This window comes from Ammospiza caudacuta, chromosome 5, assembly GCF_027887145.1.
Source record: "Ammospiza caudacuta isolate bAmmCau1 chromosome 5, bAmmCau1.pri, whole genome shotgun sequence".
Classification (NCBI taxonomy): domain Eukaryota; kingdom Metazoa; phylum Chordata; class Aves; order Passeriformes; family Passerellidae; genus Ammospiza; species Ammospiza caudacuta.
The window spans coordinates 59,693,025-59,753,972 of NC_080597.1; the positions used below are offsets into that span (position 1 = coordinate 59,693,025).

At 40.3% G+C, this 60,948-nt stretch overlaps 2 protein-coding genes across 3 annotated transcripts; one reads left to right on the top strand and one right to left on the bottom strand.

Moving 5' to 3' along the window:
• Positions 1-29,239: 29,239 nt before the first annotated feature.
• On the bottom strand, positions 29,240-42,358 carry CRELD2 (cysteine rich with EGF like domains 2). The gene is made up of 10 exons (XM_058805392.1): positions 42,113-42,358; positions 41,017-41,099; positions 39,771-39,881; positions 37,474-37,565; positions 36,263-36,439; positions 34,991-35,089; positions 33,314-33,391; positions 32,463-32,558; positions 31,484-31,624; positions 29,240-29,934 (listed from the first exon to the last, which is right to left on the bottom strand). The coding sequence occupies exons 1-10, from the start codon at positions 42,281-42,283 to the stop codon at positions 29,876-29,878; spliced, it is 1,107 nt and encodes a 368-aa protein (XP_058661375.1). The 5' UTR covers positions 42,284-42,358; the 3' UTR covers positions 29,240-29,875.
• Positions 42,359-42,774: 416 nt separating this feature from the next.
• ALG12 (ALG12 alpha-1,6-mannosyltransferase) lies at positions 42,775-57,780 on the top strand. 2 transcript variants are annotated; one of them, XM_058805447.1, is made up of 10 exons: positions 42,775-42,789; positions 46,533-46,722; positions 46,868-47,000; positions 47,522-47,695; positions 49,059-49,253; positions 50,577-50,680; positions 51,146-51,369; positions 52,090-52,259; positions 52,447-52,522; positions 56,495-57,780. In XM_058805447.1, the coding sequence occupies exons 2-10, from the start codon at positions 46,558-46,560 to the stop codon at positions 56,724-56,726; spliced, it is 1,473 nt and encodes a 490-aa protein (XP_058661430.1). In that variant the 5' UTR covers positions 42,775-42,789; positions 46,533-46,557; the 3' UTR covers positions 56,727-57,780. The 2 variants fall into 2 exon arrangements, with proteins under 2 accessions (XP_058661430.1, XP_058661428.1); XM_058805445.1 differs by lacking the exon at positions 42,775-42,789 and adding an exon at positions 43,668-43,843.
• Positions 57,781-60,948: the final 3,168 nt, after the last annotated feature.

Consider the following 60,948-nt stretch of genomic DNA (forward strand, 5'->3'; position numbering starts at 1 on the left):
TCAGAGCAGTGCTCACAGCAATACACTGCTGCTGTGGCCACATCAGCCTCTGCATCTAGTGCAGCTGTGGGCAAAGCCATCACTCAGAGCTGGATTGGGGCTCTCCTGACAGTCCACCAGTGCAAAATTTTGTCTTGCCTCAATAGTGGCAGGTTAAAGCTCAAGAGTCAGGAATTAAATGCTGACTTTGTTATGTCTGACTTACTGCTCACTGCTGAATCTACTGGAGTCTCCCTCACTGGAGATATTCAAGAACCATCTGGACACAATTCTGTGCCATGTGCTCTGGGATGACCCTGCTTGAGTGGGGAGGTTGGTTCAGATGACCCACTGTGGTCCTTTCCAACCTTATCCATACTATGATTCTGTATGATAACTTGATTTAGTTCCACAATATTTTTTACAAAAGCAATTTTTAAAGAGGGAGCATAAAGTAGATATTGAAATCAAATTTCCTAGTAAGTTCTGAAAACTGAGGTAACACTACTCAAATATAGCAAATGTAGTGCTTTTTTGTATAAAACTATTTGTAAATTGTGAAATGTAGCTATTTTTTATAATTGACTACTTAAGAAATGTAGTACAAAGAAACAATCATAGCTGGCCACCTGAGACAATAAATATCAATCAAGTTTATTCTATAACTCAGTGAGTCAAAATAGTTGGTCTGACATATTTTAACTGAGATATTGTAACTAATTTCAAGTGTGGTGGTAAGGAAAAACACTGCTTATGTAACTTTTCTAAACCAACTACTCTGTTTATTCTTTACATAAATTATATCTGAGGTCAAGTCCTAATGCTTCATTACATTTCAGCTTCACTTTTTTTTTAAATTTAGAATGGTTTTAATAACTGGCAGGATGACCCATTATCACGTTGCTCATTTACGCTTTGGTGGTCACTGAAAAGAAGGTTTTGGTGCCCATCAACCAGCAGAAAACTGGCTTAAATTTTGTTTAACCAATCACTGACAGTTTAGAGACAGGAGCTTCTAGTCATCATGCACATCTCTGCCCTTAATTCCTAGATTTAACAGGAATTGGTACCAATAATACATTGGTACTGTATCTCTCACCCAACTTAAATATCTTTCTAATGTCCTCTGAAAGTGTCTAGAATGCCAAGAAAAACTTGTCATGTTTCTATGATCATAGATAATAAATGACAGCTGACTGTAAGTCCAGATACTGTCAAAATCCTTTATTAAAATCTCCTAATTTAGCAAGCAGTATTATCCATATAAAGAGAAACAGCGGCATATTCTGCACTATTCCCTGAACTAAGGGAAGACCATTCATTTGTAATATTTGCCAGGATGGTTTTGGATTGGTTTTCTACCAGAGAAGGACACTAGCCATTTGATTCACTGACTGATTTCACTGACTCCAGTTTTTAATAGATCCCATGGAATACATGAGTAGCACCATGAGTATGGTTTGGCAGGGACATAATTAATGTTAAACATCACTTTTGATTGCTGAAACCTCTTGAGTCTTTCCAAGATGAGGTTCTGTTTTGAAGGACTTCTATCCATGCTGAAATGTGGACAGGCCCAAGGAAAACTCTCCTACCTGGAGATGAGAATTCCTTTCAGTTTCATGCAGCCCCATGGCATATCCAGCTCTACAGGCTGAAAACCCCGTGTGTAGAGCCCACCTGCCCCTGCTGCCTCCAGCACACAGTGACAAAGCTTCTTGCATTATTTCAGAGTGGCTGTGGGGTGCAGAGACAAACAGAAGCTGAGCAACAGCCTTGGAAGTGAGATCCTGAAGGCCAAGAAACTGCTGGAAGATCCAGAGCTGGGACAGCAGCATCACGGACAGATCCTTCCCTTTTTACATGACCCAACACAGAGGGGAGAGAGCAGAAGCACTACCATTATATGACCCAGCCTGAGATATGCAGCTCCCAAATAAAATGCTGTATGTATTAAAAAAGAAAGATAAAACAAAGATTAGTTGTCTCCTCAGACATCTGCAAGGTCAGTGTTGTCATTTCTGACCTAAAGAAACAGTTCCCACTGTGCTGTTCCTCATGTTGGCACAGGCCGTTCCCTCTGCAAACACCTGGGCTGACATAGCTCCATCTTTGCTTTGCCTCCACCAGCCAGAGTAGCTCCTTCTTCCAGCATTCTCAGCACCAGCCTACATGTGCTAACCCTCTGTTCTCACCCCATTCTTATGTCTGAACACTCTTATGTCTTCCCAGATTCTTCCCATCTGGGAAGGACCTATTAGCAGTAATTTAACACCAATCTCCAATCTCACCGATCTCTGGCTGAGAGAAACAATTTAGGAGCCATGGTGACTATTGATTAACATCACAGCTCTCTACACTTTGCCATGACTGCCTCATACAACATCAAACCCCTGCCAGGTGTGTTGAATTTACCTCATTATAGGTCACTGGATCAAGCACACAGACCAGTGTGGAAGCAGGAAGCAGGAACAAGGATTTCTTCTTGCTGAGAATGTACCTATAAATAGTAGTCTGTAGATTTAGACGCTTTTTTGCTTTCTGTTCTCTCATCAGTTTCACATTCTGCCTGTAGAATAAATGACCATCACCACAGTCTTGTCAGTAGGCTGTCAAGGAGTGCAATATCCTGGGAAGGACAATCTGAATCTCATCAGGGTGAGAGGAATATTAAACCAGATCTCCCCCTTTCTGATTAACACCTATAGTCTTGCAGTACTATCTGTTTTCCTTAGCTGTTATTTGGAAAATTCTGGGGTTTTTTTCTGTGCTGAACTCAATACTGTGTGATTGACAGCTGTAATTTGCTGCAAAATTTTCCTAGATTTAAGACAGGTGCCAGCAAGCTCCCACTAGGTATCACAACCATGCTCAAGGCACAAGCCACAGAGCCCTGACCACCCCTGCTAGTGCAGGAGGGGCGGCTGTGCAGAGCACAGCACTGTCACCTGGAGAGCCCAGGGACACTGAGCAGCCTGGCTGAGCTCTGCAGTCCCTGTGCTCTGTGTGGGCCGGCTGGCATTGCTCAGAATTAGCTGAGGCCGATGCCTGTGTGAGCAGGGCTGAGCAGGCACACACCAGTCTGGGGGGCTGCTGGTGGTGTCAGGAGGATGCAGCCCCTCCTGGATGCTTCCTCCCCCTGCAGCAGGGAGGGCAAAGGGGCACAGCTCACAGGGCTGAGCCTCAGCAGCCTGAGTGCTGGGACAAACCCAGAAACAAGCTCAGATGTTCAAGTGCAGTGCCATGGTCTCTATCCAGCAGTGCTTTGAATGTCGTTCTGGCTCTCTGTTCGCATTCTCTCCTTAGCAGGGATGGTATGAGAAAAAACACTGAATACTGTGAAGCTTGCAGACATTTGTATAATGGGGCTATGCAGCATCCTCAGATGCATTGTTAGAAATTATATAGCACACTGGTGATTTCTTAGAAAATATTAGGTTTTTATTATTTTGTCTACATAGGTACATAAGTATATAGGGGTTAACACCCCTGAATCTTGCAACAGGCTAAATCTTTCTTTTCTATTTTCTGTCCTAAGGTGAAACCTTTTTTAAAGACGCTTCAGTAAATTACTTCATCCATCCCAAAGTTCTGTCAAGGTAAAAATTACATTTTGTTTCTCTCTTTTACATAATTAGAAGAGTAGTTTTACCATGACAATAACTCAGGAACATTTAGAGAGGAAGAGACAGACTGCCACCTACTAAACACACCACGCAAAATAAAAATACATACCCTATACCTCATAGCTAGAAATATGGGGTTTTTTAGTTAAAGGTTTAACTCCATATAAGCAATAACATCAGTTACTATAGACTAAATGGCTTAAATTAAAATGGCAATATCAGACTATGAAGTGCTCTCAAATAAGGTAAAAACCAGTGTGAAATACTCTTTCATCTGTGTATATGGTTGAATGAACAAACAATGAGCTTTGTTAGAGTCTGGCTACACCAGGTGACTGGTCTGGGTGAGTGCTTTTGTGTACAAATGGGGTCCATCCTAAGAAACCATCTGCTTCACAAAAATCACCATTAGTTACCTGACAGCATCCTGATAAAACCCAAGAAAATAAAAGGATGAGGGGTAAAGGCATAAGACTCTTCTCATGTCAAAGGATTGGAGTTAGCAATGGTCAAATGATGAAGTAGAAGGGAAAGTGTCAAAATGGACACCATGAAGCCTATTTCATGTGTGGTTCCCCTCAACATCCAGAACAGACTTAATAGATGCACTGTGGCGTTCAATGGTGATATGGCGGTGAGAAGTTTATTAACAATGTTTATTAACAAATTAAATTTCTTAAACCATATTTAGCTCAAGCTAAATATAATCATCACAAAGCAGTGAGGTGACCCCCAGCAGCCATGTTCATGTGCACATTTGGGGAACAGAACACCTCGAGGTGCTCCTCTCCTTTGTACTTCTCGATGGAATCCAAGCCTATGTCTGTGTCTGAGACTTGTGCCTGGGCAGTTCTGTGCCATACTGAATTCTTACAGCACAGCAGATTTTACAGATTTAAAAATCTTTTAGGGGTAGTTGATCACCTGGCAGTACTATGAAAAAGGATATTATGAATGCCATAGTAACACAATGAGCAGTGCAGTAAAAACTAACTAAAAGCTCTTCTGCATCAAAGATTATCAAGATGTCACTATTCTGGAAGAAGCACTAAAGAGTTTGAGAGCTGGTTAAAAGACAGAAAGCAAAAAATAGTGCTTAAGTTTCAGTTATAGGATGGAGAAAATACTGGAGTATCCCCAGGTAGAGATGCTGGAACTAGTTTTATTTAATATCTTCATGAATGACCTGGAAAAGCAAGTAAGCAGTGAAACCCCCAATTATCCAGACCTTACTACTACATGTAGTAAAATGCCATACCAATGGAGAGGAGACACAGAAGGGTTTCCCTCACCTGAGCAAAAGTGTAAAGTTCCCCTTATAAGAAAAAATCCCGTTCAGAACCAACTGCATCCACACTAGTACTCTTTACTGACACAGCTGTGCAGGAGAGGACTTCTCATGTGGGCAAGGATTTATGCCTTCATTGGAGAGGCAATTATCCATGAGATTGTAGCAATAGATGTTCTTTTTTCCAGGGAAAAATCTCAGCTTTCATTTTGCTATCAATCACGAATTGCCATATTTCAGAAAGAAACTTCAGACTCAAAGCGATCCTGCAGGTCTTTCTTCCTTGCTGGATGAAATTGAACGAAAACAAGTTCCAGAGAGGACTCCAGTAACATCTCCAGCTTCCAGACTGGATTCAGTAACTGATGACATCTTATTAGGTATGTGAATACTGTGTTGTTCACATTCATCATTATAAATAAAGCAATATTTTTTACTTTCCAAATTTGAAGAGTTATGAGGCTCTTTTTTTCCTTAGCCATTCAAGGAAGCAAAAATCTAATCTAATACCTTCATATTTTCAAAGAATAATGAGATCAGTTGTCTTCCATCTTAGTTCAAGGCTACAAGTTACTCCTGCCCAAAGCCTTCATCACTACTAACCCAGTGTTATACTAGTAGCTATTAGTGCAGAGCTGAAGCTTTGAAGTCTGTTTTATTTGGAACCGATGTCACTGAATTTTCAGTAGTAGGATTTAGCTTTGGATTAAGACAATGAGGTCATGGTGTTGAAATTGTGCAAAGTATTCAAAGAATACTTGTAGGTTCTTGTGCTACTTTAGAGAACTTAGGTACTTCAAGCCATTTGGCAGTAGCACAGGGCTTGCATATGACACCGAATTTGCAAAATATTTGACGTTTCTTGGAACAGCAGGTGGTATGTCTCACAAGCATTTAAAATTACACAGGATCTACATTCAGATAACTGAATCCAGATGCATGTGAGTCTACTCTAGAATGAAATAAACTTGAATTTTGGCAGCTTAGATTTAAACAGCTAACTTTTTGAGCAACTGGCGTCAGATGAACTTTGTTTCTATCATATTTGTTCATGTAATGAATATAGGTTTCTTCCACATTTTCTTATCACCTCACACTCGTTACACTATGACTTTAGGTATCAGTGATCTCCTGTTCCCAAGCGGCCGGGCAGAGCATGAGATCACAGCCCTCAGATTCACAAGCATTAAACATACACACCCTGTATGTACCTCCAGCATGGACAGCAGTTGCATGACTGTGTCTGCCGATATCTTTAGTCAGATCAGCCACTGCACTGAAATAAATTCACAGCAATGTTATCTTGGCTCTGGGCTGGGCACATGCTTACCCCAGCTGCTGCCCCAGCCTCCTCCCACCCAGCAGCGGCTCCACGAGTGGGCACGATCAGGCTGGCTGGTGGCAGCTGGCATTGCACTCGCACAGCCGAAGGGAGCCTGCTGGTAGGGTTTAAAATACGTGTTCTACAGCATGCCAGTGCAAGGCAGGAGCCAGTTTTATGACATTTGGCTGGTATGAAATGTCTATCCTCGATGCTTTAGAGAACGAGAAAATAAACAGCGCCAAATATGCAAATTGAAATCATTCTATTCCATACACGCATTTTACTAGTGTGAGAGCGTGCCTGGCAGATATGTCCTCAGCTAACCCTATAGCTAGGTAATTTCTCACTCCCCAGGCCGGACCTTTGTGATTTTCAGTGAATTTCATGAAATTTGTGTTTTGCACTCTGCCTTGAAAATTTTTAAGTTGGGTGTTGCTTATGCATGCCTGCAACTCACTGCGAGCAATTTGGAGAAACGTGGTAAGCAAAAGAAGCCCTGTCTTTCCACAGTGGTATGACTTGGCTACAATATCACTTGTAAATTGACATTTATATTTAAATAATGAACTTTGTGTTGATCTTTCTTGAACTCTTGCACTATAAAATGTGTATGCAGGAGCACTTATGTGCAATGACTTTTTTATAGTTTTAAACTTTCAACCTGCTAAAAAACCTGCTGTAAACAAGTTCTTGGACTCCTGCATTTTTCAGTACTACATGATTTCTGCAACACTATTAAATGAAGTCTTTCGTACTTTTATCTGAACTAAAGGTAATATTTACTGGAGCATACCTCTGTGGAATTTTTCAGCAAAAACCTCTTTTGCAGAGACTCTGAAATCCACTTCACACAGAGATGCTTCAGCAGCTTGGTACTTCACTATCGGATGTAAGAGGGATGTTGTGTGACATCTGAGGTCATGAAGCAGCTTACAGGCAGCATTCAAAAGCTTGTATGAACAAATCCAAACTAACTGTATGAACACAAGCACCTTCCATTTACTTGTGAGGCCTGACTGTGAAAGAGTTCCTTGTATCTGTGTGTGTACGTCTGTGCAGATGCAATCACTGGCAACCGGCCCTTCATGGCGGACCAAATTCAAACAGCAAGTGAAAATGAGGTCATGAAAAACAACCTGCTCTGCAGTCACCTCAGTTCTTCCTTTTTTCAATGAAGGAGATCAATTATGCCAAACAAGCAAGAAACCAACCATGGCAATTATTCACAGTCCAACACAAATATGTAACCAAGCAGCAGAGAAATCACCCCAATAAAAAGGCACAAAGACAAATAAGTGAAAAAAGGGAAATGGTCCATGTTGTTTAGCATGGATATGAGTAGGATGGGGTAGGATGTGCATAGCACAGGCTATAAAGCACCTGCTCAAAGCCAGGGGTTGGAATTTCTACCATATCCTGGTTACTCAGAAGTTGTTTTGTAGTGTGGTTGGTGTAAGCTTAAAGCCACCATGACACCTGATGATGACTCTGAAGCACTGTCAGGAAAGAGAAATGACAATATCTGGGACTCCCTGGAAGTGGAAGAAGTAGCACATTTCCAGCTGTATTCAAGAGGCTGGGATGTGGCCTGCATGACTGTGAAGATTTCATTCCCCTTCTACCTGGGGTGATTCACCTCAATCCCCATCAGTGAGAGACAGGGTTTATTAGAGAGATGTGACAGCTTAAAAGAGTAAACCCACGTGGATGAAATCCACTGACTGTGGTCACCTGGAGTGACTTAAAATGTCAAGTCACCCTAGGTGACCACAGAAAGCCACAGAAGCCCTGTTTCTCACTGTGGCTGGACCACAGTGCTTGCTTCCTGCCTCCTGGAATTTCCTTATATAAATTGGAGCTCAGGGGATTCCCTCTCCCATTGCTTTTATAAGAGCTGATCCCAGGCTGTGCTCACTTTCCCCTTCCTGGACACACTGCTGCCTATTATGACACTGCGCTTTTGACCTGCAATCCCCTGCCTTTTTTTTTCTTTTCTTTTCTTAAGAAAAGGGATTTCCAGCTGATTTTCTTATATCATCTGGTTCCTCAGAAACTCCTAAATAATCTTGCAGATTTCTCCAGTACCTTTGTTTTTTTGAATATAACCCACAGATTAGAACTGCACAACCAGAGAGAGTGGGAGTCCCTGTTTGTTGGTCCCTTACCCCATCTGAGAGGCTCCCACCTGTCAGCCAGCTCCTGACTGGGAGCCTCCAGCCCAGAACCACTGTACACTCCGAGCTCCCATAGCTATGCCAGACCCTTTGAAAGCTTCACAGCCAGACACCTCACCCATCACAGAGGTCAATTCAGCCAGAGCTCAGATGAAGAAGCCTTCCAGTTGATTTATACAAACAAACAAATCTCCAGTATGATCTGAGGGCAGGGAGGGTGCTCTTGGAGCCTAGCCCTTGGCTTTGCTGCTCAGCTGAGATTTTGAGAGTGCTGAGGCAGTTAAATACTTTAAAGCCATCAGCATGATTCTCCATCTCACAAATGCTTGAAAAACATAAGACAAAGATTACAAGTTTTAAAGCAGGATGGAAGGTTTACTCAGATTAACTTAAATCAGTGAAACGTTCCTCAGTGACTCACTGGTTTGTAAGCTGGACTATTCCCAAAAGTTTTCAAGGCAGTTTTAGAGCTTTGGGGAGATATAGGGAACAATACACCAAAAAAAGTACAGTAAAGCAAGCTGTGAGGAATTAGGAAGGTGACAAGACTTTGGGCATTTTTGGACCATGTGCCAGGGACTTGGCACTATACTCAGCCATAATAAAATATCCCACAAAAAGGGGAAGATGGTAGCATTTACCCTGAAATAAATGGCAAAGGTATTGTTGTTTTTACTACTCTATCTCTGTGCTCAATGCCCTTCTCTTGGCCCCAAGGGAAGCAAAGGATTTCATCCACGCGGGTTTACTCTTCTAAGCTGTCACATCTCTCTAATAAACGTACAGGACATGGAAACAACAGTGGACACAAACCAGGTGTCCCAGCTCTATCCAGAATCCACTGGATTAAAGTAAAGCTTACTTTATCCGCTGTTTCTGAATAAATATCACAACTGCATGAGGGAATGCTATATCCCAAATATATCCAGATAATGAATACATATTTGAAGCTTTCTCCTTTCCATAAAAACCATTTAAAGAAGCATCATTGGATGGGCTCTTCATGAAGCTAATTGTGAGTATACTTGTCTTGGCATTATGGAAATGATGGGGATGTGCACGGGTTAAACTTTGCCTGACCAGATTTCATGCTCTCAGCAGGTTTCCCTGTGAACTCCACTGGAGCACTTGCAGGTCTCTGGAGCCAGGTGCCGAGGGGACAGGAGGGGACAGGAGGGGACAGGAGGGGTTTTGGGCCCCCCCTGCCCTCCAGCTGCGCAGGCAGGAGCTCCCACCGGGATCCCCGTCCGTGCCCTCCGCTCTCCAACTGGGGCAAAGGGAAAGCTCCAAGCACAACCTGCTCCTGCCTCTGCCGGCTTACCACGGACACAGGCCAGGCCTGGCAACGAAACATTAAACAAAGGCGTATTAGCAACAAAACTGCGCGCCCGTGAGCCCCTGAATGCCGCTGCTGGGCACGGAGCCGCGCTCCCCTCTAGCGGCTGCGCCGCTCCCTGGGCTCCTCCGAGCAGCGCAAAAACACCAAAAATCGGGTCCCACCCCGCAGGAGTGTGTGACACAGCTGTACGGACAGATACACCGCTCCCTGGGCACCTCAGCATCAGCTCAAAAACATCAAAAATCGGGTCCCACCCCGCAGGAGTGTGTGACACAGCTGTACGGACAGATACACCGCTCCCTGGGCACCTCAGCATCAGCTCAAAAACATCAAAAATCGGGTCCCACCCCGCAGGAGTGTGTGACACAGCTGTACGGACAGATACACCCATGTGTGTGCTGTGCAGAGAGAGGTAAAGACAGGCACACGCAAGAAATCTTCAGTCAGGAATGTAAATGGTTTTGGCCCGAAGGATCATTATTTTAGGATCCGTCACACACAGTGTTTAATACATTTATACACATGCATATACTTGCATCTACATACAGACTTCTCAGTGCTGTTCCATCTGTGTTGGTTTGTAAATCAGCACCCTACTAGATAGCTTTTCCTTTTTATTTAGGCACTTGCTGTTCACAGACAGACATGAGCCAGAAAGAGATCAGAACAGATAAACATTGCATTCCCAGACTTCTTTCACTTTGCAAAGGGAAGTCCAAAAGCTCCCCAATAACAGGATGTAGGTTTCTCTGATAGAAAGCACCCAGGGAAGTTCCCGAGCCTTTCAGTAAGCCCAGCAGTTTTCCAGCCAAAAGCTAAAAATGACCTGATGAGCAAGTGCCACCTTCAGTAAGGGAAATGGCAGCTGAGGTGCCTTGACATGGCCCACACAGCATATTTTAAGCATAGATTTGTGCATGATGTGAAAGCCATGCTTGATTTCTCCCACCCCCTGGATGCCACAGGTCCCAGATAGCAGATGCTGAGACATTCAAGAATGACATGTCATACCTTCCTGGCACTGCTCAGCAAGTGCTTTTCAGGTAAAAGCACATAAAGGAAATAACACATAAACACTGGCTTTTCCTCTAGTTGAAGAGAAGGAACAGAAAGAAATTTAACTGGGAAACTGAAGTAAAAAATTAGATTTGTGCCTGTGTAGAGACTTTGTGTTAAAATAAGCAATTTAGAAGGTGGACTGCACCCATCAATTAAAAATGTAGCGCTGCTTTCTGTTTGCTTACAACACAAACAGGTTTTGTGCCTTGCTGTCTTGGAAGACTGCTGCATTTCACATTATTTGTGAGTTACATACTTTTAATAGCAGCTAATGAGACATCTTGTGCAGAATCCTCTGTTCATAAACGTGATCCATTCCTTGCATGTGTAGTATTACATACCAAAAATAGCTCACAGCTCCTACCCATATTCTGAATATATCACACAATAGAAGCAGCACAGAAATAGAACTCGTGGGCAAAGGGAAAAGGATTCTTGTAATTCAGGCTCCTGTAAGTGCATTGGCATTGTCTTTCCTTACACGGTGTCATCCTATTTTTAGTAAGATTCATATCTTATTTAGTACTTGCAGTTTGAATGAGATGGAGACAGGTGAGAAAAATTGTTTTTCCAAAATGGCTGTAAGCTTCCAAAGGAAAAAAAATCTCTTGCAATTGAAATTAACCCTCACACTTTTACTAAGACTAATGTAGGGGCTTAATATAAAACCTAATCCCTTAAATTTATAGAAGAGAGCGAGAGATTTTCATGAGATTTCAAGAAACAGGACCAGTTCGTACTACAAAAAGTGGTGAGGATGCATGGTGAAGGTCAGGAGAGTAGTCATATGGTGAAGAATGTTTTTAGTGGTCACCACTTGTCACCCATTTTTGCTAGGGCTCCCAGTCCATCTGGGCTGGCCTCAGTCTTGTCTTTTCTACATCCCAGCCTCTGAAGTTTGTTCCTGATTTCTCCCTGGGCTGGTCCTGCTCTCCGTCCTAGAAGACTGGGCAGCAAGGGGTTAAGTTACCCCTGCCTTGGCATGTTGAGGAAGCCTGGCTCCACTCTCACCTCCCATCACTCCTCTCCACCACAGGTCTGGATCCCAGGAGTACAGATTTCTGATTTCTTCTCCAAACTCCTCAGCCAGTTCCAACACCCTGGCCGGGGGCACCTCAGTCCCTTCCCCTCGTGCCCCTGCCCAGCCCACGTCAGAGTTCCACCTGCTGCCTTGGTTCTGCTGTCCCTGCTCTCCCTCTGCCCAACCTTATCTTGCACTTTCTTGGTCTTTCACTTTCTTACTGTTTGTTTTCTTCCTTCAGAATTCATGAGACTCTCTACTATCCATTATTTTCTTTCTTACTTTACAGTCCCAGATTCCTTATGCAACAAATTCCAGGTAAAGCAGTAAATTAATCCAGCCATCATAGCAAACTTTATCCAAGTTTTTAAGTCCTGAGGAAAGCCAGGGGAGGAATGTCAAAGAAAAAGCTCCTAGAGATCCAGTGGAGACCTTGTTTAGCCTCTTTAATTTTATTAGGAGAGAGTTTTATATGTCTCAGGGGAGCCTGCCAAAGAACCCCTATGAAGAGGAATCACTTCTCTCTGCTGTCCTGGAGCAGAGTTGTGGAAGAATGAGTCATTTTGCAGATCAAAAGGTCTGGGAATTGTTCATGTTTACAAGAGACATGGATTCCAGATCTAAGCTGGAAACACACTGATTAGACAGGAGATCAAAGTAAGAACATCAAATACATCTGACCCAGATGTAACATGGCTACAAGGGCCTTTATGTTTTGTCATGTTATGCCAAGCCATATTTCCATTTAAAAACAAACAGTACCTTATCTGAGTAGAATGGGACATCACAGACAAATGCAAGTTTCACCATTTAGCTTAATATATGTAGTTTCATTTCTTTATCCAGGTGCTTGAATGCATAACATCTGTTGCTTTCATCCCTAATTCCCAAATGATCCACTGCCAAGCCACTAAGGATGGAAGTTTTACTGGTGCCATGTGCTCCTCGTTCAAGTATATGTCATTTCACTGTTGCTGCTGAACTGCTTTGTCCCCCCAGGGAAACTTGACCAGAACTGCACAGAGACACCAAACAAACACATCCTGCAAAGCTGTGCTGGCCACGCTCACTGTGCTCTCACCTGAGAGTTACAGGGGGATGAAGGGGAACCGTCCCTGGGGAATCAAATCACAAACTCATTCCACCACCCAGCACAACAGGCTCCAGTGCCACAGCTATGAAGCAAGAGGGATAGCTGTGGTTTAAAAGCAGATATGAAAAGCAGATTTTGTAACATTAATGCTTAGGTAGCTATGCATGCTTCAGAGTGACAACATGAATGTCAATCAAAAGGAAAGATCAAGAAATGCGAATGTGTAACATTTTTGATGATTTCTAGATTGCTAATCATAATTTTTGAATGATCAATTAGCAGCTACTGTACAGCAAACAATTACATACATAATGTAAGTAGCATAAAGTCTTCTCAGAGGTAATTTCTCCAGCATCTAAAGGCCTCATCCTATAAACTGATGCAACCTTGCTGCAGTTTTGCCAGCTAATGATCTGCCCAATTGCAATGAAAAGGGGTTTTATGTTTTTTTTTTACTTACTCCATTCCATTAAGGTAATTAAAATAACAAAGTATAATCAGTCTAAGTTATGAGGTCTCGATATTTGGAGACACAGTGGTTTCAAATATTTGGGCAAGAATCAGCTGCAGCTTTAGGAGATCCCTGTCAGAGACATCTAATACATGTAGGGCACAAACTGCAATGTGCAATATCTGAACCTGGCATTTATGAAAACTAGTGCTTGAATCATCCTGCTAAGGACAGCAGTAATAATGACAGCTACTATTAAATACCTGAAAATGTTCTTTATAGTGTTTTAAAGGACGTGAGGAGAATAAAGTTTCAAAGCACCTCAGTATCAGTCAGCAAGAGAGGAGAACACAGAGGATGAATGCATTATCTGCTGACCAGAGGCACTAATTACCCTGTCAGTACAGATGAGATCAACAAGCACTGGTGGGGCACTCACAAGGTAAAGCACCATTTAACAACAGTATAAAGTTTGTACCTAAGCAGGAGACCACAAGAAAGTAAAGTTCTTGTCATGGTCATTACCTCCTCAGCTGAAGTGAGAATGAAATTTATTTTGAACTCTTCAGTGATAACCCATGACCATTTTCATCATTCGACTCCAAGCCAAACACAACCTAATTAATATAAAGCCTGGAAGGAACCCTAAAACCTAACAAAATTCTACAGATAATCTGACTCCAGGTTGCAGTAGGTGAGGCTTATCATCTAACAGGCTGAAGTTTTACAAAAGATGATGAACACAAATGCTTGGATTCAAAGTGGAAAAGAGAGGGATATGCCATTTCCTGCTAAAAATGTTTTGTCTGACTCATTTGCTGAGAGTCATCTGCAGGACTTGCTGCACTCACCGCTCCGTGTTTCAAACAATGCAGATCTCCCTTTTCTTAGGGAGGAAGTGGAAACAGGTGGCTTCAGTTTCTTTTGTGGGTTACATTTGATGAATTGATGCATTCTGCAAAAATCTAAGTATTGTATGTGTGTTATAACATAAAATACAATGTATACTATACAATACATACATACATACAATACAACAATGATGTATTCTAAAAATATAAGCTTTTCTTTCTGTTCTTTTTTTTCAAATAAACACTCAGCAAGTGCTGGATGACAAGAACATGGTATTTTTCCAGTGTAGCTTAATTACTCTGAATGAGAGAACAAGGAATCTCCTTTTCCCCTGTAATTTCAGCAATTTCTCGTCTCACTGAGCAGACACACCTACCATGGCTTTGCCTCGTTGTAAATGCAGGAGAGGAGCATATCCTAAGAAGAAAGTAATTTCCTGCTCTGATTTGGTATAAGCAATGAGTCTCTAACACTTCACAGGCGGTTTTTATTGGTTAAACTATTCCTAAAGCTCCCCTGAAAGCAGCTTTGCAATACAGAGGTCTATTTCTGACTGAAAATGCCTGTGTGGGTAGGGGCCATTTATGGGGTTTGGCTGACTCATCCAGGGCCTTGTGAGGAAAAGTTCCACTTGCCATGAGTGAGGAGTGGGCAGACTTGGAGCATGTGGAGAACAGGGATGTGCTTCTCCCACCACCTTTACCCAGCCAGAGGTCAAAGTGGCTCCTACCAGAGTTTATAACAGCACACAGGTTACTTCCAACTCAGCAGGGCAGGACCTGCTAAGTAAGTAATGGTCATGTTTCTAATTAAGGAACAAACTTCTCCTGCTGCTATGCTGTATTAATCAAATTTTGGTGGTTTCTGTGCAAAGGGAATCACTGTCTGCCCTGATGGATAAGTCAACACCCGCTTGTCCTGACCTGAGTGCAACACAGACAGCAGAAGTACCTAGAGCTTCTGAACCCAAGGTTTTGGTTTTCAGTGAGGTCACAAACAGCCAGGAGAAGATTTCTCAGACCCAGCTGCTGTGCACAGATAAAGCTGGCTTGAGGTCCCCATGGGTCAATGCCAAACACAAGTGCTGATCCAGAGCCAACACATGTATACTGAGGAGTCCCTGGGCACCTCTTGACCCTTTCAAACAGCCCTGGCAGGGTGGCTGTGGGCTGTGGCAGTGGGCAGCTCATCACACAGTGTACCCAAGATGTTGTAAACTGGATAGGACAGCAACACTTCAATCCTTTTTGGAGAGACTTGATAGAGGAACAGGTAATTCCTAAATAGTCCTAAAAGCCATCACTCCTGGACACCACAGATTTTGTAGACACAAAGCTGAACAAAGAAAATTCATACTTTTTATTTAGAATACTTGGAAGATATTAAGCAGGTGTTATCAAAAATACCAAATAATTTAATTGCAACATATAGGTCTGATCCCAAAAGATACTCAAGGCGTTTATCATCTTGTCATAAACTATCCTATTGTAATTACATTTTTTGTTGGTTTTGGAGAAACTACTAATCTGGCCCAGAAAGCAGATTCTCAGAGACAATTATTACCATTGATAATTGAATAGAAAATTATTTCATTAATAATAATGGAAAATTATTAATACAGTTTACTGAATTGAGAGACATAACCAATATAACAATAGAATTTTATATTGAAGATATACTCCTTGCATGAGAAGCTTCACCCTGGAGAAATGGCATGTTATTTATTAATAACATAGCACAACACTAAAACTACTTTACAGCTGATGTGATTTGGGATTAATTATCATTGCTATGAACCATAAAACTTCCGCAAGCATAAATTTTTATCAATGTGATAAAATAGGTGTTATAAAATATGTCTGTCAGTTGCCTGAGGGACATTCAGTGTCAGAAAAACATTTTCCAATTAAAAAAGGACACATTTTTCTGATTTTTTTCCTTGGTGAAACTGCAATGCAGATCTGCCTTGAAAAATGTGTGCTGATCCAAGCCTCATTTGTATCCTCAGTCTGTGGTAACCTGCATTCAAAATGGTGCAGTACTTCAGAGCCAGCCTTGATTTCCATCATGGCATACCCATTTCAATAACATTTCTGCTAATTCAAGCCAAACTAAGCCTCCCTGCAGGACAAAAGACTATTAATTCCTACACCAGGAGGGACTGACTTTGTTTGCTGAGTGATATTGTTTTCTCAGCTTCACTGGGGATATAATAGTCTGACTTTGCATTAAGTCTCCTGACACATCCAGAACAAGAATAATCATCAAGGTAGCAGCATTTTCTTCACAAGGGGTACTAGCTTTTGTATTCAGAATTATTATCTGTGTTTTACTTGGGCAGCTGCTTCATAAATATTTCTACTTGCAATTTTACTCAGCAGACACCCAGGCTTTGGTAAAGGTATATAAACAGGTTGCCAGCCCCACTCAGTACTGCTTACCTCTTGAGGAGAAATCTGCAGTCACAATAAACAACTTGGGATATCTGTGTGGAGCACCTACTGTGGACTGGCACCGTACCAAGAGATTTTCAGCCACCCCAGCCCAGTGCAGTGCTCTGGAAGGAGCTTTCTGAGAGGCATTTGGCACCAGCAGGCCCAGGGATGCAGCTACCAGTGTAACCCAAATTACTGCTCCCCTCACACTCAGTCCTTATTTGTGAGAACTTCCCACGTGAGGGACTAGCTTATAAAGGTGTTTTGCTTTTTCTTACATGTGAGCAAGCAAACCCATCTGCTATTCAATTTATCCCTCTGTTTAGCCTGTACTCTTGTGTATCTTTGGAGCTGAGATTTCTCTTTGCAAGAGAGCCAGAATAAATAAAGTTTTATCTGTTATGCTATTGTCCAATTATCTAATTCAAGTATTCAGACAGAATGCATTTATCTTTCTTCTCTTTTGATCTTTTGTTCTTTTCTGAAAGCTCATTCTCTTCCATACAAGGAGTGGTATCCACCCAATGACTAGGGTATTCTCCTTGCAAGAGACCTCTTTAGAACTTTGGCAGAAAGGTTTCTATTTTCACCCATTCCTTTTCAGTGCTCTGTTGCACCCATTTCAGTGCTCTAAGGTCTCAGCCATGGTCCAGTTAAAAACCCTGGGTAAGGCTCCCACTGACTCACAGCAATGGCAACTCCTGACTTACAGAGATATCCCCAGTGACAGGGTTGGCTGACTAGTTCCATCCCTTCAGGGGTGTTGAATTGCTGTGGATCATCCCAGTTTTTACTGGCAAAAGGAAGCATCCCATCCCTCTCTTTAGACACCAACAGAAGTGAGGTAAAACAACACTAAGTGTAGGAATAAAGTAAGCAGCAAGCAAAGGCCTTTGGACTGCTGTGGTCTGAGGAAGGAGACTGGCAGCAGATAAAACCAAGAAGGGAGAGGAGAGAAATGCAGCAGGTGGCGAAGGGAGGGGCAGAGAAAGCCAAGGAGTTAGCCAGAAAAAAAGGATCCTCAGCATCAGTTAATCAGTATAACCTGCCATCTCCAAAATCTGTTCTGTGTTGGAAGGCATTCTTGAACTTCTCTCTGCCTGCATGCGCAACTTAAATAATTAGCTAAATGTTTGTCACTCGCTTTGAAACTGGAGAAGGCTATGTAATTTTGATAACTTAAGCTGTGTTTGCAGCTGGAGAAGAATAATATTTTCATTTGTCTGGTTTCATTGATTTCCACTACAATATCAATTCTGAAAATCAGTTCCTACTCTAAACACTAATCCCTGTCTCTAAGAGCTTTTAGGTGGGAAAATATGTTGTGACTCCTACTAGTACTAGAAACAAGTGTTCTAGAAAATTGTTCATGACTTGCCACCACGAGATACATCCTAGCTGTGGAAGAATGAGAAGTTAAAGAAGTTTTTTGAAGTTTAGCATTTCTTAACAGGTCCTCATAAGAAAAGTTGGCTCTGTGAAGAAGAAAGAATATTTTATCCTGCTGTTATTGCCATCCCCTAAAAAGTTTTGGTTTTTCTTAGAATTGGTACTTTTTAGGTAAAATAAAGAGAAAAACTTTTAAATTTCATTTGGAAAAAAAGAAGAGATTGAGACAATATGCATTCATCATGTTGCATTTTATAATTTTCTGTTAATCTATTCTGTTCTTGCTGTGGGTATACAGCAGCACTAATTCCCTGAATAAGAGTCTGTCTAAATTCCAGTTATGGTCATACAACCAAACCTCATATAATCAAAAACAACTTTTTCTCCCTGCCTGTTATTTTCCTTGACTTCTGGCCAAAATTGCAGCTGCCTGTCCTCACAAAGTTTACATTAATTTTGAGATTTGTTTGAACTGATGTGTGTTATGCTCCACATCCAAAGCCTGGAGTTGTTTCATCATTTTGGACACTTCACACTGGGTGTAGTGATACAAATTTCACAGAAGCACTGAAAGCACAAAAGCACTATGATTCCTGTGCTCACTAGAAATGTTTGGTTTGCACCAGATACCACTGAGTTCATCCAAAGCCCAGGCTGCCACAGGCCTGTCAGGTTCTCCAGAGCAAGTCAGATAACCTACCGATGCCTTGAATGACTATGGGTGGCGGCTTCACGCATTAAATTCCCTAACTAAGGTCAATGCTTTTAATTCCTGAGTCTGGCCATCAAATTCAATGAGAGGCACCAGAGACATTCCACCCTCTGCATGAAGAGATGTGCTCTCCTACCTCACACTGGGATAACAGTGCCCAGGCCAGTTCATTAAGTACAGGCCTGCACAGAGGATAAAGCTCAATGAAGAAAACGATTCAAAAATCGCACAAATAATTTACAGGAAGGCTACATCTAGAACTCAGGAATCTCATCTCTGTCTGCACTCCACCATGGATTTGTTTACAGATATGCTATCTGAACATCCTATGCTTTAAAAAAGGTACTTCAAAGATGGACCTGGAAAAACTCAGAGCAATCTTTGTTGAAATCTCGCAGAATGCAACAGACTGATGCCTTGGTGTGCTGCCATTACACACATTGGTCATCTGTCCTTGCTGACAGGTGTCAGTCCAGAAGCTCTGGAGACATGTTCCACATCTCTTCCTGGGGAAGAACTAAAGTAAAATGTCAGTGTGCTACTGGAGTGACTTTGGTGGCATGGGCCTGTTCATTCCATTTCACTGGTGCCACCTTTACCTTATATTCTGGGCTATCCTGGTTTTCAGAAGGTTCTGTATTTTGTTCTACATGTCATCACATCTATTTTTTCCTATAGCCCTATTCAGTTTTAAAAAAAAAGTATTGTTGAAGCTCACCTAGTTTGGATGCTTTGGCAAAAATCTTTTGCTTGCTCCTCATTCATAGAGAATAGCGGGATTAAAAGTGATATTAGCAGTGACAAAACTCACCAGTGAATGTCTCCCACAACTTCTTATTTTAACAAATTCCCATCTCTTCCTTCAACCTGCTACTAGGAATTGTAAGAGGATTAAGGCTTTCCTGTATTTCCTTAAATACAGTTGTCATGCTTATTTTGCAGAATTATGACTTTTCTCCTCCTTCTTTATACTTGTAAATACAAGGACTCAAGAAGTGTTGCCTGCCCATTGTTTTACTGGTAAACTCAGAAGCCCGTGATCCTGTGATAAAATCCCTGCCTATTCCAAAGAGCCGTGAAACCTTTTGTCCCAGCATGAGTATTTCCTGGAACCATTTTTAAGTTCAGAAATAAACAAATTTCCCATGAAAGTTTATTCAACTGCTATTCAAAGAACACTAACTCATATGGCTGCTTCTTTCCAGTACTATGCTTCTAACTCATATAAACACTGTGTTCTTACTTCATATTGAGGGAAGTCCAAATATTATTACAATACAGAATGCAAGCCAAAATGGAGCATGTACCTCCACTGGTGATGCTTTCCCTGGTAAATATCAGACTATTTTCAGAGTAATAGCAGATAACTCTTCAGAAGTACTACATATTCTTGTTTATAGAATTCTTTGAAAGCTGGCAGGTTTTTAAATTGCTGTTAACAGACACATAAGTTTACAGGATTTGAAACACATGCTCTGATATAGCTAAACTCAACAACCATGGATGTTTCCCGTGGAAGTGTGAGATGTAGAACAGGGGTCAGCATCTTTTCAAGTGCACTGTGCCAGACTAGTTTTTTTCTCCAACTAGAGGCTAAGTGCACTTGAAGAAGCTCAGTGGCAGCTAGAAAATACTGCATCTGAAGGGATGACCTCTCCCCCACTTCTGTCATTTTATGTTGTTGACCCTTGCCTTAGATGGAAACATTTCAGCCACATGCAGGCCTCTCTCTGCAGTGAACCCTCCAGGCTGATGCTGAACCCTCTCCTACTAAATTTAAACCCATCAGTTACAGACTGAGATTAATCATAACCTTAAAATGAAACAAGTAACAGAAAACTAACCTCACCTTTCTTCAGGTAACAAGCGTGGTAACTGCCTGGTCTAGACATACTCCAGCACCTAATTTCCTCTTTGTTAATCTCTTACTTTTTCCAACCACGAAATCATAAAAAATGAAATGAAAGGAGAAGTACACTAGACTGTGACCTTCACAAAACCATACTTTTTTTTTTGCTGACCCTGTACATTTTCACAAGGTTTTGGGAAGAAATAGGTAGAATTTAATTGACTGTAGTGTACGGTGAAGGGTCTTGTACAAAACACTCCTATACTGCCCCTAATGAGTCCCCAGCTTTCATCAACTCATCTGGCTCATGTGGTGCCAAGTTGCAGACTGATCAGAAAAGTGGTTCCATTAGTTTCAGTGCTCTGACAATCCTGGGAGTTCCAGATGAACCAGCAAGAATTCTGCAAAGGTCCCAGGTGTTTCTTGCCACCTCATTGCTGTGCCTTGTGATCTGCAGAAAACATACAGCTGTAGACAGCAGGAGTAACTTGTGATATAGCTGACTGGCAGAGGAGAAGACTGAAGAACAGTGAGGGAGCAACAGTTATGCTTTAATAATCTCTGTTTCTACACATGAGTAATGACATAAATATATTTGATTTTTAGAGAAAGATTATGAGCCTTTAAAAATATAAAAGTAATACTTATAAGTAAGGTTTTCATCACTCTGTCAAGTTAAATGTGCATTTGTGCCTTGTACCTTGACTATCATATCACACGAGAGATATGTAAGTTATATATATGAAAGACTATTTTTCTTCTTGACATATTATTTTTCAAAGAAAAGATAAAACTCTGTTCCTCTGTTGTTTTCTGAATAGACTAGAAATCCATGATCTAGTTTTGCAGTTTAACTTGTAGTAACATTGTGTACAAATCTGTAATCCACAAGCCTACAAACTAAGCTTGCTACATGATTCCAGTAAATTCATTCCATTAAAGGCAGCAGAACTATTGATTTGAATGAAAATGGAGCGTAAATATAAGAATTCATAGAAAAATGGGATCTAGCTGAGATGGAGGAATGGACTGACAGTGCCTTATGAAACTCAAAAAATGACAAGTCCAAATTGCTGCCCTTTGGAAGGAAGATCCTCTTGGAGTGACACCATCTGGGGACTGAAAGCTGGAGAGCAATTCTGTGTTCAAAAGCCGTGGGAGTCCAGTGGGCAGTGGGATGAATGTGAGCCAGCAGTGCCCTGGCAGCAGAGATGGCCAGCAGCCTTTTGGATGCATTAGAAGGAGCAGAGCTACTAGATCAAGGACTCACAGCAGTGCATGGCAAAAGGGCAAGAAACAGCAGGTGTAAGTTGGAACACAGCAGGTTCAACCTGGACACACAGATGAACATTTTGCTTGTGAGAGCAGCTGCCAAAAGAGGATGTGCAGTCTACATCCTTATGGGCTTTCAAAAGTGGGTGAGGCAACTACTCAGCTCTCGCAGCAACCCTGCCTCAGCACTTGTTTGGATGAGAAACAACCTGGAGTACCTTCAAGCCTGAATTTCCCCGTTTTTAAGATTGTATTATACTGACAAGATCTTGGTTTGCTGTGCTTTTGGAAAAGCAGCAGTGTAGGTTTATTCGGCAAAGTATGTGGCCTATTCAACACTTTTACTTAAGTACAACGAGGCCCATATAATTAAGGGCTCACAATTTCAGCCCCTCCCCTCAGTACAGTAACTCTGAGGCAGGAACCTCCTGAGGCATCCCATGTAACCTATTCTGGGAAGCTTAAGAGTACCCTCTGCTGGCTTGACACTGAAATTGTGAAAATCTGCAGCACAACATACTGAAACGGCATGGCAGAGAGAAACTCCTTTCTCTGAGCAGCACAGCTGTGCATCTCTGCATGGGACAAACAGCCGTGCTGTAGCATTTATCACCTACAAAGGGAATGCCTGAAGCAACACCACACCACAGGCCACAGAGCTCTTTCCCAAACAACTGGAATTCCAGAACTGTCCCATTAGAATGACTGTCTCGTCAAAGAGCCTGTAAAGTGCCATCTGTGTGAAAAGCTTTAGCCTAAACCAAAACTTATTCTAGGGACACTCTGTTTTGAACATGAACAGTGTGCTATTAATTGATAACAGAATTATGTCCTAAAAGACACAACAGCTTGTGTCTTAATGATTCATCTTTTCTCTCTTGCAAGCTCATGGGAAGAGTTTATCCAGTTTCTACAGGCCACACTGCAATAAAATTTCTTGTTGCAAAAGTTGACATCAGGCAGGAAGAATTTATTTTAATTGCTGCATATCTTATGATGCATAATGAAAAAAAATTTAAAAGCTATGAAGTACTTCAACTGGCAGTTGTTTATCTATGGAACACAGGTCTATATATACCTACCTATGAAAGTGTTTCTTTATGAACATAAGCATTTCAATGTAAGATGAGTAAATGAAAAACGGGAGTAGAGACAATTCTTTATTTCCTAACCTAAATACTAAGAGGCTGCTGCTTCAGTCAAGGCTCTCGGCCCCATTATTAAAGAGCTCCAAGAGATTGTAACTGAAGGTGGATACCTCACCATCCCTTTCTGGTGGTAGTTTCTGATCTTCTTTGCTTTAGTGCTTAAAAATGTGACACTGCTTATTCCAGAAACAAAACAAACAAAAAAACCTTGAAAACCTGCATGTTTCTTATGCTAAAGGTCAAAGATGAGTCTCAGTTCCCTGAACAGGTTCCTCTTCCACCTTTTGCAAAGGACTATCCTTTGTGTCTCTGCATTACCTCAAACAAATGAGGCATAATCACAGCTGCATGTGGAAGAGTTCTTCTTTACTGTGCTAGTAATTAAAAATAATTACTATCAAATGATAATATATTCTGATAGATAAAATAATGTGGAATGATAGAAAATACATTACCTCAGCAAATTTTTAATTAGATACTGCATTTCCAAATGGCATAGAGAGAATAATTCCACACTGGCGAGGGAAGAGCAAGATGACCCACAAGATCTTGCTTGTTAGAATACTGACTAATTGATTCACATATGCCTTTTTTGGGCAGCCATTTTTATATATGAAGAAAGAAACAAATAACAAAACAAAACAAAAACAACCCAAAGAACAAAAAACCAAACCAAACCAAACAAAACCAACCTCCCCTTCCCCAAATAAGTAGGACACTTTATTTCTTAGTTTTAAAGTATGTATTCCTTCTTCCTCCATATCATTAAAAAAACAAAAATAAATAATTTTTTTTTTAAACTAAGAAATACTAAAGAAAATCAATGTTTGTTTGGTTTCTATTTACAGAGAATTTCTTACAGGTATGCAGCATGGGAAAGAATAACAAGAACTGGACCAAATTCCTAGAAGCCACTGAAAAAATTAGTTTGAACCAGAAATGATTTTATTTAAGGAACTTTTTCTTTTTCCTCAAAAAGATAAATTTGTCTAGTGGAAGTATGATATCTATCAAAACTCCTCCAGAGATACAGAAGGATTTATGAAGTTAATATTTACCAAATACACACTCTACCAAAATCATACACTATGCAGACATCACAATTTGCAAAACAGGAAGCACCACCACCAAAGTATCCATAATTTTTCAATATGCTTAAAGACACTGACATAGCAGCCCCAATAAGTATTTGAAGATCAAACTGTTTTCTTTTTTTTTTTTTTTTCCTTTTGGTTTTTCTGTGCACTGTGAATACAGAACTCAGCAACAGAAACACATTTTTCTAGCTGCACAACTTTCCAGCTACTGCTCATGCAGTTTCTGCACTGGTGGATGCAATGCTAGATGTGAATCCTACACATCAAATGCTGTGATGCAAACTGGGGGACAAGATAGGGCATATCTCTAACATAAAAAAGATAACCCTTAGTCCCAAAGAGCCTACAGTGACCCCACTGACTGAGACTCAATAAGAAGGGCTGGGTTCAACAAAAAAGCACCACTAAGCAGAGAGACATTTTTACCTCAGCAGTAGATCAAGAAATGTAATCAAGTACTATTTTGCCTTCCAAGCAGTAGCAGGAGTGCTTTACCATAACCCTTGATATCAGAATGGTAGACATGGGCAGTTCAGGCATCAGTATGAGGAAAGCTAAGGCAGACAGCCCTAGACAGAAGAGTCCAAGGCAGTTGGCTGATTTTCAGTGATCACTTTCCCTAATCCTGATGTGTGGGAAATCAAGCAAAGGTGCAGAAGCTGACAAGAATGAACAATGAGCTCCTGACTAAAGCCATAAAAAGGAACACACAGGGTGGAAACAGTGGCAAGTGACCCAGAAGGAATCAAGAAAGTCAAAGTCTGCTTGGAGAAGAACCAGCAAGGAACTTGAAGAGTATTAAGGGCAGCTATAGGTATGCCTGCAGCAAATGAAACCATGAAATTAGACAAGGTGTGAAGCTGCTGAAAGGGATGAGAAAAATTCCATTTTGATGCATGGAAAGGGGAAAAGAAAAGCACAGGCAGTTGCTTTGAATAATCTCATTAGATTCCTTTCAGAGAAGATAAAATACAGTCTTAGGCAACAATCCATAGCAGTCTGGTAGACAGAGGGCAGGGAGGGGTATCAGGAGGTCAGCTAGGACCATTATGGACAACTGTCATCTATATTATTTCTACATATGATCCAAAACTTCTTGGATTTATTAAGGCTTTTTTGTTGTTGTTGCTGGGGGTTTTGTTGTTTATTTTTCTCTCAACACATTTTTTTCAGTTGGTCACTCGTTAAGGCAAATTTGAATTATTTGTGTGCCTAACTTTGTGCAGTATTAAGGATGGTCTGAAAGTAGCCTGAAGGGCAGGGTGTACCCTGATCATCAGCGAGAATTGTCTCCATATATCCACATAGTGCCATATACACCAAGAACTAGAAGTATGATTTGGTGATTTTCACATTCTTGGTGTTTTGGAAGTTGCAAATGTCATTGTTTGACTCTTCAACTGACAACTGCCTGACTGAGCAGTACCTCTCCCATACATGTTAGGATGATGTATGATCAGTTTTCATAATTCATAAAAGGTCCTGTGTTTATACAGTATATCCCATATATTTTACAGTCACCTGTGTCCTGGTCTTGTATATAACTTACAGACTTTGGCACCTTTCCTGAGAAAGATTATGATTTGAACCCTTTCAGGTGATAACTAACTTCTTGAGTTACCTAAGTCATCAAGGTGTTCTGCAAAAGAGAATTCATTTGCCCTATTTAGGAATGGATAGTATTACACTTTGAAGAGAACTCAGTGTCTATTACAGAATTCACATCAAAGAAAATATTCAGTATTATGTACCAATGTTCAGCTGAAAACATTTCAGCACATACCTTGACTTCCAAGTTTAGGCACTGCAGGATTGTTGTATACTTGAGACTGCTTTCCTGGTCTTATTTAGAGCCTTAATTGGAACATGAAGATCTCTAAGTTTGTTTGCTCCTGGAAAGTGTTTCTGGACCTTCTGTGGAGTCCAGCTAACACAGACAAGAGAATCTTGTCCTTTCAAGTGCCTAGATACACTGTTGAGTACTACTTCCCATGGCAAAAAAACAGTTTTAGGTCAAGAAACTCCAAAGTAGTAGCAAAAAAATCTAGGAAAAGGGATGCTGCTTCCAGTTTGATACCACAGTATGAAGTTTACAAAATAAATCATAGGTGTGGGTCTAGAAGTTCACCTTGGTACTTATGACAGAAGTACCTAACCAACACTTCACTGAGGCAGGCACAAATCTTCTTTGTTGGATTATCTCAGATCACTTCTGAAGTATTTACCAACATACTTGTATAGCTGGACATGAGACCTCTACTTGGAGACAACCCTAAGTCCAAAGTCTTGTATCACATAACCAGATGTCCTTACAATACAATGAAAAATTTAATGGAAACAGCTTTCTTTTAGCACCAAAATATTAACAAATAGAAGAAAGCATTGGTAGTCTAGACTGGCTTGGTTAACAAAATGCACTTTACCTTCATGGCCAGTTTCTGCCAATCAGTTCAAATCCTACTCCTCCACCCCCTCCATTGATTATAAAGGGCAAAACCCAAGACAACTCAGAATCCAATCCCCGCTGTATTCAAGGCAGATAGGGGAAAAAAAAGATTAAGTTCAGTCAAAAAAAATTTTTGTTTCAACTTCTAAAATGGAGCAGTAATTACAGTCTGAAGAAGTAAAAGGAGAACACAGAACAAAACAAGGGAACTAACTCTTTCAAACTTAGCATCGAGAGGGCAGAAGACAGCAGCATAGTACCAAATATTTATCACATACATACCTTGGCCTATATTCCTTCAGTGGAAGCTCTAAATAGTTGAATTCACCTTTCTGGACCCCACAATAATTTAATGCAGAGCAATATGTGCCTGTATTTGGTGGCAGGAGTGTCGGGAGTTTAGTTCAAGCATGGCTTAAAGAAAAAGGCCACGAAGCCATGCAGCTGAGAGAAAAGTAACAGGTAGCTGTGAAACAGTTTCAAAGCAGTTTCTAGCCTGACTTCTATAAACAATTAGTCTCTTTCAGGCATCCTTGTATAAGCAATAAAGTTCTCAGGCAGTCTTCCCATAACAAAGGTAACATCCTCTCTGGGAAAAGATGGCACCCTGGGAACAGTTATGGAAGTTTTGGGAACCGTTCGTATCACAGTGAGAACACTGATTTTGTTTGATGTAAACAATCAACGGTATTGTAAAACAAAAGGAGTGGTTAGAGTTTTCTCTGTTAGCCTATCATAAAGCTGTATTTTGGAATATGCATGAAGTTAATTAACACTGTTATTTAAAGTGACGGATCGATCAATAAAGTCGGAGTTCGATGCATTATAGGATGGTCGTTCTCCCCCTCACTTCAACACAGGAGAATGGGAGAATTTAGGAAAATAGAATATTTGTGACTCCTAATATCCAGGTACTACATCTGTATGTTTTGTAGGGAACACCACTCTGATTGATGGTTCTGCTGTGGTAATGGAAAGCTGCAAGCATTTTTCTCCAGAACTGAAAAACAGCCTGGTTGTATCAGACTACTCATTACTTTTGCAGGTCAGGCAAGGAAGAATTTCTCCTCTTTATCACCACAGAAAAACAAAATCTTGAAATTTTTAGTTTTTATCAGTTCATCTCAGTTGGGCTTAACTAAGACAATTTAGTTAAGGCTTTCTATCCAAAGCTTTGGCAGGCGGGAAGCAAATGCTTCCACAATGTAGTTAAGAACCTCATCAGGTATCCCCAGAGCCCCAAGTAAGTTGAAAGGTATTTAAGACTTTCAAATTCTTCTTCATAGGGAAGCATTATTTCAGGCTTGTAACACCAATAGAAGAGTTTGCATTGGACAGACAATTCCCTTGAGTATGAGCTGATGGTAGTTTCTAAACCAACATTTCCTGTTATGATTAACGACCATTCATAGCACAACCTGCAACACCTGGGAGTTAAATGTGAGTGAGTAACACAGAGAAGCTACGCTCCTGCAGGATCCTTAGGGCCTAACACTACTGTAACTGGCTACATCTGTACTAAAAAACCCTAAAGATCCTTGAGTTGTATTCCATGTGCTTCCCAAACTGCCTATTTTTTCCTTCCTTTGATTTAGTACTCATTAAATACAATGCCTACCCTTCAACTTGCAAGATTTTGTAGCAAATAGGCCCATCTTAGACAATTACAGCTGAGAAAGCACTGAAGATTTCATACTCTGACTGGCAAGTTAAGAAACATCTAGATAAAACAGTTAAAGAAAACTGTTACAGATACTTTAATACCACTAGGTATTTAAACTACCATGCACAAGATCAGCTTAGACAGCTTTTAAGCTAAGAACCCAACAGAATTGGATTTTGTACAATATTCACCTAGGTGAATCTATCTATCACACACACAAATCCTCCATGCACTGTTCACAAACTGAACTGAGACTTAGCTTGAACACAAGTCCTCAGAAGTATATAGAAGCTGTCTGATCTATACTGCTCAACAGAGTAGGTCAATGCTATTCATAGCCTTTTTATGTCCCCTTACCTCCGAGTTTGTAACCTCTGCATAGTCAAGCCTAAACTGTGCTCTTCTTAGATGTTTTCTACAACCCCTGGTATCTACCACCACAATGTATTCTAAATGTTACTCACTTCCACCAGAGACTGTTTGTGGATGGTCCTTATTTTAGTTACAACTGTAAATAAAAATAGTCCTACAGGATATATCCATTTTAGCTCTTATACTTGCCTTTAGGCTTAGAGACAACATAAGTTGTATCTAAGTAAGTTGTGTCTATGCTATGCTTATAAGCTTTCCCTCTGAAATGGCACAAGAGACAAGATGAAAAATTTATTGTAGTATGCTTGCTCTGCAGCAGACAGGAAGCTATTACACACAGCAGTAGGTTGTAGTCAAAGTCCTGAATTCATTAATCCCAGACAGCACTCACATCATAACTATGAGCCATTGCAGGCATGTGTTAGCCAAACCCACTTTACATCACCTTCTAAACTAGTTTACATAGTTGATGCAAATATCTGTCAGAAAGACCTGTTTACCTGCCTTTGAAAAGTTGACATAATTCTTCCTTTAGAGGAAAGTGTGTGGGAGAAAGGGTGTTGTTGGGTTGGGGGTTTTGTTTCATGTATATTCCAATACAACTGTTTGAATTCAGTGCTGAACTGAAATATGGTTTACATGGTTCAGGAAGTTTTGTTTTTTTGGGGGCTGCTTGGGTTGCTTTTGTGGTTTTGGTGCTTTTTCACTGACTTAAAAGAAAAATAGACATGACAACACATCAAGGTATTAACATCTTAAAAATTTTAAGGCACATTCCAACAAAATACACTTTTATTGAATGCAATATTAGGCATTCTATTTTGTTTAAGGGAACAGTGCTTCCCTCCCCCCCATAGGGATTCCCTTTGACAATTTCCAAAAGCTGTATTTCAATTACAGAAATATTTCTCATGATTAGAAACAACAAACTTCAGTCTAAATTTTCCTTAAATTATGAAGTGCAACTAAATTCTTCCAGCAGATAACAGTTTTCAGTAGGCACTAGAATGAGAAGCCTGCAAGTTGTTTACAGTTGCTGGGTACAGAGTTATGTTCAGTCAAATTTTATACTAACCCATCTAGAGTGTTGTTTTTGAAGAATTATATAAAAAGTGGGATTTAAGAATAAAGAAATGCAGCTTAAAGAGCAGGTTGTCACCATTTAAAAAAAAGTCTTAATGGCAACCTGTGTATTTCATACCACTTCCACAGTATGTCAGCTAGCAGAGGCTTAGTCCAATAATTTAAAACTTCAGATAGGAATGTCTTTTGGTTCTGAATGCAGATCATAAGTCAACGTGTTCAGTATGTGAAGGCTCAGCTGTTTCACTCTCTACTTCCTCTCCTGTAAAGTTAAATAGCACAGTTAGAATCTACAGATCTACTATCAATTATACATATATAATTAATTATATATATATAAAATTCTGATTTTGGAAATTAGGATTTTTTAAAATAGAAACCCAAATTAACATATTTATCAAGACCAGAGAAACAATTAAGTCATATATATATAACACCTATTTGCACCATTCTCCTAACCTAAGCCTGTATTTTTTTTTTTATTATATGAAAACAAAATTTTTCAAATAAATTGTTATTATACTATTAGTGGAAGGGAAAAAAAAAAATCAGCACAGGCACTTCTAGGCTTTTGTTTTCAGCTATTCACAGTGAATTTCCTCCTTTCTACACAACCTGTCAATAGCAGTTTTGGTATTTGAAAAAGTAGGGCAAGTCTTATTCAAAATTGTTTTTATACTACAAACTGCTCAGTTCAAATGTTAAAACAACTTTTAACAAAGCAGAGCAATTTTATTATATTGGGAAAAGCATTATCTAAACAAAAAAACCTAAGTCAATTTGTCTACCTTTTATTTTACTTTTAGTTTAAAAATGTCAGACCACATTAACAAAGGTAGTAACTCATACCCTGCACATCTGTATTAGAGAAGATTCCAAAGGACTAATAATGGTAAGCACTGAGAGTAAAAGGAATGAACTGAGTGGCCTTGAGCAGCAATACAACATCCATCATTACACCTTTTTAGTACAAGATGAAAAATCAGCCTTGGGGATGGAAATGGGGGGGGGGGGGGTAAAAAAACACCCAAAGAAGCTAAGAAGTAGAAAGAAAAGGTATGAAATTAGGTGTCTCTCATCTATTCTCCTACCACTCCTGCAAAATAATCCCATCTTTCTCTTTGGAATTGTAAAAGAGGCCTAGATGGAGTAATGGACATTTAATGTATGTAGTTCTGTCCATATGGCTCAACACATCCTAGAAAAAATGATAGTTTAATTTTTTTGACAAAGTTATAATTTAAGTGAAGCTGAACAGGTCCCTATGACTGACAGATTAATGTCTTCCCCATTTTCATCTTAACACCAGCTCTGGCACTTACATGATCACAAAATAAACAAATTCAGCATTTTTATCCAGCAAAAAGAATTTGTAGTTCTTTTTTCAATTTGTAATTTTCAGGGATTTCAATGAATTGAAGATTGCATGCAATCAGATAAACCCTTAAGTCACTATAATTAATGATAAAGGAAAGAAGTGGGGAGGACATATTCATTTTTATGATGTCAGAAATTTGCTACCTCATTTTATGTAACAAAGACAAACTCTTAAGGGACTTAAAAACACAACCTTGACTTGAGCAAAAATGTAGCAACACAAGAACAGAATGTTTAAAAACAAACTATCTTTAGGCAAAAAAACACACATCAGAGTGTGGCCTGCACTATAAACTATTGATACAGACCACAGCTGTGTGAAGATGAGAAATAATATAGAGGGATTCACAAGTAACTAGATCCTTAGACTTATATAAAACTTCAAGTTGTTGATACAGCATGTTTTTTTAAGTTGCCCCTGAAAAGCTACTTACCTGATTTTACAGTTTGAACACATGTTCCATCCTTATCTTCAAACCCTTCTGAACATACACACTTGTAACTACCTGACGTATTAACACAATCTTGATTCTCTTCTGTGCAGACCTTTTCAGGAAGGCTACATTCATCTATATCTAGAGACAGCACAGGGAAAGAAAGAGTCCACTGCTGTTACTTTGTTATAAACCTTATTTGTGCTCAGTCATATAAACCAAACTCTATTCAAATATGAAAAACACTGAGGAGCAGAATGCTGCTGCAACAAATGTAACATCTGTTAAAATAATCTAATTGTTAATATTTGAACTGTTTCAAAGTTATTCTGATAACACCCAGTACTGCTGTTTTATAATGTTTTCCAAATCCCTGTACAGAGAAATGTATTAAGTAGTTATGTTTGTCACAATTAGGCAATTCGTCTGAACCTACTGAACATTTCCCCCACAGTCATTTTCTATTTATGCCATCAATGTATAGCTAAAGGGAACAGAGCTTGTAAACACTACACCATCACAGTTAATAGCTACTTCAGATTATGTATATGTCTTGTGCTTTTCCACAGAGGAAGTCTAATTTCACATTTTAATTCACTAAGAATGAATATAATTTGAACTTGGACATTGATGGATTATCACAATGCCTGCCTTTCTGCTACAAAATGAATAGAAACACAGATCTGATGAAATGGTAAGTAACTGACAAAGACTCATGTAGCTGTTTCCTGAAGTTACTATAAAATACCTTGTTCCTTTGTACCAGTGATTCACTTTATGTCCTGTCAAGCATATCAGCTCAGTAATATAAAGTAATTTATTGAGAATGTCTTTGCAGCTAATATCAGAATGACTGGGCTCACTTTGACAGGCATGAAAGCTGAAGCACACAAATGTGAATGCACCCATGAGCTCCTCAGCATGGCTAACCATGAGTGAGCTAACCAGCGTTCTACCAGGTACTGCTAAATCCACCAACCTGTACACTTCTCATCTTCCTTTGCGTATCCAGATGCGCAGGTCTTACATTTTTCAGAACCTTCTCCTGTGCAACCTACACAGCTGGCATCACATGCTAAAGATAAAATATTTTATGCATTAAAAAAATTGTCTATCTGGGGTTTAAAATACCACCCTAACGTCAGACAGCTTACCCACACAAGGAATCATAGAATGGCTTGGGCTGGATGTTGACCTTAAAGATCATCTAGCTCCAACCCCCCTGCCACAGGTTGGACACCTTTCACTACACCAGGTAGATCAGGGTTCCATCCAACTGGTCTTTGAACACATTCAGGGACAGGGCATTCATAACTTCTCAGGTTCAGTGCCTCAATACCTTCACGGTAAAGATTTTCTTCCTAATATATAATCTAATCTATTTCAGCTTGAATACATTCCCCCTTGTCTTGCCCACTACATGCCCTCGTAAAAAGTCCTTCTCCACCTTTGTTGTAGAACTCTTTAGGTACTGAAAGGCTCTGGAGCCTTCTCTTGTTCAAATGGACAATGCCAGCTCTCTCAGCCTGTCCTCACTGGGAAGGTGACCCTCTTGATCAAGACTTTCACAGCTGTCCTCTGCACCCACTCAGGCAGGTCCATGCCTGCCTTACCCTGGAGGCCCCAGAGCTGGAGGGTCTCACAAAAGCCAAGCAGAAATAACCAGAAACCTCTTTATTTGCTCATACAATAGGTCTAAAGCCTCATCCCATGCCCAGTGAGGATCAGACCACACTGTACCAAATACCTATCAAGCACTTTCTAAGCATTACCTCTAGCATTAGTTTAGGATTCTAGACAGTAAAATACAACAGAAGATTGAAAAGAAACCTTTGCATGAGAAAGATCCATCTGTGTTCAAACAATATTGGTGATCTTTGCAAGGAGAAGCAACACATTCATCTAAATCTGAAAGATAAAAGGTGACAGGTTACCCAAAATAGTAGTTATGATTAAATAGACAGATTAATACTTGAATGCTATAAACTGACTGCACTGAGAATAGTTGTTGCAATGAGTTTGGGGTCAGGTGCAACATGGGAGACACAGAACTAGCATGGTAACAGACACAGTTTTGTTCAGCTTAAACATGTATTAGAAAATCTAAACTGATCCTCATACACTTTGTGATGACAATAAGAGATGTATCAGAAATTCAAGAGGTCAAATTAAATAAACTTTCAGGATACCTGCAATCCCTGCCATTTTCAAGTCATGCATTTATGCAGATATCATAACAAACAAGCAGACACACTATTGTTCTGGAACACTATTTTCTTCTGTACTCCTACACTACCAAGCTACAGAGCTTTTTATATGACTAAAAAATGTGTACTATTGCACATACATGCACCTCTTAGTATTCTACAGAAAGCAAACTGGAACAAACCAAGTTATGATTAGGACCAGTCAAGCTGAAAACCAATTCTACTGCAGAGTTGAAACATGCAAGCCTTATGATTTTGAGGAAAGGGTGCAACAGTATTTCATTAAAAAATTCAAACACAGAAAGGCTATTTTAGTCCCTCTCTTCCTGTCATTGCTGTCACTCTCCTCCTGTTGCTGCACCCATCATTCCTACTGATTACTCAATTGATTAATAGTTCATTAGTGGCAATAACTATCTGTAAAAACCTCAGTTGTACAGAAGACAGTACCAGAGCATCTTAAAACTGCCCTGGGAGTGCTCAGTAGTTGCCTAAGCAGGTATTGCAAGAGCTGTAATTTAAGACCAGCTCTCACTGGAACTTTGAAAAGGAAGCAGTGTTCACATAATTTCTAAGACACTGTTTCCGGGCATTATGTTAGAGGTCTTTAAAGGGTCAAATTTAACCACTTAAACGTGCTACTCTCCCCTAGTGCATTCCTGCATTGGGAGTATTTTTAGTGTTTGAATTTTTCCTGAAGTATTTCACACTTATCTCCTCATAACCCAACTTAACTGCTAAGACAGAAACAGATAAGAAATTAACAGAACCACTGATCTTGATGTCTCGTGGTATTTCTGTCCAACAACAGGAAAAGTCAGCATGCATGGCTTTTACTGAAGTGTTTGAACTCTATTAGGGTTGAGCATTTATGAGAGTTATGTGAAGGTAAATGTGCAATTAGTACAAAATATGTAATAAAGTCTATATGAATCTTCTACTAATTGACAAAAGAGCTTAAGTCAGAAGCAGGATATTGTTTAGCATACAAATAAACACCAAGAAAACTCAGGTCTGAAAAGAAACACCCCACTTGCTGCTCTATGAATCCCATTAAACTAAAAAGACATGCAGAACAGTATGATAAAGGTAACTATCATCACCAGGCAATCAGTGGTGAGAAAATACTGCTTTCCTGCAGTATGAAATAAGTGAGGAAGAGAGAACTAATAAAACTGTAAAAAATCTAAACTGACAGATCATTTCCATAAAATACAATAAAACTTGGACGTGATGCCATCTAATCTTATTAGCCAGTGTTACAACAAAACCTGTTTGAAGTCTGCCAAGCATTACTCACCCACACAAGCTCCATCCTCATTCTTAATCCAGCCTTCTTTACAATCTTGGCAGTCCTTGTTACTCGAACCAGTACAAGTCTTACAGGCAGCATGGCAGGCTGAGAGGAGAAAACTTCAACCTGAGTTTTGTTGAGAGATCCCAAGACAAGTTTGGGCACACAAACTCTCACAGAAAACTTTATTTAGGATTCAGTGGAAGCCATCATTTTTTAGGAGCTTGAAACTCCCGTTCACAGGCAGTACACCTCCATAAGATCAAGATTTAATTTAGAAACATGCAGCTATCTCACCAAAACAACTGCCAAATTCCAAAATACCACTGGAAACCAAACCTAGCAACTACAGTTATTTGCACCACTGAAAACACTGCCATGAAATTCTAGTGACTAGAAGTGGCAGGTCCAATTTCTAAAATATTTGGAAAAAGGAGATCAGGAAGGCAAACTTAGCTCAGCCCCTCAAGGCTGGAACATGAGTTTAAACATCAAACTCTGAACTTCTCCACCTAATGAATCCTCACACAACCTACATTTGCAACTAGCTATGAGAGCAATGTGTGAAGTGATTTAATTCTGAAGAATTCAGATGGAACTATACTAGAAATCCAGCTGCATATTGTATACATATATATAATATACATATATAACACACCCTATGTAACATTTGTATGTTATATATTCTCATCTAAAACAAATCATAGAGAAGAATTACTACACAACCAGATTAAGAAAACCAAAAAACCCCAACAATATAGACTATATAAAAATAATCTTATTAGACCCCAGGGTCAGGAAGCAGCTGTTGCAGAATCTCATCAAGGGTCTAAGAAGAATTGAAAATCTGACCAATACATAATTTTATTCCTATGATCTGACTTTGTTTCAAAACTAAACTTAGGCATATCTAACTGGAATCTAAGTAGTCTGCAGTAAGCTTATCTGAGACATGAGGAAAATCTAGCTTTTAAAGCACTCCAGTATGTAGTAATTTCAGCTCAAAATTTCAGCAGTACTTTGGAAGCAGAGAAGCAGAGATATTTATAAATTCTTCTTAAAGCAGAAAAAAAACAATTTAAAAATCAAAGGCAGTGTGGAAAGATGACTTGGCAAAATCTTAGAATTGTCACCAAAGTGACTGTCAAAGCAAAAAAGTCTTTTATGCTTAAAGCTGGCCAAATTGTGTTTTGTTTCTGCATTTGTTAGTTTCAAATTTTGCTTGCAAAAACTGAAGCAGTAACACAAAGATTTAAGCATGTGTTAAGACTTCGTTACCTGTACAAACAGAATGCGTCTCATTTCTCAAGGAGCTGAAGTAACCACCAGAACAGTCCAAACAAAACTGTCCTGTGTACTCCTTCTTACAGCTGCATGAGCCATCCCCACCTCGGGTACCATCCCCATCACAGTGGCCATTTCCATGGCAAGGTCTTTCTGATCCACCACGACAAGCTAAAAAAGGATCAAAGGTATTTTTAAATCAGATGTTTAAGGAAATAACTTTCTACTCTCAGACACAAGCACCCAAAGTCCCTCCCTCTTCACAGAAAATAAAATAAGAATTAATTTTAAATTGTCACACTAAAGTAAGATACAATTTCCAAGAGTCTTTTTCACCCTTGAGAATAACTAAAAGTTTTGCAGTAAGGCAATGCTTAATAATATATTCAAGCATAAGGGAAACTCAAAGCAATCTCCAGGAAAGTTCAGTTATCAATTTGATTTTGGATAAAGACCATGGCTCAAAATTTTATTTATTTTCTGAGTTTCCTGGATAAAATTGGTATCTTTATTTTTTCTGTATCTCTGAGAAGGCTCATATTACATTTGTAAAAATCTACCAGCTATCGTTTAGATCAATATAGGGAATGGAGACTTAATTTTTACCAATATATTAAGTGGCCAAAATCAATCTCTTAATAAGGTGTGAAGTTTCAGAGATTTATAAATTTTACCAGCTTCAGAGGCCAAGATATCTCTCATCACTTTTGCAAAGACCTTACTTTCATCTCCCACCAACTTTTACCCAATTTTTCTCATTGCCTTTTTAACTGATCCTCAGTTGCAAGTTCATTTAAACCCCAGCAGCATTTGGGTTGTTTTACTCTGAAACTGGCCAAGGATTCTCGTCTACACAGATTCTGCAAGGCCACCTTAATGACAGACTTCATTCAGAGAGCCTTTAAGGATGGGTCAGGTGTGGATATTAGCATCAGACTGATTGTTTCTGCACATCTTGGTACCCCTGACAGCTCAGTACATTACTACATGCCCAGAAGACTTTTATTCAGGCAGGATATTCCCAAGGCAGCCAATCAACCATGAGGCAGCAAGCAGGTACATACTACACAGCAGCCTGTGTCTCATGCAAAATATCATACATCATGTGTTTGTCTGCGACAGTAAAGACTGAAACAAACAGGTAAAAAAACTGTACAACAGATACAAACTCTATCTGCTACTGAATTTTTCAGAAGAAAAATTACCGAGACAATCAGGTCCATAAGTTCCAGCAGGGCAGCAAACTTCTATTGTTTCAATGCAAAACCACTTAAACAAATCTGGATACTTCTTCTTTCTGTATATGAAAGATATTCATTTACAAACAAAAAGAACAAAGATTCTTTAAAAGCCAGCTCACACAACTGACCCAGCACAACACAGGAGAGAAACCTATTGCACATGACAGATTAGAAATCTAATCCTTCTGAAGATTTCAAGAATTAATTTCTAGAAGAAGACCTCCAATTTGAAAATGTCACTTTTAAAATACAATACTATTAACAAGCTCTACTCAAATTTTATAAATTATATTTAGGAAAAAAATGAAATAAGAGCAACAAATAAAATCAATTCTTCTTCATACACACACATCTTTTTTTAAACACCTTACTTTTAGGGAAGGTTTAGATACAGTTTAGACAGTCTTAATTAAGTCTTTCTCTTATAAATACTTGCTGTATTTTTATCTCAAGTACACAGAAGACTACTTGGCTACTTGATGACTGGGTTAAAATTTCTCCTGTTTTTAGCATTGATTGAGTACTATTTTAGAAGACATTTTTAAAATTAAGAAGTTAGTTATGTGCTAGTTGAACACCAGCATACAGCCCCAATTAATTGAGTCCAGCTCCCTGCTCCTCACAGGACTTCCTACACTCACTGTGTGAGCGAGAGTGTCCTCCAGATGATTCCTGAACTCTGACAGGCTTGGTGCTGTGGGGAACCTGCTCCAGTGATTGATCACCCTCTATGGAACAACTTGTAAAAATGCCTAAGGTATTCATGGGCAAAGAAACTGTCTTTGGAAACTACCACAGAAACTGAATGACATTTGGATACTGCAGGTTAAAGAAAGGAAGGCAAACAATCAATTGCATACACTCAAATGGTCTATTAAATACAGACACTTTCCAAAACCCAATGTATTTTATTAATAGTTTTTATTATTTTAGGAAGTTTACTATGCCAGATTTTCTAGTTAAGTTCTGCAAATTTTAGCCCAATTAAAGACTCTGGGTTGCATAGTTTACCTTTGTGGAAGGCATGTCCTATGAGGAGCACCTAAGCACTCTGTGCTTGTCTAGGAGGAGGTGGAGGCCTCATTGCCCTCTGCAGCTTCCTGAGGAGGGAAAGGGGAGAAGGAGGTGCCGATCTCTGCTGTGTTTGATGGCAGGACACAGGGGAAGGTTCACAGCTGCACCAGGAGAGGTTCAGACTGGACATCAGGAAACATTTCTTTACCAAGGGGGTGATCAAACACTGGGACAGGTTCCCCAGAGAGGTGGTGAAGGCCCCAAGCCTATCAGTGCTTTAGGAGTGGTTACACAATGACCTTAACAAGATGCTTTAACTTTTTCATCAGCCCTGAAGCAGTCAGGCAGCGGGACTAAGTGATCATTTTAGGTTCCTTCCAACTGAAATATTCTATTTTCTGCTCTGCTATTCTACTCTATTCCCTTCACTACGTGTTAACACATATACAATCCTGTATAGTTAGGTAAAAGGCTAAAGCAGTCATTTAGAAGAAAGCAGAGCATCAAAAAGCCTTATCCAGTTATGAAACATTATAATGGCAGTTTACCCTGTTGAATTCTAGCTAATTAGGAGTGCTGACAGTTTAAATTAGTGAAAAATACTTAGAAGAAATATGATTTTAAACTAAAAACCCCAAACATTAAGAAATCTAAATGTTACACTGCCATTTGTGCACTAATTATATTTAAGACTGGTATACAAAAAGCTTAGCTATAACACAAATTCCAGTCTAGCTTAAATTGCAGGTAGAAAAGTCAGCTGCTACTCCACCATCTGCAAGAGATTCAACTTCTACCCTGATTAGCACCAACTATTCTTTTGATTGCCAGGGGAACAAAATTGTAGTTTCAGGGAAAAAAAAGCAAGCAAACAAAAAGCCCACAAGAACCAAAGAGCCCTTTGCAGTTTTGTGACAAAGGAAAACATAAGGAACTAAACTTCAAAATTTTCCAATGTTAGTTTGCCTTGACACCCTACTGTCTACTACTAAGTGGACAGTGTAAAAGAAACAAGTGTAGATGCTTTGGTGCAGCACTGCTGGAACTGAAAATCAAAAAGAGCACAGGACAACAGCACATGATACTAAAAGTTAGCCTGAAACCAGCTGTACCCAATGGCAACTCTTGAAAGACAATGAATATATTACCCATACTGCTATTGTTCAGGCCCAAGAGTTAACATTATTAGGTCATCCTCTTAGATAATTTATTCACACAAAGATCTCCGCCAAGAAAATGATACTTACAATTTGAACCACCATTTCTCTATCAGCTCTTCATGTTCCTCTACCATGTTGTTACATTCAAAGTTACTACTGTCACACAGATTCTCTATGATCTCCACAAGACGAATTTCACTACAAGCAGAGAAGGAAAACTGTAAATTTAATTTAAATGTTCAATACAACTCAAGACCTGACAGAGCAGCCAGACTTCAGTGAGAATATTTCATTAGTTTATGGGGTGGCATGAATTAGTTTCAAAACATCAGAGTAAAGAACTAATAAACATTACTTCGGTCAAAAAAGAAACCCAGACCCAGAATAATGATCACAAGAATGTTGTGACTTGCTTGCATTTACTACGTTTCTAGATTGTAGGTTTGATAGATTTTTAGCTTTCCAGAAAATTGAAGTGCAGTACTTCAATGTTCAACAACAAATTTAATGTATTTTTATTTAACACAAGCCAGTGAATCTCACAGCAACATCTCAGTGCTCCAACTAAGATTAAAAAATGAATTTGAAATGCAGGAGAAAGGTATCAGGTTACTTTTCTCCATGGTTAACCACCTATATGTACAGTAATCTGCCTTTGGCAGTGCAACAGTGACAACTCTAGGGAGAAGATACTGCCTTCAATTCTAAATCAAGTATTTCAGTACTCTGTACCTTTTATGGCTAGCAATAAAATATTGACCATTATTAGATTCATTATTTTATGACTTGAATAGGTAAATAGAAAAAAACCCTACTATAACTAATAACATGTGGAGGGACAGAAGGTAAGAAAATAAAGATAGTGCAGAAGGCAGTCTCACACCTGAGGAGTTGCAGCTGTACCAATCACCAAAGATTAGGAACAGGCTGCCCTTAACAGGCCACAACTGTGCCCAATAAGAAAACAAGTGCTACAAAAGAGTGGGTTAGCTGGGTGAGAAGAGAGCTGGAGTTTGTTTGCTGTGCAGAGATGTCCATGATAAATCACTGAGAACGTATGGCAGCTTTGCAATAAGATGACAACAATAACAGAATTAACTTTTGCAGTTTTCAGAAACAAGACGAATAGAGGCAATAATAAGGCATTGAGTTTTTACTATAATCTTTAGATTACAATGTTACATAACATTATAATCGTTAAGAATTTAAGGTCTGGACAAGAGAAATCTTAGCTGCCAAGTTCAATACTTAGTTCCAAACAAACACTGCTACAGTGAAGTTACACACAGTGAACACAAAAGGCAGCTGAATGAAAAGTACTGAGACAGCTCACCTGGACTCGTACTTTGACAGCGTCTTCTCTTCCCAAGCAGTGTTTCCACCACCGAAGTTTTTTTTAGCTGTATCTGCTAAACCCTACAAATAAAAGGTACCAGGAATTACATAGGGCTTGTTGCTAACAAAAAAAAAGGGCAATAACAAAGGCTTATATAGAAATTATGAAAAGTGCCATGCATAAACAACAGTACAGCTCTCAAGCTGAAGCTCAAATTCCTGAGTGAAAACAACAGCTAATGACAACATGAGAAGTGAGAAAGCCTATGTTATAGGGTAACATGATTAAATTTTCCTAATGTATAAACAAAGCCATGTTACAGTCTTTATTTACAAAAAAAAAGCCCCACACATGTGAAACTTTACACCCTTCTTCCTCAAGTCCTCAGGAAATTTATTATTTGTTATCATTGGAACAGAACCTCTACTTCATTCAGTTTTGATAACAGCCCGGTCTGCACCAAGTTGTAAGTTAAGCACACAACCGTACAAGAGGGCGATCAGCACAGCTGTCCCCAGTCACAGCCGATGCCACCAGACGACACCTGGCAGCACACCCCACGGTTCAAGTGCCGCGGCGAGCCTGCAGCAGCCGACACGCGTGTGGAGAGCACAAAGCACGGCTCTCCAGGGGCAGCAGCCCTCGCTGCCGGCGCACAATTTACTCTGCCACACGTAAGGCTGCTGCAAGTGGCAACAAATAGTGAATGTTTGGGAACGAAGCTTTCCACCAGCGATTCCTATGGAGCTGGACACGCTGTAGCGGAGCCAGCCTTTTGACACAAAAACATCTTTGGCGGCAGAGATGAAGGAGCTCTGCCGCCCATCCGCCTCAGCACCGCGACCGCTGCCGGAGCGGGACCCGCCGCTGCCCCATCACCGGGCCGGGCGCCGCCCGAACGCGGCTCCGGCGGAGGCGCTCCCGTAGCGCGGCCTCTGGGCACGGAGCCGGCCGACGCTGCCCGGCTATAGGGCCAGCAATGCCCCTCGGCGCCGCAGGCGCGGAACCACCTACGCCGCTGCTCGACCCCACCGGGAGCCCCCGCGAACCCCAGACCCACCGCGGGGCTGTCTGCCCGCACCCCGCGGCCCACCTGGTTGAACCTGTCCACGATGCCCCGGCAGGTGGAGCATGCCAAGCGCCGCCGCTCGCCGGCGCCGCTCACAGGCAGCGACAGCAACACGGCGGCACAGAGCAGCACGGCCAAGGCCGCGCGTGTCGGTCGTGGCGCGGGACCCGGTGGCGGAGAGGGGCCGGGCCCCATGGCGAGGCCGCGGGACCCCTGGACGCGGAGCGGGGCCGCCCCAGCCGAGCCCCCTCAGCAGCGGCGGCCGCGCTGGCCCCGCCCCGGCCCCGCCGGCCCGCGAGCTCCATTCAGATTTCCGCGTCAGCCCCACGCGCGCACCGGCCGCGGGCGCTCGTTGGTCGAGGCGGAGGAGCGAAGGGACGTGGTCCAATCAGCGCCCGCCACGCTCCGGACCAATGGGAGCCCCCCGCGTGCCCTGAGAGCCGGGCGGGGGGCGGGGCAGAGCTGTCAGAGAGAGCGCCGCCGCCATCATGAGAAAGGGCAAGCACGGGCTCCGTAGGGGCTTCAGAGCCGCCCGCCATTTGTATTCGGCAGCCGCCTCGGAGACCTTCTGCTGCCGGGGGCGTGCCCTGCCCTCACCCAAGATGGCCGGCGGGGGAGGCGGTCACGTGCTCGAGGGGCTGGCGCTGCCGCTCCCGCGCTGCCGGCGCCCTCTGCGGGGCGGCCACGTGGGCGCGCGCGCGGTGAGTGCGGGAGCGGCGGCGGGCGCTGCCCGGGCCGGCAGGGCGGGCGGGGAGGGAGGGACGGGGCAGCGGGAGAGCCGCCAGCTGCCCGTGCCTCTGCCGCTGCCCGGCCAGAGGGCGTTTCCGGGAGCGCCGCCGGGCGCTGCTGGGCTGCCGCCCCAGCTCTCCGCCTCCCGGGCGCGGGAGCTGTGGCGCGGCGGGAGGGAGGGAGCGCGGCCGGGCAGGGCAGCCGCCTCCTGAGGGTGTGCGCGGGGCGCGGTGCCTGCCCTGCCGCTGGGGCCCGGCGGCTGCAGGAGCGGCGCGTGGTGTTGGGCTCGGCCCGGAGCCCTCATGGAGCCCCCTCACAGGAGCGACCGGACACGGGCGGCGCTTCAAACCCGCCCCAGTGCTCACCTGTGGGGCTGGGCTGGGCTGAGCCGGGCTGATCGGGTGGGGGTCCGGGTTCCCCTGCTGGGACCGGGAACGATGGGGGCGCGGGTTGGATTTGGAGAGGTTTCAGTCGAGAGCATTCTGCAGGTTTCTTCCCCGGCCCCAAGAGTGACATTTCTTTCTCTATCGCCTCGTCGTAGCTTTGTGTCTGGTAGCGTCCCACGCTGTATTTCCTGCCTCAGCCTTCTCTTCTGTTTTTACCCTCTTAGTTTTTTGTGGTTTTGCTTTTCATTGTTTTTTTTTTTTTTTTTTTTTTTAATCTAATCTCGAAACTCATGTGGAAGTGTATATGAGAATAGTAACTGCAGTTTTTTCCCAATACAAGGAAAAGCAGTCCCAGCAACTAAAAGGTTTAAATCTGACCTCATTGATGTATCAGTTCTAGATCAAACTTGGAAGAGCTATTAAGACATAGGAAAAAAAGCCATGGAAATTTAGGATAATACAAAATGGGTTTTGCCGAAGCTACATCGAGCCCAAGAGGGAAGAGCTTGTGCTGGGGTGCGCTTGGTGGTTCTGCTTAGATTCCTCCGTGTGAGGAAGTGAAATGACTCTGCAGACAGATTTAACACACAATTTGACTGCCAGACTCTATCACAGCTCTTCTGAAGCATATGTGAAAAATGTAAGTGAGCTAAATGTGGTAGGTTTTTCACGGGAAGAGTAAAAAATCTATGTGAACTAATGATACTTCCATTGAAAAAGTATAAAACAGCAACAAACCATTTTTGATGGAAGTTTCTCAGCTTTTTTTTTTTTTTTTTTTTTTTTTGTAATGAAAATCCAAATTTTTTCCCACCCAGTTTAGTCCCAGGAAGAGATGAATCCTTTGTGTTAAAGACCCCTGCTCTTGTATGATTCAGTCTTGATGTAGATTCCTGGAGGGAGTCAATGTGACTGTGTTTTAGAGGCCTGAGGAAGATTCTTCTGAAGTTTCCAGAATATAATCAATGGACAAACTTATGTGTATTGCTTATGATTATTCTCTAAGCTTCATTATTAAATTATTTTTATTAAGTGAAAAGCTGTTTCTGTGGTTTTGGCATTTAAAAAAATAAAAAAACTGTAATTGCAAGTATTTGCCTTTATATAGCAAATTTATTTTAATCATCAAATTCAGTGTTTACCTGTCTTGGTAAATTCCACTTGAATTTTGATGCTTGTCAGCATCAATTTTCAACAGAGCAAATTATCTTGATTCTTGACAAGACCACTGAATTTATTAGGCTTTATCTCAGAAACCTGGGTGTTGTCTTCATGCTTTGGTTTTTTATCTTCTAGCATGTTTCCCTTCAGGGAATTTCAGTATTTATAATGCATATAATTATCTCCAGGATATACAAGTCGTGCTTACTTGTTTCAGACATACAAAAGGATTGGAGTCAACAAGATGTAAAAAAAAGGAAAAAAAAAAAAAAAGCTTGTAATAAACTTTGTGTGGGCTCTGTAACTTCACTTGCATTCTGATTTAGGAAGCTGGGGACTGATTACTCATGTGGTTATCAGCTAAAGATACCAGGAGCAGGCTGTGTTGTAGATCGGTCAGAGGATAATGAGTGCAGTATTTATAGGTGATGGTAACAGCTCATTGTTATGCAGATGATGCAGTTTAAAATGAATAAAAATAGAGCTTCTTGGCACTTGGGTTCTTTTATAAGGATTTATTGGGTCCTAAAATACCTGCAGTGTTAAGAAGCTGAGAATTGGGAGTCAGGAGTGCCTACCTTGCAGGTCACTATGCTGCTTCACCTGATGCTTGAGCTGCTCAAGTGCTGTGTTGCTGTGTGCAGCTGTGGATTGACCCTGCAGTGTCCATTTTTCTCTTCAGTTAAGTTTGACCAGAATCATGAAATTCTTCTGCATTTATTGGGAGAATTCAGAGAGAATTTGTGCAACATAAATTGCCCTGTGCGGGGACTTAATTCCTGCCAGACACTTTTTGAGGTGTCAGTCCCATGCCTCTTTTCCTACTCTGTGGGATGAGGATTCGCTTGCAGCACAAACCACAGTTATCCATTCTTGCAAAGAAGTAATACTAGGCACAGGTTAAAAAGGCTGTTCTTGCTTCCTGGGGTGAAGGGTTTATTTAGGCTCTCTATCTGTCTTTGAGCTCAGGCTTAGAGCTTCAGTTGCAGCCTGCAGCAGAAGCAATCATCAGAAAAAGAGATGCAGTCAGTGAGGTGTTTAAAATAATATGCAGATACATGCAGTTTACAGGGAGTACCCAAATTTCAGCATTTATTGGTGCTCATTGTGAATACAAGGAACATGAGCTCACTTGTTTTTACTAATGAGCAGCACAAACATCAATTCAGGAAAAGGTAGCTCTAGGAGGCAGTTGCTAAGTGATCCCAGGAAATCTGCCAACTATCTTACATCTGTTTGATGGACATATTTAGACCAAAACACAGGAGAAAACACCTCTAACCAAAACCCCAGTTGGATCTTAAAAGTGCTGGTTTAGAATTTTTTTTTTCTGTGAAAACAGAGCAAGAAAAAACAAAATCTTTTGTCTTTTATTAAATTGTAAACTTAAAAAAAATGGGAAGCTTAAATTGAAAGAACACAAAATAGGTTTGCTCTGGCATCACCTGGACACATGATTTTATTGTAATGATAAAATACAACATAAATACTTCCATAAGAATGGCTCAGCAGTGTTGTGAAGTGAAGCACCAGGGAGAGGGGCCCTTCATTTCTGGCTGGAAGTGTGAAGCAGGGACACAGAATGTCTCCTGCCATGGTGACACGTGTGGGTGCCAGGGGGGATTTGTCCTTCTCTGGCCAAGTCCAGCCCGAGCTGCTGGCAAACTCGGGAGATCAGAGTTGTGTTCTCAACAATTTCTCATCCTCCTGGATCCTCTCCCACTGGTTTTGGAGCCCTGAACAAACAAGAGAGTGTTCTAGAGACCATCTGTAAATCCAGTGTGCAGTTCAAGTGAGGGGGGGTTACAAGGCTGTCTGTCCCACTAATCACAGACACAACTGAGGTGACGCTCAGCAGCGGGGCAGTATGGAATGCAAAGCGTTGTACTTTCTTAAGTAGGGTCTATGTTGTCTTGAGGTTTTGTAGGTGAAAATTAAAACAATTATAGATGGTGGCATAAATTATGAAATGCTTCTAAATATATTTTGACCTTAATTCATTGAATTTAGTAAAAAATTTCCTGGAGTTTTTGACTTACTAGTCTTTGTTAGAACTTTTTGACTGCTGTAGTACATTTTCCTTGCATCATCAATCTTTTTTTCTGATGCTACACTTCATGCCATGTTATTTATGTAATTTGTTTTAATTTTCTTTTTAATGATAATAGAATATATCTGAATTTCAAACCCAAGATGGCTCAGAAGAGGAGCTCAAGTGGGCGGTCATTCCCATTGCTGCTGCTGCTGATTGTGGTGGCCTTTGTTCATTTAACTGTCTGTCCTTTTACAAAAGTGGAGGAAAGCTTTAACCTACAAGCTATCCATGATGTGGTGTACCACCAGCTGGACTTGGATAAGGTAAATTGAAAATAATAACTCAATTTTTGGACAGTGTTAAAGATGGCAGTTCCCTGCAGTATCTGTTGGATAAATGTGGTGTGAAAATGATTTATTTTCCCTTGTTTCTAATTTGCTTATTTTAAGTAGATTCTCCTTTTTGCAGTATGACCATCATGAATTTCCTGGAGTTGTCCCAAGAACGTTCCTTGGACCAATTTTTATTGCTGCTCTTTCCAGCCCGGCTATCTACATACTCTCTGTGCTAAGAATGTCCAAGTTTTATTCCCAGCTGATAGGTATGAGAACTTTGAATCCTCAGAGATGTCACCCATTAGAGCACCAGTTAAAACATAGTTGCTACATTTGGACCAATAGTTAAATTGTGATATTCTTTTGCTCAGTGAAGGAAAACCCACGCTGTGGTACTTGGGGCCGGCATGTCCATTCAGCTCCCTCTTTGGGAGTAACTAACAGCCCCCAGAAAGTCTTTGCTAACAAAGGTCAGGCAGTGTAGAAATAACAAGTGTCTCAAGTCTCTTCAGAGAGTTCCCCCCCATGTACACTTCAGAAAGGGTTGTTAACTTTGGCATGGAAGCATTGACCTTTGTGCAGAACTACCAGAAAAGTTAAAAGTGGATTAGAACAGATAAACTAAATGGAATTTTTTTTTTGGCTTTTTGTTTCTTTGAAGGTAGTTAAATTGCGGTATCTTAAGTGTTAATCTTCAGAATGTCTTTCATTACATTATATAACATGGCTGTTCATCAGTGATCCATCTGATACTACTCTTTGATTCCTGTTTTTATTCTCCTGATAGTCCGAGGAAGTTTGGGGCTCAGTGTGATTTACACCTTATGGAGGCTGCAGAAAGAAGTTAGAAAACAGTTTGGAGCAACTACAGCATCAATCTTCTGTCTCATCACTGTTACTCAGTTTCATTTGATGTTTTACTGTACAAGAACTCTCCCTAATGTGTTTGCACTTCCATTTGGTAGGTATTTCATAGGAAAAAATTTAAAATTTAAAACTTCTTTTCAAATGTATCAGTAGTTAAAGCACAGGAAAAGTGTGGTCAGACCAAATTGACATATCTACTTGATTGATTTGTGTGATAACAAGACTAAAAAGCTTGAGATTTCATTCTCTTTTTTCCATCTATGCTTACGGTGTGTGTTCAATCAAGTTTTATTGAATCTGAGTGCATGTAGGTTTTGTCAGATGGCTTTGATTAGCTAGAGGATTGGGTTCACATGTCTAATGCATAAAGCATAGAGCTATGAAAAGGGATGAGGTATACCTGCAGTTCAAAGAAACCCTGTGAACTTCATCTGCATAGGAAAGGACTTTCAAATGGGATTGTAGAAGAAACTCCTACTGCACCATCTTCACTTTCCTCTTCTGAAGCTGTGTACAAATTCAGCAATTTCTATACTTATATTTAAAAAAACCCTAAAAAACCAATGTCAAGCCCTTCTTTACATACACAGTTTTCCCCCAGAGCTGATGAAGAGGAAGATTAATCATATGTGACAGATATTTACTGAGTCACTAAATGCTTCAGTGCAAGTTGTTCAGCTAACATTGTGAGGTTGATGTAAGAACCTGTACAGATGAGAAATGATAAATAAAAGCAGATAAATTGTCAGGTAAAGTGTCTGAATTGTCAGATAAAGTGTCTAGTAATGTCTCAGATAATTTTTGCATATTAAGAAATACAAGTTGTTTCATGATTTTGTACTTTAGTATTTCACGTTTTCCTTAGAATCCTGAGCACGTTACTATGTCGAGATTTAAGCTAAAGGAGACAACTTCATCTGTAGAGATAGGTTGTGTCCCACCTAATCATGTGAATGAATTTATAGATCTTTCTCCCTCAGCAGTAGTCTGTAGTCTCATTTATGTGTTTGAAATGGGTTTGTGTTATCATGAATATAGAATATACTTAGCCAAGAGAATAAACTAAACTGCCCAGCTGATATTGAGCAATAATAATTATGAATCATAGTTTGAGAAGCTTTTAGTACTCCCTTAAGGTTTGTTTTTCTTCCCCCCCCACCAACAGCAATTAAATACACTGCCTAGAAGGAGTTTCCATTTGTTCCTTCTGTGGTTACACTTTTCCTAATTACTTTTGCATCAACAGTATAAAGCTGTGCATTATTCCAAATTACATTTCTCTAACAAAGGAAGAATTTCTGGGCTAGAAATGCTGGGAAGACCAAGAGAGGCTTGCTGGGAAGTTAGAGGAACAAGAAGATAGCATTGATTGTTACCCTTTAGGAAATAAATAGTTCAGTATGTTGAGTGATGTGTTTTGGGGTTTTTTTGTTTGTTTTGCTGTTTTTTTTTTGCAGTGCTCCTGGCATTGACATTTTGGATACAGCAGAAGCAAAGGCCATTCATTTGGTTCTCAGCTTTGGCAATTATAGTCTTCAGATCAGAGCTCTGCATATTCTTGGGCCTCATGCTCCTGGTGACGTTATTAACTAAAAGAATCTCCATTTTCAAGGTGCTTTCCCATGCTGTTCCTGCTGGAATGTTTTGGTTGGGTAAGTGTTTGCTTGGAAGAAAGCAAATGGCATTAAGTTCAAGAGAAGACTGGAGTTTTCACAGATTCATCTGTTGAGAGGCCCTTAAGGGGTTTTTATTTGAGGGGTGGCAGTGGACAGAGGGCTAGTGGGATGTTGTGAGTTGTTATTGTTTTAGTTTGATTCTATTCGCTAATAATATGACGAGATTTTCTATTTCTTTAGAAGTTTCGGTGTGAGGGAATAGAAGTGTGCAGAGCAGAGAAAGCTACTGTGGCCTCTGTCTTTAGATGCTCACAGTATAATGTCCTGATCTTAAAGAGGCTGAGATATGCAAGTTGACTTCAGTACAATTGGCACCTGGCTGTAGCTACTTGTGCATATTATCACTTGTAGTATCTATTGCCATGGTGATAAGCTGAGTCCCAGGGTAAAATACAACTATGTGACAGAGATACCAAGCAGGGAGAGTTGCACTTCAACTCTATTCCATTGTTAAATTAAATTTAATAGCTTAAGTGATCTCCATGCTGGAGAGGTTGCAAACTTCCCTTGTCTCTACCAATCCATGGAAGACCCATGTGTATATGCACATAAATACTCTAAGCTGCTCCACCAGCCTCCCTAATTGAAAATGCTGTTGTCAGATATGTGATGATGACCCCTGGCAGCGTGCTGTCCCTTGCACAGAGTGCACAATAGAAACACTAAACAGTTATGCCAGGTGCATTTGGAGGCACCTCATGATGTAAGAGTTGGGAGATCCAATGGGAATTAATCACTGGCACTCCCCTTTCCTATTTGAGCAAAATCCTTAAATACTAGAGCAGTTTGCACAGAGCTGAGTGGAGGAGATAGGGCTGACAGTTTTGCTGCTTTCTTTTTGCCTTTCATCCCTAATTCTCATTCTCCCTCCACTAGTAGCAAACTTTGTGATTGTTTTTTTAACTTAACAAAAAACAATTGTAGCTTTACAATAAAAATTTATTTAGTACTATTTGAAGTTAACATGAGCTTCTTAGCGTTTGTTACATTTAATGCTCTTAGTACTTTTCTAAAACAAACCTCAATTAAAGCTTTTTTTTTCAAATCTGGGGTTGGAGTGGGGTGAATCTTAATTGGATTTGTGTCTAACATGCTTTTTTAAAGGCATCTGTTCAGAAGTGCCTCCCTTCTCTGCACAACAGACATATTCAGCCTTCTCTGTGGTTTTGGGTGAGGCTTAGAGTGCGTATTTCAGTTTATGTTGGTCTCAATGTGCTGTATGTGTTGTATTTGGATGTGTTAGTTTGCTTTTCCCTGGTTTTTAGTTCATGCAGATTTGTATCTCTTTAATTCTTTTAGGGTTAACAGTTGCTGTGGATTCTCTGTTTTGGAGGCAGCTTGTGTGGCCTGAGGGGAAAGTGCTCTGGTATAACACAGTTTTAAACAAAAGTTCCAACTGGGGAGTATCCTTTGAAACATCCAGAGAAAAAGAACACTACCAGCCATAGCAAAGTCTTGATGTGACTTACTCCTGAGACTCAGGGTGTTAGATTCTACTTTTCACTATTTAAAACTTATGAGACAGTGTCTATCCCTTAGGTGTTTCTGCAAATTGTAAGTCTCCTCTGCTTTTTCTTGCTTCTTTGTGTTCTACCAGTATAAAGCCAGGTTTCTTCCCCTTGGTGTTTCATGTTGCCCATCATTAGTGCCATTCGATGTGTCTCTGTTGGGTAATGAGAATGTAATTAAGCAACTGCTTTTAGTTCTCCAAAGATGAGACAGAAAATGAAAGGCTGGAGGAATGTGTACACAAAAACTATACTTCATATTTGCAAAATTTGTGAGTACTAATGTTACTTAAGAATACTAAAAAATAGTTACTTTACTTGTTAGCAGTGAAAGCATCCTTAACTCTTTTCACCTTGAAGACCTCTCCTTTCCTGTGGTATTTCTATTCAGCCCTGCCTCGTGCTTTGGGATGCAGCATAATATTTGTACCTTTAGGGGTAACAGAGAAGAGAACTCGGATTTTACTTTTGCCAGCACTGGGCTTTATTTTCTTGTACTCGTTTCTCCCACACAAGGAGCTGCGTTTCATCATCTACACTTTCCCTGTTTTCAACATAGTGGCTGCTAAAATGTGCTCACGAATGTAAGTTCAAAATCCTGTTTGTTGGTTTTTCCCCTCTGAAAATGCAGAAGGAAAACTATTAGTACTATTTTTATGCACTTTTTTCATCTTGACCTCTGGATCATATTGAAATATTCATGTGCTGTCGAAAGGCGTTTGAGGTCTTTGTACCCATTTGACTGCAGAGAGAAGTGGAAACACAGAAAAGCAAATGCTTTGGTGGGACTATTTGGGAAGTCGAGGAGAATTGAGAGTAGAGCCCTAATTTTACTGTTAGGTTATTACAATGCACTTTATTTACCAGAAAAGAAGACATATTCCAGTACTCCTGAGCTGTTAGCACAGTTTACTTCAGGAGTTGGTTCAATACACAAGTGAGGCTTGTGAAACATGGAGTTAAATATTTCTGTTTGGGTATATTGAGTAAACAAATTAAAGTTCAGAGTTAAACTTCTTTAAAAGAGAATATATTCATAGCTGAAGTTTTTAAACACAGAAATACTTAGCTGTATTGATAAGTTTGTCTTAGTTTTATTAATGAGAATATTCTAATTTAAATGTTACTAGAAGTTGATCTTCTAGAAATTGGTAATAAATATATGCCATACAGAGTTAATAAAATTTCTATTAATCTTTATTATCTAGAAGTGGAGTTTCTGTAACAATTGTGTCACAGTAGTCAGTGACCACTGTGAAAGAAAATAACAGTTTATTCTTCCTTGTTTTTCTCTTCCTCAACAGTCTGAATAACTACCGGAGATCCTGGCTGTACAAACTTGGATCATTCTTTATTGTAATCCATCTTCTACTCAATGCTGTTTATTCAGGAACATCTTTATATGTTTCACATTTCAATTATCCTGGAGGAGTGGCAATTCAAAAGTTGCATGAGCTGGTACCTTCAACAGCAGGTATGTAAAGCTGGCTTTGAGGTATGTTCACCTAATCTTAATTTCAGTATATCTTTTCATGTATTGCATACTACTTCTTCAAACTAGGCACACGCATCATCTTTGTTAATATTTTGTTAATTTATTATTAATCAGAGTGTACTTGGAAGAATTTTGAAACTGTATTCTATTTTCTTTATTTATGTAGATGTCTCTGTTCACATTGATGTGGCTGCAGCACAAACGGGAGTTTCTCGGTTTCTAGAAATCAATTCTGATTGGAGGTATGTCCTGAATGAGGTATTTTCATCTGAGGCCAGTAGCCTGCTTTTTCTTTTTTTGCATATGCACAGGGACAAGTACTGCAAACACAATTTCTGGTACAGCATATTTATTAAACCAGTTTAAGAACAGTATTAATCTTCAGGCAATTTTTGATGTTTGCAGTGCTGCCATTTCAGAAATAAAGCACTGCAGGGTTTTTTCATTGTTTTGGTTGATTCTGATTTGCCTGTATAGCATAGAACATTTTGAAGGACAAGAGGAAATGGCCTCAAGTTGTGCCAGGTGAGGTTTAGGTGTGGTACTAAGAAAAAATCCTTCATGGCAAGGGTTGTCAAGCATTGGAATATGCTGCCCAGGGAAGTGGTGGAGTCACCATCCCTGGAAGTGTTAAAAGTTTGGATATGGCTCTTGGGGCCATGGTTTAATGGTGAATGTGGTGATGGTGCTAAGGTGACAATCTGGCTTGATGCTCTTAGACATCTTTTCCAACCTTAGTAATTCTGGTATTCTAAAGACATCAGAAACAGCACAAAAATTGTTAGCTTACCAAACTTTATGCCAATATGTTTAATGCAGCTAGGTCTGATACCCCACTAGACCTTGTGAAACAGAGCTTTCTTGGCAGAACAGTGTGCATAATTATTTGTCTGAATGATGTGTGGCAATGTGAGGCTTGTGTACACTTTAATATTGAAAGTCTGGTTTTATGTGGAGCACCTCTCATATAGATGGCATTGAAGCTGCTGCTGTGAACACATTCATTAGCTCTGAGGGAAGGCTGTTGAGTGCTTTGTTACTATGACCAGCAGTGATATATGGACACTTTGTAAAAAGAGTTAGAATATTGGAATGCATAGTAGGAGACATTGTGATGTGGCATCATGTGCTTTTCAGGATGAAAACCAAAAAGTAGGCACCTTTCTGATTTTTAAGCCTACCTCTTCAGCTGAAGCATAAGGTTTTAATTCAGATGAAAATTAACTTAATGAAAATGATTCATTAGAAGGTGACACAAAGCCTCCCTTCATACTGCACAAAACAAAAGCAACACAAACAGATTTTGATTTAAGAAGTATTCTGAGCATAGAGTTCTTTTTCCCCAGTCATTGTGTTCAGGATCAGATGAACATAATTTAATTACTGGTATGATTAGAGGTAAAAGTACTTTGGAAGTGAAGCAGAAGAAGGGGAGAATGCTTCCAGGGGAATTAGAAAAATCATCGATCTTGCTATGCCTTTTTATTTCCAAGCACTCTCATGATGATGGTACAGACTGTTAAAAGCCTTCACAATTACCTATCCACTGTTTATTTCAAATTGGTTTTTTGTATGCTGAATCTAGAGGAAGTCTTAAACCATTAATTGGGAGGAGACATTAAGCTGCTAGAGTACAAGGGATAGAATGTGCATGCTAGCTAAAATGTTTCAATATTCGGGGTTTTAAAATGTACTTAAATACACACACTACTCTGAATACAACTCTCCTCTCTCAGTAGTGCTTCATTCCAATGAGCTTTCTGAGTTGGTGAGTGTTGGATTGCTTTGGGTTTTTAAGGCCTGGTGGGATTGGAAGGTGAATGAATAATATCCCTGTCACTGATAAATGTTTTATGGTGTTACAGCTACAGAGCAGTTTCTCTCTCACTTCTAACTGTACTCAGCAAATCAAAGGCTAAAGAGAGGGCTGATTCAGCATAATGTTTCATATTAAAAATGTCAGGCAAAATCCACAACTGAGCATCATACACAGGACTGCCATTTGGTCTGACAGCACAGCAGTGCAAAGTTTATTGGCACCAACTGTCCATTTTCTCATTGTCCAAGAAACTGACATCCTTTCAGATGGATGGAAACTAACTTAACCTCTTCATTGACAGTATATGTCAGGTGGAAACAGATTAGGGATGGGGTGGCTGTAAAGGCTGATGATTCATCAGATAACTGCAGTCCATAAATAAAAGTGTCTTAAAGTTATCAGCTTTCAGTAGTGTGCTCAGATTAGATCTATTTGCCTCAAGAAAAATGCAAGCAATCTATTATTTTTCTTCAAAGGGTGATTGAAAGGAGCTTGATGCAGGTTCTTACATGGTACAGGTGTTACAATCTCGTCTTCAATTAGTGTAGTCTCTTTGAACCCTGAATAAATATGCTGTGTAAGCTTAAAGTATTTAAAAATAATAAAATTTAGAAATGCATGGAGCCAGATGAAAGGCCTTTTACTTGCTGATGAAGAAAATGTGAAATTAGTAGTTGGTAAGGTTGTTACACAGTAATGCTGTTCCTTCTGCCAGTTTGGATGTATCTACCAACCTAAGGGGTATTGTGATATTTTTGGAAATAGCAGGTGAAATTAGCATGCAATTCTTTCAAAAGTAGAAAACACCTGTTCAGTGTGCAGTCTAATTCTGCATTATATAGTGAATATAGTGACACAAATGAAGTCTGTCAGCCTGGGGTCCTTCCTGAGTTGCCAAAATTTTAGTTAACAGTTCACACAAAACCTCTGGTTTTCTGTAAAGTACTTCCTTCAAATAGCTTAAATGTTAATGACTTCCCTGTCAGGCAGCATTATAAAAATATCAGCAGATCAGTAGACATTTTTTTCAGGGAATTCAGGCCAATGAGAGGCCAGGCCTGCAAAGATGCAGGCTGGATTTAATCCTGGTGCATTTAAGGGTATGTAGGGCTGGGACTGCACTGCTTCCTTACCTGTGTCCACGTTTGCAAGGAAAGTCACAGCCTGAGTAAGATGCCTTTGAAATGTATGGAAGGATTCAGGGGCCTAAGAATGGGAACTCCAAGTGCTGGAGCTCTGGGAGCTCCCAGGAGTTCACAGAACAGAAAAGGTGAAGAAGGGGCACTGCTCTTCACTGAGGTTACAGAGCCTAACAGTGCTTTATGGAGTGTTTTAGAATGAACTTACCTGTTTCCTCTCCTGTGAAGTTGGTGGATTGAGGACTTGAACAGGCTGCCATGTCCAGTGTGAATATCCTAAGCTTTAAGCTATAAATTTTACCTGACTCTCCTCAGTGAGAGAACAAATAACTATTGCAAAGTAGAACCATGTCCTCATGAGACAGTGAGGGAGATCTGTCTCAATTCCTAGAAGATTAAAGGGGCTCATACAGCTCTTAAGAGATAATGAACTCCAGTTTTTGGCTTAGATCAGATGAAAACTGGCTGAAACTAGATCTTTCACATCACTGCCAAAAGCTAGATTGAACATAAATCCTTTTAAGAAATAACCCTAAATGTACATAATAAATAGTCCTAGAACTCAGTACTTTTTTTAAATTACATATATAATTTATATGTATTTTTGTACTTTAACAGTTTATAAAAGCTGACCCAAAGTGACCTGCCCAAACATGTAGTAGATCAGGGAACTGAACTTAGAAATAACAAGTGCCAAATTAGTACTGTAATTGCCAGGCTCCTCCTTTCCTCCAGCGTTCAAGGAGGTCTTCTCCCTGCTGTTCTCTGAGGCTCCTACTCTAATGTATGACTACCAGAAGAAAAGGGTTTCTGCTTAAGTACCACATAAGGTATTTTTTAGAATTACTAATAAACCCCACTAACAAATAAAAAGCAGCAAAAAACTCAAACCAAAACAAAACCACCTCCACGTTTCTCCAAATGCATTTCTTGTAGAGTAAAACTTAAAAATTGGTCCAGTTTCGTACAATCTTAGGCTTTGGAGTCCTTGCTCCACTGAATTCAAATAGACAACTAGTAAGAAATTTTCTAGGAGTCGTGATTTATATCACAATAGCAGCAGAAAGACTTGCATGGAATGACTGAGTCCCTACATTCTTCAAAAATACTATTTCCTCTTCTAGTACTATTTAATCAGGAGATGTAACTGAAGATGTTAGTTCATTTTTGTGTTTCATCTTGGATGCCTCTGCAGTAATAGCCATCTTTAATAGGTAAAGCAAGGAATAAAAATAAATCTTCTTTGTTCTTTACAGGTATGACAAAAGAGAAGATGTTAAACCAGGAGACCAGTTGATGTTTTCTTACACACACATACTGATGGAAACAAATCCTCTTCAAATATCACATTACAAGACAACCCACAGGCCACTGGCAAATATACCTGGCATCAGTAAAATTGGGTTGAACCTTACTGCACTACCTCCTTTTACTTTAAACTTGAAACCCAAATTAGTATTGTTGGAAAAACTTCCTCTATCATCTTGACTGTGAATTTTAAGTCTTTTGATGTGCTTTTGCTGATGATTGAACTATATAAGACAGCAGCAAATTGTCATTCCAGCACTGCAACTCAGCTTCTGTGGAGAGGCACAGAAAATCTCTGTACCAGCTGGTATTTAGCTCCGTCCTGTTTCTTACAAATAATACAGTGCATTCCTAGTCAGTGTATGCTCAGTATACTGAGTTGTATTGTTAGATATGTTTGAGAGAGGTTGCCTACAAGTTTAGTGGTATTAAGTAAAACCTGTCTACTTGGTTTGGTAGTTTGTTTCATCATGTAGCACAGGTATGTCCTAATTGTCCTGTACAAGATACAAAACCAACAGGTTTGTGCTAGGGCAATAATTTGGTATGTAATCTGTGTGTGCAAAGATGTATTACTTTATGTATCTGCAGGATTGTAACCCCCTCAGCTGTCAGATTGCCATTGTGAAACCCAACGGTGCTATAAACATAGCAAAGCCATATTCATCCTTGCTTCGTCCTAATACCTAATTGTGCCCTGTAGGCTACCAAACTAATGAAACATTCACTTAAAAAGCAGTTGGACTCTTGACAAGCACTGCTCCATAACAGATTTGAGTACTAAGGATGATTATCTTCATTCCAGCAGTTCATGAAAAAGCAGTAACTTGGATTTCCTGGGAAAAATAATCTTTAAAATATTTTTTCCCCTCTTCTACTGTAATGGTATCTTAATTTTCAGTGTAAAAATTACCTATGAAAATGCCCACTTTAAGATATGTGCTGTTTTCTTTTTATTAAGTTTGGAAAGGAGTACTCTAATGTGCCATGTGCTGCATTATGTAAACTAGGGTAAGATTGCATGCTCTGTAGTTTCTTTATTAGATGTTTTTGTTAAGGATGTCTGCATAGATTGCTGAATGGAACAAGCAAAAAAGGTTACAATTCTGGTTAGGGCCAGTTGTAATATGAGAGAAGTTCCATTAGTGTAGAATGTCAGAATCATTGAAAGTATCATGGGCAGAAAACTATTCCTTGCTGACTGAAAACTTGAGTAAAATATAATTATGGAATAAAGTGGTTTGGTTTTTTGTTTTGTTTGTTTTCTTTTTATTCTTAAATTTGCTTGATTCAGGAACTACCTTTACCTGTGTAGTTTCAGTTTTTAGGACCATGTTTTCTTTTTGTCGTCTAGATTATGTATCAGTGGAACTGATCTGGAGGGGTGGGGCCTGCTCCCTCAAGGGTGGCTGTTGTTGCCCAGGCTTCCTTGGCCTGAGCAGATCTGGCAAAAGCAACCTGCAGAACTTGTTGGTCCAGTCTCTGGCGGCTCTTGAAATTTAAATCATTCAAGTATTATCTATTTGACTTGTCTTTGGAAGAAAACCTAGCTTCCTCCAGAGCCAGTTTGAACATCAAACAATTCACTAGAGACAGAAGGAAATACATGTGCAAATCGCTGCACATTTGGAACCACACAAAGGCAAACTTTTAAGGATGTAGGTAGGCCTTCATGTTAAGGCTAATCATTTACTTCATGTAACTCCCCCACACTGGCATCCACAACTCAAGAACCCAAACTAAAATTTATCCTGCCCAGGTGAATACAAATGTCTGTGTGGTTGCTCCAGCTTTCCAAATCCCTGGCTGTCAGAATCTCTGCAGGAACTTGCTTCTATCACCTACAGAGAAAAAACCTAGGGCCACTGTGCTTGCAGAACAGGCATCTCAAGCTGTTGTCTGAAGTAGCACTGAAGATGTACACATGAGGCATTTGAAGAGTTTCATCTTGCTGAATTTCATACTCACATCATAGAATCCTTCCACAGACTTTGGTGTGTGTGCTACCTGTGGGACTTAAACCAGTGATGGTGTTCAGCTGTGGAGCTCAGGTCTACTACTGTTCACAGCCTCATCACCATGGAAATAGAAGCAATCAGCTCAAACTGGGCTTTTACTCTGTTTAGAGAAAGATAAAATACATACAAGGAAACGGGAAAGAGATACTGGATTGCAGTTTTGAAGAGTGTCTGAAGTTTATTTGTGTCCTGTTACATCTTGTACCTCCATCTGTGGTTATTGAGAGTGCTTAGTTTGAAAATCTGTAACTTAGGATTTGTAGCTAAAAGGGCTAGGTTGTGACCCAGGCAGTGCATGGAGCAGCACAGCACCTGTGGCTGTATGACCTCTGTAACAGCATGTATCACGGCAGGTGTAAGTTGGAAAAGGTTCTTCACCCAAAGGGTGGCTGGGCACTGAACAGGCTCCCCAGGGAACTGGTCACAGCACCAAGCCTGACAGAGCTCAAGGAGTGTTTGGACAGCACTCTCACACACATGGTGTGTCTCTTGCAGATGTCCTGTGCAGGACCAGGAGTGAACTTTGATGATCCTTGTGTGTCCTTTCCAACTCATGTATTCCTTCCTAGCTATGATTCTATGGGTAACTGCCTCAGACACAGGCCATGAATATCATGGTGGCCCTCACTTGGAATAAGCAGGGGCAGCTGGCAAACTGGGATGAAGATTACTGCAGTTTTCCCCTAAAGGCTGCTTGAATAAAACAAGCAATCTTTGGAACAGAAACTAAACCCTCTCTCCTTAAATTAATTTTCTTGTCTCCAACATCTCTTGTGTTGCCTTTCTTTAGCTCCACAAGAACAACAGAGCTTATTTTCTCCTTTCATATAAATTAATATTCAGAGTACTTGCATGGAAGAAAAAAGTGAGTTTAAGTTTCCTTAAATACAACAAGGCAAAAAGGAAGTCTCCTGCTCCTTCTACAAACTTGGAATTGAGGTAGTACATGTTCTGCATTTGGGGGACATAGGAGGAAGCATCAGGTTAGAGAATGAATGGGGCAGGTAGGAGGACAGTGACTGAACACTTGGGATTTTTGAAGGGACTTTAAAGTAATAAATTTCTCATGCTTATTTAACTTCTTAAAAGAAAAATACCTTTTGACTTGACTGATTACAATAAAGTTCAGCTTTTCTTAACAAAAACAGAAATAAGGTGAGCATGTTGAATTAACTGAAGGTTGAATTAACCTGAATAAAACATGAAGACAGATAGTACAGTTAATCTAGAATGCTGATATACAATGAGATTTATTTCAGAGTGTCTTGTTTAAACTCCCCCCGGGGTCAAATGTTGTGTAGCATCATACATTGCTCTTTAAGTTTGACTTAATTTCTTGGAAGCAATGCTTGTTCCTGTAAAAAGTCCAACAGATTATTTGGACAAAAATATGTCACCATGCCATTTCACTTGAAGAAGGTGAATAATCAGTATCTTACAGCCTGAGATGTAGGACATTCTTGTTATAAAACTAAATAAAGTAATTGCATGAAAAAAATGTTGTGGAACTTGCCAATAGAGGACATTTCTGGAAGCTGAAAGTAAAAGCTGCTTCAAAATAAAGGTGAACAGATGACTTGCACCAAGAATCAAAATAACTAAAGATCAAGGAACAACTTACAGTTCACAAAGTCTCTAATATCACGAGCTGAAAAAAATCAGACTATATTGATCTTACACCTGCCCTAAGTACTTGCTATGGGTCTTCTCTCTTGATCTAAATTGGGGTGAGGAGACATGGAGAATGGTTGTATTGGATCTGACATCAAATACATTTATGTGCTACAACTGAGGGAAAAACAGAGCACATCTCAGGTTGTAACCTTGTTCAGCCATCAGAACACAACCTCAATGCAATCTGTTTGTGCAGTGCATTCTGAAACACTGAGCACACTCCTTTTTCTTGCTCCCTGGCCGTTTCACACATCCCCTTAGTGAGACAGGTTACACATTCAGAACAAAGCATGAGATTGTGCTGCAGCTCCTGCAGTTACAGTTGTTCCAGGACCATTCTTATTTTCCTGGATATTTCTAGTTCTTCTAATGTTAAGAAACTTGGAAATGGATATAAGTTCTTAGCATTGGTTTGCTGTATCAATTTCAATGCAAGAGAGAGTGTTTCCCTTGCATCTGACAGGATTTAGTAACTTACACAGAAATTCCAGAAATCATAGCCTAATGTTGCTTGCCTTTACTACATGTGCTCAGACTTACATACTCCCATTCTAGCACCACCCTCAAAGAGCATTCCTTCGTAGCATTCAAAGGCTCCTTTTTGTACACGTGACTTCACTTTCTGTTTACAAGAAAAGAAGAAAACTTTTCATCAAGCTGAGCTTATCATTGATGTAAGCAAGAGTGTTTAGCCACAACTGTCTCAGTGA

Excerpts from the sequence above, each read along its gene's own strand:
- ALG12 (XM_058805447.1), top strand. The coding sequence starts at position 46,558 with ATGGCTCAGAAGAGGAGCTCAAGTGGGCGGTCATTCCCATTGCTGCTG. Across the intron at positions 47,001-47,521 it reads GTTTTATTCCCAGCTGATAG|TCCGAGGAAGTTTGGGGCTC; the intron begins GTATGAGAACTT and ends TTCTCCTGATAG. Across the intron at positions 51,370-52,089 it reads GCTAAAATGTGCTCACGAAT|TCTGAATAACTACCGGAGAT; the intron begins GTAAGTTCAAAA and ends CTTCCTCAACAG.
- CRELD2 (XM_058805392.1), bottom strand. The coding sequence starts at position 42,283 with ATGGGGCCCGGCCCCTCTCCGCCACCGGGTCCCGCGCCACGACCGACA. Across the intron at positions 37,566-39,770 it reads GAGAAATGGTGGTTCAAATT|AAAGAAGAAGTATCCAGATT; the intron begins GTAAGTATCATT and ends TTTCATATACAG. Across the intron at positions 31,625-32,462 it reads GGAAGATGAGAAGTGTACAG|ATATAGATGAATGTAGCCTT; the intron begins GTTGGTGGATTT and ends TGCTGTCTCTAG.